This window comes from Pelmatolapia mariae, linkage group LG15 (genome assembly GCF_036321145.2).
Source record: "Pelmatolapia mariae isolate MD_Pm_ZW linkage group LG15, Pm_UMD_F_2, whole genome shotgun sequence".
In the NCBI taxonomy this organism is placed as follows: Eukaryota; Metazoa; Chordata; class Actinopteri; order Cichliformes; family Cichlidae; genus Pelmatolapia; species Pelmatolapia mariae.
The window spans coordinates 3,028,096-3,099,129 of record NC_086240.1 but is presented as its reverse complement, the minus strand read 5'-3'; the positions used below and the strand labels follow the sequence as shown (position 1 = coordinate 3,099,129).

Genomic DNA, 71,034 nt, shown 5'->3' with positions numbered 1-71,034 from the left:
GACATCAGGATTTCCTGAAACCAGAAACAAATTGACACAAAAGTCTGACAAACAAGAAGAGGGCTTTAAATGTGAACAAGTCCCAAAAAGGCCAGTAGCTGGCACTGTTTATTAGCAGGGACCTCTGCCAACAGGATTCATGGGTGCACTTTCACACAGAGAAATCAAATCAAATCAAAATTTATTTATATACATATTAAAACAACAGTGTTGACCATAGTGCTTCACAGTCAGTAAAAGCATGAGACAATTAAAACAAACAATAAAACAGGACAACAAACAATAGGTAACAACACAACAAGCTAGAACAGCCAACTAGTTAGAATCAAAAGCCAAAGTAAAAAGATAAGTTTTAAGAAGTGATTTAAAAGACTGGATAGACTCTAGTCTTAAACAGAAGCCCCAGGTACACCACCAACCTGTTCATGTGTCTAACCGTTTTTCCCCACTCGGCGACACACCCGCCGGGGGTCAAACTCTGGTAATTGGTGATTCTGTTCTCAGACATGTGAAGCTAGAGACACCGGCAACCATAGTCAATTGTCTTCCAGGGGCCAGAGCAGGCGACATTGAAGGAAATTTAAAACTGCTGGCTAAGGGTAAACGTAAATACAGTAAGATCATAATTCACGTCGGCAGTAATGACACCCAGTTATGCCAATCAGAGGTCACTAAAATCAATATTGAATCGGTGTGTAACTTTGCCAAAACAATGTCGGACTCTGTAGTTTTCTCTGGTCCCCTCCCCAATCAGACCAGGAGTGACATGTTTAGCCGCATGTTCTCCTTAAATTGCTGGCTGTCTGAGTGGTGTCCCAGAAACGATGTGGGCTTCATAGATAATTGGCAAACCTTCTGGAGGAAACCTGGTCTTGTTAGGAGAGACGGCATCCATCCCACTTTGGATGGAGCAGCTCTCATTTCTAGAACTATGGACCAATTTATTAAACCCCCCAAAATATGACTATCCAGAGTTGGGACCAGGAAGCAGAGTTGCAGTCTTACACGCCTCTCTGCAGCTTCTCTCCTCCTGCTACCCCCCCAAAAACCCATCTCCATTGAGACTGTGTCAGCTCCCAAAAAGACAAAAAACAAACTAAAAACCAGCAATAAAAAACTTAAACATAAAAAATCAAAAAGAAAGAACAATACAGTATCCACATCTGAACCAAAGAGTAAAACAGTGAAATGTGGATTATTAAATATTAGGTCTCTCTCCTCCAAGTCTCTGTTAGTACATGACTTAATAATTGACCAACAAATCGATTTACTCTGCCTTACAGAAACCTGGTTGCAGCAGGATGATTATGTTAGTTTAAATGAATCAACACCCCCGAGTCATTCTAACTACCAGAAACCTCGAAGCACAGGCCGAGGGGGCGGTGTGGCAGCAATTTTTCACACCAGCCTATTAATTAACGAAAGACCAAGACAGACTTTTAATTCATTTGAAAGCCTGATGCTTAGCCTCGTCCAACCCAGCTGTAAAACTCAGAAACCAGTCTTACTTGTTATCATCTATCGTCCACCTGGGCCTTACACAGAGTTTCTCTCTGATTTCTCAGACTTTTTATCTGATTTAGTGCTCAGCTCTGATAAAATAATTATTGTGGGTGATTTTAACATCCATGTAGATGCTAAAAATGACAGCCTCAACATTGCATTTAATCTGTTATTAGACTCAATTGGCTTCTCTCAAAATGTAAAAGAACCCACCCACCACTTTAATCACACTCTAGATCTTGTTTTAACATATGGCATAGAAACTGAACATTTAACAGTGTTTCCTGAAAACCCTCTGCTGTCTGATCATTTCCTGATAACATTTACATTTACAATGATTGATTACACAGCAATGGAGAGTAGACTTTATCAAAGTAGATGTCTTTCTGAAAGTGCTGTAACTAAGTTTAAGAATATAATCCACCCACTGTTATCATCTTCAATGCCCTGTACCAACATAGAGCAGGGCAGCTATCTGAACGCTACTCCAACAGAGGTCGATTATCTTGTTAATAATTTTACCTCCTCACTACGTACGACTCTGGATACTGTAGCTCCAGTGAAAACTAAGGCCTCAAATCCGAAGTCCCTGACTCCGTGGTATAATTCTCAAACATGTAGCCTAAAGCAGATAACTCGTAAGCTGGAAAGGAAATGGCGTGTCACAAATTTAGAGGATCATCATTTAGCCTGGAGAAATAGTTTGCTGCTTTATAAGAAAGCCCTCCGCAAAGCCAGAACATCTTACTATTCGTCACTGATTGAAGAAAATAAGAACAACCCCAGGTTTCTCTTCAGCACTGTAGCCAGGCTGACAAACAGTCAGAGCTCTACTGAGCCAACCATCCCTTTAACGTTAACTAGTAATGACTTCATGAACTGCTTCAGAAATAAAATTTTTATCATTAGAGAAAAAATTACCAATAATCATCCCACAGATGTAATATTATCTACAGCTACTTTCAGTACCATTGATATTCATTTAGAGTCTTTTTCTCCAATCGATCCTTCTGAGTTAACTTCAGTAATTACTTCCTCCAAACCATCAGCGTGTCTTTTAGACCCCATTCCTACAAGACTGCTCAAAGAAATCCTACCATTAATTAATGCTTCAATCTTAAATATAATCAACCTATCTCTAATAATTGGCTATGTACCACAGGCCTTCAAGCTGGCTGTAGTTAAACCTTTACTTAAAAAGCAATCTCTAGACCCAGCTGTCTTAGCTAATTATAGGCCAATCTCCAACCTTCCTTTCATATCAAAAATCCTTGAAAGAGTAGTTGTCAAACAGCTAGTTCATGCCTTCATTACTTCCAGGCTGGACTACTGTAATTCTTTAGTATCAGGATGTCCTAAAAACTCGCTGAAAAGTCTTCAGCTAATCCAAAATGCTGCAGCAAGAGTCCTGACAGGGACTAGAAAGAGAGAGCAGATTTCTCCTGTTTTGGCTTCCCTTCATTGGCTTCCTGTTAAATCCAGAATTGAATTCAAAATCCTGCTCCTCACTTACAAGGTCTTAAATAATCAGGCCCCATCTTATCTTAATGACCTTGTAGTACCATATCACCCTATTAGAGCACTTCGCTCTCGCACTGCAGGCCTACTTGTTGTCCCTAGGGTATTTAAAAGTAGAATGGGAGGCAGAGCCTTCAGTTTTCAGGCCCCTCTTCTGTGGAACCAGCTTCCAGTTTGGATTCGGGAGACAGACACTATCTCTACTTTCAAGATTAGGCTTCAAACTTTCCTTTTTGCTAAAGCATATAGTTAGGGCTGGACCAGGTGACCCTGAATCCTCCCTTAGTTATGCTGCAATAGACATAGGCTGCCGGGGATTCCCATGATGCATCGAGTTTTTCCTTTCCAGTCACCTTCTCACTCACTATGTGTTATTAGACCTCTCTGCATCGAATCATATCTGTTATTAATCTCTGTCTCTCTTCCACAGCATGTCTTTATCCTGTTTTCCTTCTTTCACCCCAACCGGTCGCAGCAGATGGCCCCGCCCCTCCCTGAGCCTGGTTCTGCCGGAGGTTTCTTCCTGTTAAAAGGGAGTTTTTCCTTCCCACTGTCACCAAAGTGCTTGCTCATAGGGGGTCATATGATATGATTGTTGGGTTTTTCTCTGTATTTAATATTGTGCTATCTACTGTACAATATAAAGCGCCTTGAGGCGACTTTTGTTGTGATTTGGCGCTATATAAATAAAATTGAATTGAATTGAATTGAACTCGGGAGTACAAAAATGCAACAGGGAGGTTATTCCAGAGTCTAGGTGCCATGGATGCAAAGGCCCGGTCACCTCTCGACTTCATTCGAGACCTAGGTTGTGCTAGGAGCCTGTGATTGGATGATCTAAGTGCTCTGTTGGGATTGTATGAGTGGAGTAGTTCAGAAAGATAGCTGGGCACTAAATTATTCAGAATTTTAAAAGTGAACAAAAGAATTTTAAAATCTATGCGATATTTAACAGGGAGCCAATGTAATTTGGCTAAAATTGGAGTTCATAGATTCTCGTACCTGTTAAAAGACGCGCAGCTGCATTTTGAATTAACTAAAGCCGGTAAAGAGAAGAGTGTTGGAGGCCCGAGTAGAGGGAGTTACAGTAGTCCAATCTGGATGTGATAAATGCGTGGATAAGCTTTTCAAGGTCCTTTAAAGGAAGGAATGGCTTTGCTTTAGATATCTGACGCAACTGGCAAAAGCTGTTTTTTACCACAGTGGAGACCTGTTTCTCAAGTTTAAAAGAGCCATCCAGGAACACTCCGAGGTTTCTTACAGTGAGTGAGAGATGGCTAGCGAGAGGGCCTAGGACATCAGCTAACTGGTCTAGCGGAGTCTGACTACCAAAGACTATGATTTCGGTCTTATTCTCGTTCAATGTAAGAAAATTATGTGATAACCAAATTTTAACTTCATGCAAACAGTTGAACAGAGGTTGCAAAGAAGCAGACACATTGGATTTCAAAGGTGAATAAATCTGGATATCATCAGCATAACAGTGAAAGGAGATGTTGTATTTTCTAAAAATTAATCCCAACGTCAACATGTACAAAGAGAAAAGAGCAGGACCGAGCACGGACCCTTGAGGCACACCACAATAAATAGGGGCAGAAGCCGAAGAGTGTTGCCCCATAGCAACAGAGAACGACCTCTCTGAGAGGTAGGATTTAAACCAAGTTAAAACTGTACCTTTGAGACCAACAACATGTTCCAATCTTGATAGAAGAATGTTGTGGTTAACCGTGTCAAAAGCAGCTGTCAAGTCAAGTAAAATTAAAACCACGGAATAGCCAGAGTCAACAGTTAAAAGAAGATCATTAAAAACTCTAAGTAAGGCTGTCTCTGTGCTGTGGCGAGGTTTAAAACCAGACTGAAACTTTTCATTAATACCATTTGCATCTAAAAATTCCTGAAGTTGTTTTAGAACTACCTTTTCCAATATTTTGGAAATAAAACAGGTTTGGAAACACAACAGGCTTTTTGCACTGTAGTCATTTTAAACTGAAACAGCAGAGATACACAGGTACTGTTAATCACAATAATTCACAGATTTACAGTAATAGACCCTTTATTAATGACACCAGTGTACTGATGTGAAAACAGTCAAGTAACAAGTGTTTACCTTGGTGGCCTCTGGACAGTACGTACACAGTGAAACGTAGTGAAGCACATTTATCCTGTAAACAGGTCCATACTTCTCGGCCCTGCAGGTGACATCTTAATTAAACCTTTTAAAGGGGTATGATATTAATAACGAGATTCTGTAAGCACTGTAATACAAAGAGTACAGTAAGAACTGTAATGTATTTGTTGTATAGGCAGAAATTAACCCCCTAACCCCTTTTTCTTCATAAAAACATTGTTTGCGCTAAACTCACCACTCCAGAAATTTGTCGTGTATAATTCCGTCACTTTTCATCGCCTTCAACATCGTTGGTGAGTGTCCAAAGAAAAAACTGAGGAGGAAACAGCGAGTTACTCTCAAGTAATGTCCGCATAACTGTTTCAGCCGACGACTTTTCCTACCTGTCCCTCGGCGGCCCGGGGATGTGGTCATACTTCATATGAATGTATTTAATGTACAAGCAGTAGCCAAGAAACGCAATGACGAGCAGAAAGAAGAGAAACGTAAGTGCCCGAGCAGCCAGGCTCAGAAGCAGGCTGGAAAGTGCCATCCTGGAAAATGTCCCGGAGACGTCCGTGTTAAAGGTGTGTAACAAGTGACAGTTTGCTGCCTTCTGCCGTGTGATTGGCCCAGGAGCTTTAAGAGGTAGTGGGTGTGTGGGGGGAGGTCAGTGTTCTTCTGTGGGAAGTTCCAGACTCTGGTGCGAGTGGGTATATAGTTCGGTGTGAGACTTTTGCCGTTGTGTTTGGATAATTTATTATGGTAGGTGCCCGTTTTTAATGCGTGCTGCTGGACTTTTTAGTGTGAACACGAGTTTTAATGGAGGAATCAATCAAGCTCTAGATCGACTGCGCGCGGGGAAATCAATCAATATTGTAGGTATATTGTTTGTTTTAGATCTGTGATTTTGAATCGTTTAATAAAACTGATGTTTTATTGGATAACATTTTAATCGATAGTCTTGATCGTGTTTTGTAGCTGTTGTTGTGCTGCCTCTGCTTTAAAAGTCAAATTTCTGTGCAGGAGCTCAGCGCCCCCATGTGTACACTGTTGGTAACTGCATTAAAAGAGCAAGTTGGGTACATAAGTAATCACTACACTGCAAACACAAATAAAATCACACTGACAAACATTAAAGTTTCAGTTTTATTTTCATTTACATAAAACCTGTGCTTAAATTAGTGTTACAGACACTAAAGCTTCTGTGGTTCAATGTGTAACAGCAGTCTGGCGAGGAAGGAGCGGCTGGCAGGTCCAGCGAGCGTGTGGTGTGGGGGTTAGCCGAATAACCCGAAGCCAGTCAGTTAAATCCAATAACAGACCTTTATTTGCTGTCAGCAACATTACACCTTGTAAGCCAGGTCTCCACGGCTGTACTCGTCCGTGCATACATGCGCGGAGATTGGTATCGCCGGCGCCAGCTTGTCACAGCAGTAAGGTTTCTTTTTGAGAGAAAAGAACATGAGCAGCATGGAATGGCTGCCGCTAACAACACACACCCACCAGGAGACTCCCACAGCTATTACAATATCAGGGCAACACCCCCCCCTGTGGTGCTATAACCCAAAAGGGTTGTTACATCACCCCCCCCCCCCGGCAATTAGAAGGCTGTCCTCAGCCGGACCCAGGTGACCCTCCTCCTGCTACCCCCTTTCACTATACATAGCTACTTTAGGTAGTAAGCAGGTTGTGGAGGAATTGTTAGACACCCTTACCTTACAGCATTGGTACAGTCAATAAACAAAATTAGTGCTTGAAGCAAACAATACAGAACATGCAGTATTACTGCCTATTCATCTTCCAGAGATGGTCATAGACAAGGGAAACAGTCAAACATACAACACAACTGGTCGCTCAAATCAGTACAACAGAAAACCAAACTAAAAGCCTCTCATGGGCTGCGATGACAAGAGTTCAGTGGAACAGAACAAGTAACCATCCCTTATGAACAGAACAATCACATTACATACATCTTGCATGAAACCAACCCTCAGTCAACCTCAAGTTTGTCCGTATGATAACGGCTAGTCCACCTGGTACCCGTCCAACCAGCGGTCATTAAGGGGCACCGGCGGGGTTTATTGGGGAGATGGCTGCTCTCCCGGGTCTCCTGTAGCTCCATGATCCAAACACTCCAGCAGGCTCTTTTGTAGCTCCAGCGAATCCTGTAAGCAATCTCGTGGCTTCTCGACCTCTCCTTCCAAGTTTTCCACTTCAAGGTTGAGGTCAAGAGGTGTAGAGTGAGGGATGATGTACTTTGTCAGGCCGGGCGCTTCAGCATCCGGGTCGCAGCCATCTTCCTCACTCCCCGTGTCTGCATGGGACGCCATTTTAAAAGTGTGGAAACTATTCTCTCCCACAAAAGTTATGGCGAAGTGAAAAGAGCGTTCACACACAGCACCTAAGCGTTAATATCAGTCAGAGAGCGTCCGTGCACACTCTGATGCTTCAGTGTTTCACACAAGACAACACGTCCCTCTGAATGAATACTGAGTCAAAGTCACTGTAGCTTTAGCATTAGCTTTAGCGCCGCCGATGTCGTAACGGTCCAATAGCACTGCGTTGGCGGTCCGACGGACCGTGCAGTTACTCACAGAGTACTCTCCTTCAGAAGGCGAGCGTGTCAAGCGATGGCTCGGTGCTCTTCCGTGCCTGCGAATATCGTTGAAATCGCGGGGAGTCAGCTCCTTCACGGCGTCCTATCGGCCTGGCCTGACGAAGAGGGAAAAAAAACACGCCACCTCAGCCGAAGTGTCAATCGTTGAAAAACACGGGAAAAATATCTGAGCCCACCGTCTGTCGGTCCGGATGACGATGAAGATCCAGAGAACAATGTTCGGGCGCCACTTTGTAACAGCAGTCTGGCGAGGAAGGACCGGCTAGCAGGTCCAGCGAGCGTGTGGTGTGTAGGTGTTAGCCGAATAACCCGAAGCCAGTCAGTTAAATCCAATAACAGACCTTTATTTGCTGTTAGCAACATTACACCTTGTAAGCCAGGTCTCCACAGCTGTACTCGTCCGTGCATACATGCGCGGAGATTGGTATCGCCGGCGCCAGCTTGTCACAACAGTAAGGTTTCTTTTTGAGAGAAAAGAACATGAGCAGCATGGAATTGCTGCCGCTAACAACACACACCCACTAGGAGACTCCCACAGCTATTACAATATTAGGGCAACCCCCCCCCTAGTGGTGCTATAACCCAAAAGGGTTAAAATGGCCTGCATTTGTATAGCGCTTTACTTAGTCCCTAAGGACCCCAAAGCGCTTCACACTACATTCAGTCATTCACACACTGGTGATGGGAAGCTACATTGCAGCCACAGCTGCCCTGGGGCGCACTGACAGAGGCGAGGCTGCCGGACACTGGCGCCACCGGGCCCTCTGACCACCACCAGTAGGCAAACATAGTTAGTATCTTGCCCAAGGACATTTGGCATGCAGCCTGGAGCAGCCTGGGATTGAACCACCAATCTTCTGGTTAGTGGCGGACCTGCTCTGCCACCTGAGCTACAGCCACCCCGTTGTTACAAACGGCTATGAAAAAGCAACTATATAATATAAACTAAAAATATGGCATCACCCTAGAGACCAGCGCCCCTCAAAAATGTTTCTATATATTCACTATTGTAATGGGTGGCTCTGAAGTGTAGTAGTTAACACATTTGCCTAATAAGCAAAAGATCTGGTCATTCGCACAGACACACGACTCCTTTTGATGTTGCATCAGAAAGGATTTCTTCCTCTTCTTTTTCCTGCTTCCTTTAGTAGTTTCCAGATCATCTGCCTCCACCTCATTCCATCCCTCGGATCCTCTTCTGTCACACCACCTCTACCAGTCATAGTCCCTACATTTTAAGTTCCTACTCTCACCTCCACACTCCTACCTTCTCTCTCTCTCTGCCTCCAAACATGCCTTCCCCTTTTCCTCTTCCTTTGTCTTCAGCCAACAGTAGCACAGTTTCTACAGACTCCCTGTTGGCCAACAAGTAGTTTTATATTCATTATTGTAATAAATAAAAAACATCACATTAACTTCATATGAATATGCTATTTAAATCATACCATTATTGTTTTCATTACAAGGTTTTCTTCTTCTTTTTTAAGTGACAGTTTTAGATATGAATAAAAGCCCAATTTTACTCTATAGACTACTATGACCTCTTCTAATGTATTGGTGCTTTATGGCCATTTATTCTTTTTATTCCCTGTGAGCGAAAGAGCAAATTACTCCACTCTTAGGTCTGAGCATTCCAGCATCCAGGATGTCAAAGGTCTGTCCCGAGACAAGAGTGAAGTCAAACCTCTGGAGCAGTTTGGCCATCACCACTTTAGCCTCCATCTAAAAATCACAACAGCGCCCACAGAGATGAGTCTGTGTGTGTAAAGGTGAGTGGGTCTTCATGTTGACTTATACTGTCATCCTCACCTGAGCAAAGTTCTTTCCCAGACACGAGCGAGGACCGAGGGCAAAGGGGTAGTAGCAGTAATAAGGCCTTGTTGAACAGACAAGAGACAGCCTCAGTTACTGTGAACCATTTAACTGATTTAGTCTGAGATAATAACTGGTGTACAAACATTAGACTAAAACATGTCAGCATGGTGACACAGTGTGTTCCTTACTTGGGAGCATCTGGGTGAAATCTGTCTGGATCAAATCTCAGTGGATCCTTGAAGAATCTCTCCAGTCTCCCACATGTATAGGAGCTGAACTAGACATCAGAACAGTTTATTTATTCATCTTGATTCCAGGTAACTGTCTTGTAAGTTTTGTTTTGTTTTGTTTAACTAATTGATGCCACTGATCTTTATGGTTATATAAAACAGAAGTTTATTTTCTGCTTTGAAGCTAGAAACACACACAAAAAAAATCTATGACTCACTACAGCAACAAACCCTCCAGGTATGTGGACACCATCAATGACCATGTCTTCAGCAATATCACGAGATGTGGCCGGAGTTACGGGATAAATTCACAGAGTCTCTTTTAGCACCTGGGGGAAGATCACAACGTTTATGGTGCATCTTGTTTTGTAAAAAAAAGAAAAGAAAAAAGACTGAGAGACTAAGTTCACTGTTGATGCCGTCTGTCATTGTTAGTTGACTAATTTTGAATCCATGGGTGAACATGAGATTACAAATCACACTAAAAACATTACCACTATTTTCAAATAGTCACATGTACCTGTGACAGGTAGACCAACTTGCCCAGGTCATCGTAGCTTATTTCACGTTTCATCCCAATAACATCGTCCACTTCTTTCTTCGCTCTGAGAAATGAGAAAACTCCATAAGAAACCAAAGTTCACTTGTTCTAATGGAAACTGATGTCTGCTATATTTTGACTTTTTACTTCTCCAGTATATCAGGATGTCTTCCAAGTTCCATGATGCAAAAAGCCAGCTGACTGGCTGTTGTTTCTTGGCCTGAAATAGCACAAATGTTTTAAAATTGAATCTCTATTACCACCTTAATATGAATGTACAATCACTTAAATAATTGTACTCTTAATCTTTTCTTCTTTCTACACCAAAAGAGTGGATCATAAAATAATCAGTTGACATGAAACTCAATAAAATGTTACAACATACACTATATAAAAACAACGCTGTTTTTCAAGTTTCAAGTTTAGCATTTCCTCCATTGCTTAGCAGTTTTGAAACCAGACGTCACAATCAAAAGACAGATCTGACGGTGAACCCAAGAACACTGCACACTCACATAAGAGCAGCAAGCCATTATTTAGATTCTTTGTGTATGCTAATCGGGACCATAATTTACAAAATGAAAAATTACAAAACAATATTGTCATTATGTTTATTTTGACCTTAGTAATAAGTTAAGGTCAAAGAGCAAAGAAGCAGAAGGAAATTTCACATACACGTTTAAACAAACAGACAATTTGAAAGAATGCAGGTTTAGGACACTTTTGTATGGGTTTCACTTTTATATACAGTGTATAATAATACACAGATCATCTGGTCTGTAGTTTATGTCTATGTGAGTTAAACAGGTGATTAACTATGTTATTACACTTGACAGTAAATATAACTGTATAAATGTTTAAATTGAAAATAGTGACTTTGCTGGGTTCCTGGCAAGGGGAACTTTTTTTGTTTCCTTTTTGAAATATTGACCTTTTAACACACTTTATGCTTGTGGTGTGGCAAAAAGAACCCACAACTTATTTTGGATTTTGTTTTCATCCATCTATTTTCTCAACAGCTCATCCAATTTCAGTGTCACATTGTGCTATCACTGCAGAGAGACCAGTCAGCTTAAAGTTAGGAGCTGGGACTCAAAAGAGGTAAAAACACCAGGACTTTGTATCTGTTTGGATTTAAAACAGTCTTTGATGAAGGGGGCTTCATATGTGGACGAATATGCTGTGGCAGTTAAGTCTTGCAGTGTGAGAGGAAGCACAACCTCCAACTTATTTTGTAACATTTCACAAATCCATCCAACTACCCATCTACTTTGTTAACCACTTATCCAATTCAGTATCACAGGCTGCTGGAGACATGAAATAACAGAGACTCACCGGCAATGAAGAATGTCACGAAATTGTCCAGCATAAACTCCTCATCTTCTTCAGTCATGATTTCCTCTGAAACAATAAGAAAATTGACACATAAATTAATATTTGGCTTCTTTCTCTTTTTTTCATTTGTTACACGTCAGATGTTACAATGTCTTCTGTGTTAACGTCTCTATCAGTCATCTATTTATATTCTGCAAAGCTTCCAAAGTGTCCATTTTCAAGCAAATCACAGAGCCAGCCTTCCTGATCAGTTTATTTAGTTTGCTGGTGTCATCGGCATGATGTCGCTTCTTCAGCATCAGCATGCAGACCACAACAAAGAACACTCCACTCGCCACAACTAAAAACTCAGTGTATTTGTTTACTCTTGTGTGTACTATTCACAGCAATTTAAAATCAATGCTCAAGGCTTACTGAGTCTATTCAAATGTGAAATTTAGGGACTTCAACCTTGGTTGGCAGTTTTGATGATTTGTGTCAGGATGTCCTTGGGGACCTCGTCACCGTTTTCAATGGCGGCCTTTCTCTCAGCGATCCACTGAGATCCAGTTTTGCGCAGCAGGCGGCACGTTTCCCTCACCTCATTAATGTATCCTCTGTTCTTTGGATTAAACTGGAATGGCAGATTGAAGAAGTTAACATTCCATGCAACAAGACTTGCAGTACATACTTTCTTCTTCTTTGGCTCTCGGAGGAGGCGGATGCCTCTTTCCCCCTCTCCCTCCCTTATCTTCCCTACTGATGCTTCTATGTGTTTGTCTAGTCTCGTCTAACTCTAACCCTCAAAGACTTTCTCGGTCTTGTTCTCTAAAACCTAAAGAATTATGGATCGAAGAACAAGAAGCGGCTACAGCTGTTCAAAATCCCATAAGGCTGGCCAACATGATAGACGATTGGCAGGCCTGTGAGTACTCAGACTGTGTTTTGAACGCAATATGGATAAGATCTTGGATAAGAACAACGGGAATTGAGATAATTGGTGACCAGTGATGGACATTAGACCAACTGTAAAAATTGGATGCAGTTGTTCGCACTAAACCCAAACATTCACCATCTTCACTCATGTGGCCCCCCTGGTGTCAGCTGAAGGCCTGCCAAGGTCGAAGCTGACTGGAACAACAAATTCTTCCTATGATAACAGTATTGTTGTCAGAACTCTTTGTACCTCATTCAAGGCCACCTGGGTCCACTGGAGACTGTTGACCTTTGCTTAACCGGGCGTGGCGACACTTTCTCTCAGCTGAACACGGGATACACACACACACATGCACACCCACGAAACATGTACACTGATACTGATACGCCCTCACTATCACCCTCCCTCCCCCGAATCCAACGCCTTCTCCCATGCTTACCTCCCATCCAATGTGGACACCGGAACAGCTGGAGGCGCAATCGAAGATTGCAGCGGACCCAGATCGGCTGTACACACTGGAATACTCTCCCATGTTGCTTGTCTGTGTTTTATTGTGTTATGGTGTGTTGATATCTGTGCATTCCTGGATTATCCTTTTGTGTTACACATTTCAATGTTTTTTTTTTCCCTTGCTACCTAGCCTGACCTGTCTCCCCAATGTGATGTTTGTGTATTGTATGTACGGTCGGCAAGGTCTGTCATCTTGGTTGTGGGCAACTGCAACTGACAAATAAAGGCTATCTCATCTCTCTCATCACAAAACACTGAAGTAATACCTCGAAAAAGTTGTCTCTAATGTAGTGAGCCATCCCTTTCAAACATGTCTCAATGGCTTTAGGGAACTGTGAAGTGTTCTTCAGCAGGTCCAAGTCCACCCCGAAAGCAACCTGAGATTTATCAAGGAAAAACACAAACATGAGGAAATATTATTTGGATAAAGACTGCTGTAAAAGCTGTAAAACTGACTGTAATATAGAACCTTAGTAATAACATCCAGGGTAACATAGTTGACAAGCTGGAGCATATTAGCTTCTGTTTTACTGTCGGCAACATCTGCAAGTTTATCCATCAGTTTCTCTGCCCTCTCACTGAAGGTTCCCATCAGACCTCTCAGATACCTGGAAGTAATGATAACTTTAGACGGAGGAGCCAGAACCTGCCAACAAACTACCACAGAAATTTGTGATAACTGTGAAACTCACAGGCTGCTGAACGCAGGGTCCATGATCCGGTTTGTACCACTGCTCATGATCCCGTGCTGTTACCAGGCCATTGCCTAAGAGCCTTCAAAGAAGACAGTTGAGAAAATACGTTATTTTATTCCTCGGAGTTTTAGTTACTGTTAGTTTTGCTTACTGTTGGCATTCAGGTTGCATCTAATCTAAATGTTCCTATCTGAGCCTTCTGTCCTCCTATAACAGGGGTCGGCAACCCTGGGCATGCAAAGGGTTAACTGATGGCACGACCATAGCTGGACTGGCCATCAGCCCACCGGGCAAGTGATTTTTCGTTTTTATGTGCCGATGTTTTTTTTTTGTTTGTTTGTTTTTTTGTAACTGTATAAACAATGAAAGGTGGTGGATTGGCCAGATGCTGGCGTAAAAACAACTCAGTTGTTTGGTGGTGGCTATGGCGGAGCTTCCACTTAGGCCAGCAAGTGGATGAAGGAAAGGTGAAGCAGGAGGAGGAGAGACCCGAGGCGGCCGCTGAGTGTCAGGTGAACTGAACTTCAGATAAGAAGTTGTGACCTGCAGTCTATCTGGGTCAGATATAAACCAAGTTTAGGTGGAGTTTATTTTCGTTGTGCTGACTTTTTACAGTCAGTCACAATAACTCGTACTGCGTACTGCCTAGCATAACGGAGTTTCTATACAGCTGGGTGGGTGCTATGATGTTACTGATAGTGAACTTTATTTTATTCATAAGGTTAGTTAGTAGAGTTGCCAACCGTCCTGTATTAAACGGAATTGTCCCGTATTTAGAGAAAATATTACGCATTTCGTTTTGAGCTGAAAAGGAACACAGTTTGTCCCGTATGTAGTGAAGTAGATTTTGGGGTAGGATTTTACGTGATGTCCACGAATGCAGCACTAACATCCACGCCTTTCCAGCTGATAATTTGAGGCCCTATAAGAAACAACTGCACTTCATTACCACACGGAGGCATTTGGCAGGCTTTTTCCATCCAAGGTGACCAAGAGCATTACATGGTTAAGCATTGCAGAGAGGTTTGCTTTCTTCAGGAAATCCGCTCATTTTAGTATAGCCCTTTAGAGAGTGGTAAGTGGGACTCTTGCGTTTGCTGTAATGTGGCATATGGTAGGGTGGACCTTGACGACTGTTTCCCTCTTTTGTTACAGGATTGTGCCATACTGCTGCTGTCTTGTTCTGTTTTGTTTTGTTTTGTTGTGTCTTGTTGTGGCCTGTTGTCATCTTACAAACATTTATGGACTGGCCTTGATGGGACTCCTGGTTTTATGGTCTTTTACTTGGAATTGCTTGATATATTTTAATCTTGCTTTTATAAAGAACTGTATCTTAGGGTGTATTTGTTTTATTTATATCTCTTTTACTAATTTGTTTTATGCTTTGTTTTGATGCTTTAGTGGAGGTGCGGCTGCTTGTTGAGGGGCTAGGCACATGAGGTGGAATCCCCTCCCCGACGCATGAGAGTGTACACACCGGGCATACGTAGACTGCACCCTTTAGGTTTCAGTGTGAGTGACAGTGAGGTTTGCAGTGGAACTACATGGGTGAGTAATTGGTGGCACCCTTGGGCACTCCTCTCTGTAGGTTGCCTCCTCAAGTGGCCGGTCTCTGTTTAGTTATTTTTATCAAGCTGTTATTGTTCTAGGGTAGCATCGTGGCAGCGAGCCTGGTCATTTTAATTATTGTTTGTTAATAAAGTGTTTTAATTAACCGTCTTGCAGTCTCAGCCCTGCTACCTTAGGAACTTTTCTGATTTTTCAGTTCTATGCTTTTAGTAGTTCTTAATAAATTTTGATTTGTAAAATTGATCTGCCTCACCTCTGCTGTTAATAACGAGCCTGTGATTCTTCATAGCTAGTGTAACATCTACATTGGCTATAGAAATCTTTCCTGGGGTGTAACTCTCTCCCCAGGTGGCGTTGTCAACATCCACGTACTTCAACTAGAATGGAAAAAGACACAAAGCTGGAGCTATTCTGTGTCTTTGCTGCACAGCTGCCGCCTCTTCTCTCATTCTCTCCCCCTCCCTCTCCTGTTGCTACTTCAATCATGAAACTGATCAATGATCTGCTGATCAGCATTTCTGACACAAGTCCAGTCTCTATTGTTTATCTCCCACTTTATGCCTGAAAGAGGAAACCAGCGGATGTTGTGCTAAACAACAGCAGCACGTTTAAGCTTGATCAGCTGTTGTTAGAATTTATTTAATATTAATTTCTAGTATCAGCTGATGTTTGCTGGAGCCACAGCTGTAAAAGCTGCTGGTCATGATGTCGGTTTGGATATGTGGTGAGAGGGAAACATGAAGATGAAACCAGGAGATGTTCTTACTGAATCATCAGAGCTGTGATGGAGAAACGGGATTACCTTTTAGGTGACATGAATGAGTTGAAGTTATGAACGGTTTCTGAGAGACAAATAACACCAGGATCCTTTGTAGCTGACAGCAAAGTTTTGCCAGGAGGGCCAGGTAGGGCGTTACCAGGGTAATAATAATAATAATAATAATAATATAAAAAAAACGTTATTCATCAAGGACACTTAAAAACCAAGGGTATGCCAAGGTGCTTAACAAGATAATAGAAATAGGACCAAAGCAAGTACTAGGTATGCAAGCAGATAGCTGTCACTGATACATAGGAAAGCAACAGATACAGAACAAACAAGGAATTAAATGAGCATAAAAGTGCATAATATAAAATCATAAAATAAATCTTAACTAGAGGGAAAGGCAAGATTGAATAAGTGGTTTTTTAGTCGTGATTTAAACAGTGCAGCAGAATCAGATGCTCGGACATCAAGAGGAAGGGTATTCCACAGTACCGGGGCAGCCAGAGCAAACGCACGGTCACCCCGGGACTTCAGCTGAGATCTAGGTTGCGTCAGAAGTAGTTGAGTGGCAGATCTCAAGCCACATACTCCTGCTAGAACACTTAGAAGTTCACTAAGATAACTCGGCGCTAATTTATTAATAGTTTTGAATGTAAGGAGTAATATTTTAAATTGAATACGGTACTTTATGGGCAGCCAGTGCAAGCTAGCTAGAACAGGAGTAATAGGGCAAAATTTCCTGGTACCAGTCAAGAGGCGGGCTGAAGAAGAAGAGGTAAGACCGTAGTACAAGGAGTTACAATAATCCAACCTGGAGGTCACAAAAGCGTGAATAAGCTTCTCCAGGTCCTCATGTGGAACATAATGCCTAGCCTTAGAGATAAGGTGCAGTTGGTGGAAGCTAGATCTCACGACAGCAGACACTTGCTTATTGAGATTGAGCGAGCTATCCAGCAGTACACCCAAGTTACTGACATAGTCACAGGAAGAGCTAGCAAAGGAACCCAGGGCAGCACAAAGTTGGGCACGAGGGATTTTACTGTTGAACACCACAATCTCAGTCTTCTTATCGTTTAAAACGAGAGAATTACTCAGGAACCATTCTTTGACCTCCCGCATGCATTCTTGAAAGTAGTGCAGGGACACAGCAAGGTCGTCAGTAAGCTCAAAATAGATCTGTATGTCATCGGCGTAACAGTGGAAGGGGATATTGTATTTTTCAAAGATTGTGCCTAGAGGGAGCAAATACAATGAGAAAAGAATAGGGCCTAAAACTGATCCTTGAGGTACACCGCAACAGACCGGTGCAGAGGAAGAGGAGAAGGTGCCCAAGTTAACTGAAAAGGATCTATCAGCGAGGTATGATTTAAACCAGTCGAGGGCAGTGCCTCTAATACCCACAGTGTGCTCAAGTCTTAATAATAAGATGTTATGGTCCACCATATCAAAAGCCGAAGAGAGGTCCAGTAAAACTAGGACCATAGAGCGTCCAGTATCAGTAATTACAAGAATATCATTAAGAACTCTAACCAACGCCGTTTCAGTACTATGCAATGGCTTAAAAGCAGATTGAAATTTCTCAGCAATATTGTTCGTCTCCATTTTAGCAGCACTTTGGAAATACTTTTCTTTCTTATTCTCATTTAAAATGTAAGATTCAGATAATTATTTATTAAAAACTAGACAACCAAAGTTTGTATCTGATGTAAAATCTATAGAAATCATACATATACCAACAAGACAGTGTACATCACTGTCACAACAGCATTTGTTTTCATTCAAAGGCTTTATGGCTTTTCCTATAATACCTGGTGGGCCGGTCTCTAGTCAAAATGCCCGGGGACAATTTTTTATATTTTTTTATTTTTTTGTAGCAGTCCAGCCCTGGCCACGACACGCAGTGATTTAATCTGAGAAGGTGCATTAAAAAAAAAAAGGTCGGCCAGCGGTGCACATCGCAAATTAGCTCGCATAGATACAGTTGTGTCCCTTCTTAATGACGGTATCTTAACAACCCCAGTTTTTACAAGCGACGTTGAAATTTTCACATTCCGAAACTTCAAATGCCTCAGGGAGCTGTCCGCTCAGCACAGCATCAGCACCACAGAAATACACAGATACATCCGTAGACTCGAGACAGAATTCAAAATGGGTTTTCGGGACTTTCAGGTGTATGGACCAATGTTTTCTTTTCTGATCAAACCAGAAAGCTTTAATGAACAGCTGGGTGTGTCTCGCATTAACTGGCTGGACACAAAGGACATCGAAATTTAATTTAATTTATTTAGGACAGTGCATGTTAATGAACATAAATGTAAAAAAATTACATAAATGTAAACATACCAGATTATAGCCAAGGGCTAATTTCCATCTGTTGTCCATAAAACATAAAAAAAGAGACATAATTCATAAAAAATTCATAATTCATTCATAATAAAAACTCCATCACCAAACTCACACATACACACCATTCTATTCCCAAATAAAACATTAAAACTATACAACTTATACATGATCACACACTTGATTTGTCCATAACCAGTTTTTAACCTGTGCCTTAAACAAGTTGAATGTCGAGCATTCTCTGATGGATTGAGGAAGACTGTTCCACAGATGGCCACCCTGGACAGAAAGGACGTTCTGCCCAAATGCTGTCCGTCTGTGTGGTATAAACAAGTCTCCTCGGGTTGTAGCTCGAGTGGTCCTGTCTGAGCTTTCTTTACCCCTAATGAACTCCTTTAGTGGTGGTGAAGCAAGGGAGTGTAAGACTTTATATATTAAAAACACTCTTTTAAGTTTCACTAAGTTATTGAAGTTCAGTAATTAATGTTTTTTTTAACACATGACAGTGGTGGTGGGAAGTCAGTTTTTTGTCAAGTAGTTTTAAACTTCTTTTATAAATGTTTTCAATAGTTTTAAGTGTTGTTGGACAAGCAAGTGACCAGGACGTCAAACAATAGTCTATATGAGAGATGATCATTGAGTAAAAATACATTTTTGCAACATTCATGTTTAAATTACTACATATATAATTAAAATTTCGATTATTAAATTTAAGTACCTGGGACACTTTATTTATGTGACTCTTGAAGGATAATGTTGGGTCTAGAATGACCCCAAGATATTTAAATTCTGGAGCTAATTCAAGCTCTTGTTACGGTTTGGAGGAGGACTCAAGCGCAGGACTCCAGTTCTGATGCTCACAAGAAAGGTTTATTTACAATGCACCAGGTGTATATACAAGAATGTGCAGGGGGTGCTATATACAGCTGAGTGAGGGGAGAAGGGGTCTCCAGGGAAGTCCAGGGGAAAGCACGCGTTCTTCAGAATATCCACTCACACGATCACAAGCTCTCACTCCGACACTGCCACACGGGAAACACACGGGGGGGAAATCCAGGGAGCTCTGTAGACAAGGAGACAGGGTTAAGTACGACGCACACAGGAAAACACTCTTAACTGACTTGCTGTAGCTTGGCTTCACTAACGCGTGGTAGACAACGATCCAGCGGCGAACAGCAGTCGCCTCCTGGCTTAAGTACCGATCACCTTAATGAGACCCAGGTGTCTCATCTCCCGAGGGCGTGGGCCGAGGGCGTGAACCCACAGTGAGTTCCGCCCCGGCGAGAGAGAAGAGGAGAGAGAAAGGAAGAGAGAGAAACAGAGAGAGTGCTGATCAGCGTGCAGCTGATCCGCCTGGCCGTGACAGCTCTACTCCATCCAGGAATATGTTTGATTGCTTCAAGTTTAAGGGGCGTTTTGAAAAATACATGCAGACAGTTTTTGAGGTGTTCAACATTAGGCATGAGTCCTCCAGCCAGCTATGCATTAATGCTAAAGCAGCTGTAAGATCTTTTGCCACCTGCTGGACACTTTTGGCTTGCGTATATATAACTGCATCATCCGCATACATTTGAGCAAATATATTTGGACAGACTTCAGGTAAGTTATCGATAAAAAGAGAGAACAATAAGGGCCCAAGAACAGATCCTTGAGGAACCCCTGTATCACAGTCTAAATATGGAGATTTAACCCCGTCCAACACCACACACTGTTTCCTGTGTGAGAGATATCAGGCAAACCACTGAAGAGCCTGACTGGAGATATTAAACTGAGTCAATCTGGACAACAATATCTGATGGTTTACAGAGTTGAAAGCCTTCTTCAGATCTAAAAATACCACTCCAACACAGGGACTCTTGTCCAGCAAGCTCTTCAAGTTCTCCACTAACATACACAGGGCAGTGTCTGTGGAGTGATGTGCCCGAAAGCCAAACTGCAATGGATGTAATGAGGGTTGGGTGTTTTCTAGGTGAGCAGTGAGGAGTTTAACCACCCACTTCTCAGCTATTTTAGATATGACCGGGAGTATGCTTATGGGGCGATAATTAGACATGTCAGTCTTCACACCTGCTTTGAAAATTGGTGTAACTGCAGCAATTTTCCAATCTGTTGGAACAATGGAATGTTCGAAAGACATATTCAAAACATGAGTGGTTGGACGTTCAAGCAAATCCATATGTTCCTTTAGGAAATTTGTGTTAATACCATATACATCAAGTGCTTTTGATTGTTTTAAACCTGTAATTAGTTTAGCAACTTCAGTGTCTGAAATATGAGTGATGGTGAACAAATTTTGACCAACATCATTCACATTATCAGAGCATACGACTGAGTCAAAGCTCTGACTGATCTCCTTAACAGATGAGATAAAGAAAGTGTTTAAGTTACTGGCAATAGATAGAGGCTCTCTAACAATAGAGTTATTTACATAAAGTTCAATTGTATTTTTGTTTTTGTGTGAATGACGGCCAAGTAATTTATTTAGGTGTTGCCAGATAATTTTTACCATTACCTTTGGCTCTTTCAATTATATTTATAAAGAAATTTGCTTTGGCCTGTCTCAAACTTCTTGTTACTTTGTTCCGCATTGAAGTAAATCTCTGTCTATCCAGAGTTAGACCTGTTTTCAGGAACTGTTTTAGTAATTGATCTCTTGTTTTCATTAGATTCTTGCATTCTTTGTTTAACCAGGGCAGATTAGATGTTGTCTTTATTTTTTGTCGACCTCTAATGGAGTATGTTGATATAACATAACATTGACAATGTCAGTGAAGTGACTGCTACAGAATTGTGGATCATCACTACACAATAAAGGCTCCCAGTTAACTGATGCTAATGCTTCTGCTACATTTTGTCGCTGACTTCTTGGTATAAATTCATAAAAGGATCTCCTATTAGATGAACTATGAAAGTGATTCTTAACCCGTGATTTTATAAGTTTTCTAGAGAATAATATAAAATTGTGGTCTGAAATACCAGTGATAAAATTATAAAACTTAATAATTCGCTCGGGCTTATTACTGAAAACCAGATCTATTTTAGTTTTAGAGTGTCTCGTTATTCTTGTGGGTTGTTCAATGTGTTGAGTAAAGTTTAAAGTCTCCATTATGTCCTTGAGTGTTTTTCAGTCCTTTTCACAGTCCCAGTTGACATTAAAATCTCCCATTACAATTATTTCATTAGACTTATTATTTATAGTATGACATTTAAAAAATATAAACAGGGCAATATAAACAGATCAACGTAAATGACATTTCTGGGGAAAGAGTGATTTTTAATAGAAATATGTTCTATTTCAACATCTATTGGTGAACTAAGTAAAGAGCAATCCAGGTGTTTTTTTACATACACAAGTATTCCTCCTCCTCTTGTTCCAATTCTATCCTTTCTGAATACTGTGTACTCTGGAAAGACAACCGCAGGCTCAGGAGAAGAACTTGTGAGCCAAGATTCAGACATACCCAAAATAGAAATATTGGAATTGCTTAGAATATGTTCCAGTTGTTCATGCTTTGGTAACATACTACGAATGTTAATGTGTCCACATAGAAGCCCCTTCGGTTTATTTTTAGTGTCCCAGATTACTTTAGCCTGATTAAATGTCTTGCAGATCTTTGTTCCTCTGTAACTTTTAATAGCAGGATTTCTTGTCCTTTTGTTGACAATGCTATGAGCATTTAATGATGAGAAACACTTTACCAGAGACTGTAGTTGAGGTACAGCAGGTGGGGGGCCCAGGCAGCCCAGATTGGAGGCCCAGGCAGCCCAGATTGGAGGCCTGGACAACAGGGGCGTAAACACTATTAGTTGCAGATGTAGCCTTATTAACTGGGAGGGTGGTTGGAGCACAGTTAGTTGAGGTGGAAAGCAACGCAGAGATAGCTGTGCCCATAGGCTAACTTGGCTAATTAGTTGTAGCCAGTCCAAATCACTGATGTTTGAAATATGTCCAGGATTTAGTTCTATATCACCAGCCAAAAGTAACATCAGAACAAGTTTCAGAATCTCCAGGGACAATTGTGGTGTATTTAATTGTTCATGTTTAACTGGGGGTGGTCTAGCATGACCAAAATCCAAGAATCTTGTGAACAAAACATGTTGACTCCATTTGGCTGGGAAAGTGGTATAGTTATCCAGCTTTCTTGGACATGTCAAACTCCACAGAAGATAAAAATGCATAAAAACAAAAAGACAAGTTGATGTCAAGATCCAGGGGTTTTTAGATGTTTTTTTTTTTTTTTTTGGCAAAAGCACAGGACCTGCCAAGCTATGTGTCTGCACCCTAGCAGCCATCTTGAAAAACACCAAGGTTCAATCCCAGTTTAGAAATACTGTTTCTAAACTGAAAAGCTCGACTCTGTGGGGGTCTGTGCAGTATTCCCCTGGTATTCCACTGGTATGCCCTGGTATCTCTTAGCTTGGTTCCCCCTAGCTGGCCCTTAGCTCTCCCCTTGGTTGGTCTCCCTTCCCCAGCTTATCGCCTCGAAAAATAGGCTTCTGCGCCGGTCGGACCACGCTGTGCGGCTGCCGGCTAGCTAGTAGCTCGGCTACAGTGAGCAAACACAGCAGGAACACGGCTTCAGCGTTCAAGCATACGCTGTCGCCTGGGCACTGTGCAGCTCGGCTGCGAAGTATGTAAACACAGAGGGGATACGGCTTCAGCATTCCAAGCGTTCGCTGTTGGCCTGCTTAACACTGTGGGGAATGAACAGTGGAGAATTAGGCTACGGTTCATGCCGGCTAATCGTTAGTCGGCCTACGAGTAGCATTCCAGCCGGTTAGCCTGTCTGGCGTGTCGCCCGCAGCTCGCGGGTTAACGCGGCCAGCAGGGCTCCGCTCATTCTTGGCTACATTGGGGAAATGTGTCAGAGTTCCAAGCATATGCCTTTACCTGTCAGCACTGTGACACAGGAGCTAATAAACAGTGAAAGGGGAATTCAGGTTGCGGCTAGTGCCGGTGTTCTGACAAAACGTCCTACCCATCAAGCTGCCCTACTTGTTGTTACTGCGTATGCGCACAATTCAAAACGGCCATGTTTCCGGTGTAAATAGTACACGCCAATTATTTCATCCTACCCCGATCTTGTGCCGATCTCGTTGCTTTCGAAAAAAGGTTTGTATTATAAGTTTTACTTCTTTATTACAGATGATAATTTTTTACCTTAAGCTGCTCACTCGAAGTCATATTTCAAGTGTTTATTTTGTGCTTTTAAACTTCTGCAAACCTTCTCAATTTATTTTAGTCCTCCTGCAGTTACTGGACACCACGCTCCGTTATGTTGAATAAACGCTCGGTTGTTATGTCGAAGAAAGTACTATTGCACCACATACTTGTTAATTGCGCGGTAACGTTGTGTAGTCGTTTTATTTACTGTATGGATTCCGAAGCCATGTTGAAATTGTCCGATTTTCTCCTTAGTTATGGAGAACAAATACGAGGAACTGCTCATGTTTCTGTCCATTGGGTCCTACCCATCTGAATACAATAAGTCCCAGAGGCAAACCCTTAGGAGATATGCCGCAAAATTCAGGCTGAAGGGTCAGTATTGTAATGTAAATAAATAACTAAATGTAATTATTGGTTAAATACATGTTATAATTAATTTACATTTTTTAAATATAGGCGGAGTGCTCTTGTTTGGAGACCTGAGAGTGATAAAAACAAAAGAAGAAGCCATGGGACTATTCCAAGAGTTTCATTCAAGTCCCATCGGTGGACACACTGGCGTACTCAAGACTCGAACTGCAATTTGTTCCAGATTTTACTGGTATGGCATGTCGGTTGACATTGGGAATTGGGTAAGTATTTTTAAAGTTGTTATTTCTATATAGTATGTTAACAGTGCTCCAATAGAATGCATAGTTATCCTGAAGACCCGTACCAGATTTTAGGATGATGTACAGTAATTAACACTGTTTCGCCACTTGATCGAGTATTTTTTATAGAACATTTGCAATTTTGTTGTTTAATTAATTGCGATTGTTGGATAATATAAAGATCGTTCAATATGTTTAAGGTCCTGGCTTGTGACCAGTGTCAAAAAATGGGAAAACCATTGGCTGCTGTGCAACCACTGCAGTGTATAAAGCTAAATATCAGTAGCATTTTAGTAGAAAATAGTAATGTTATCATGTACATTATGTATTAATGTGATTCTTTTATCACTGACAGGTGTCACATGTCTGGGAGCTAATCGGAATAGATCTAACTGGACCTCTTCCAAAAACGTCTAGTGGCTTTCAGTACATTATGACTGCAACGGACTATTTTTCAAAATGGGTTGAGGCTTTTCCATTAAAAAGCAAAAGTGCTGCTGAGGTAGCTCATCAGTTGTGCTCACTCATATATAGACATGGCTGCCCAAAATGAATTTTATCCGACCAAGGAAGAGAATTTGTTAACGAGTAAGTTTACTTTTCCATACCTCTCTTTAGGTAAATACTTGGCCACAGTGTGCCAAGTAGCTGCCAGGCCAAAGGTTGTGTGTGATTGTTTTTAAAAAACAATTTTCTTTTTTCTTTGAAGCTCAACTCAAGACTTAATGAAAATAAAAAGAAGTGTCACAGCAGCGTATCACCCTCAGACAAACGGCCTAGACGAAAAGACAAATGACAACATAAAAAGGTATGTTTTATTTGTATGTAACATTTCATTTGCTTTTAAGACACTGTCACTATTGTGGTTTTTTTATGTCCACATGTAGAGCCCTGAGAAAATTAGTCAACAGTCAACAGAATGACTGGGATGTGTATCTGGATGCTACACTGTTTTCTTTGAGGTCCAAGGTCCACACCACAACCAAATACACACCATTCCGTTTAATGTATGGGAGAGAAGCTACATATCCTTCTGAAGTTCCTGTTGAAGTTCCAGTAAGTGTTATTAAGGAATTCTATTTATGCAACAACTATGATAATGCATAAATTAAATGTAATCTTAATTGGAAATTGTGCATATTGATATTGGCTGCAGCTTTAATCTTCTCTGCTTAACTTCTATATGCAAGATACATTTCAAAGATAAAGTAAGTGACTAGTTACTTCTTTATGTTTGTATCTTTATGTAAAATAATAAATGTTGAGGAGACCTTTAAGTATAATGTGTTCACCTATGGAAGTGTATCAAGGGGAAAAATGACTATACAAAAAATTATATGAGTCTATCTTTGTGGCTTTCTCTGCTCAAAGCTTTATAATAGTATATTTACTTTTAAACATAGAGAGAACAGGCTACTATGGGGAACATGGCTGCCACTGCTGTGACACCAGATAGGCAGGCCATGGGCTGGGTCCCCTCCCACACCTGTTGCTGATTCACTGCTGACCCCTCCCACAGCATCCCTCCCATGGCCCCGCCTCTGTGAGGCCTGGACCGGTGGAGGTTGATTATCGTGAGGTGGATGTTGAAGAAGTTCCATCCCCTCTGGCTGCCACTGGAGTGGGGTCCGAACGGGTGAATCCATGTCTGGGTTGCCTGGTTCCGGGGCCCTCCCACAGCATTTCCCTCCCATGGCCCCGCCTCTGTGAGGCCTGGGCTGGTGGAGGTTGATTGTCAGGAGTTTGATGTTTTTGACGCTTGGCTCCGGTCAGACGACCAGGGTTGCCTGATGGACTGCCTGATGGACTGCCTGTCTACCCTGCGGCCACCTCACTGTGCTGAGGGGCCTATGCAGGCGTGTGGAGACGGCCGTGTTCAGTTGAAGCGGGGAGGACTCGGAGTCTAGGCTCAGCTGTCCTCCAGCTGCCCTCCTCCCTCCTGACATCCTTTGAGTTGGGCCTAATGGCCAGCACTGCTGCAGGCTGTGTTCCCCTGGCATATTGCCCGTGCTTCCCCAGTTTTAGACGCCAGTCGGACCTCGCTGTGTCTGATACATCAGCTAGCGAATGTGTGTTCTCCAGCCTCTTTAGCTAGTCTCTGTCTGGCATATAGGCTGCTGCGGCTGCAGGCTGTGTTTCTCCGGCGTATTGCCACAGGTCAAGCTAGGGACCTGTTCTAGGGACCATTCGCCGGCTTGCCTGCCAGTCGGTCCTCGCTGTGTCTGATGCCTCAGCCAGCGAGTAATTGTTCCCCAGCCTGCGGCGCTGTCTCCCTGTCTGGCGTTGCTCGCTTCTTGTAGGGTTGCGCATCCAGTAGGGTCCCCACTCAGTGGCTCAGTGAGCTACGCTTCCTCTCCTCACTCTGCTCCTGGGATTCCAGGTTCGGGCCCTGGGCACCGAAGGCTCCAGCTGGAGATCCTTGGGGAGCTTACACACGGGCTCGTCCTAGCCAACCGCCCATGCTTCTGGCATTCCATCGCTCCAACCGCATGCCACGGGTTTGCGCGCTTCTCAGGCCTCGCTATGTCTGACATTTCAGCCAGTGAGTGAGAGGTGAGAGGTCCCCAGCCTGCAATGCTGGCTCCCTGTTGGTGCTTTGTCTGTGTGTCACGGACTTACACAGCCAGCACGGGGGCGCCCAGTAGCTGGGACTTTGTGTCTGACCTCGAGTGTCTCGTTGCGAGTTCACTCTTGAGGCTCCTCTGTCTGCGGACAAGCACGTGGTGACGGTGCTGGAGGTGGACCTTCAGGTCATCGCCTTGCTCAGCCCTCCACTTACGCAGGCTAGGCTGCCAGCCCCCCCCCCTGTCTGTCAACAGCTCAGGGCGGCTTCGGCTTTGAGGATGGACGGGTCACATCCCTAGCTTGACCTGTGGTTGCTGGCTGTGTTCCCCTGGCGTGTTGCCCGCTTCACCGGCTTACATGCCAGTCAGACCTCACTGTGGCGAGTGAGAGTTCTCCAGCCTGTAGCGCTGACTCTCTGTTTGGCATTGCCCGCATGTCGTAGGCCTATGCCTAATTCATTAACTTTTTTGTGGACAAGATTGTTAGCCTGAGGCCTCCGATCCCATCTATTGTTGATCCAGCCATGCATGCTCCTTGATCAAGCCTGTTCTCTGCCTTTGCACCAATTTCTCTGCTTGATTTAGAGGACTTGGTGCTACATGCTAAGCCCTGTGGTTCCCTGAACAATGTTGTTACTCCCCGTTTTCTCCAAAAGGTATTTCCTACCATTGGACCTTATATCCTGAAAATTATCAATCACTAGTCTGTTAACCGGTCAAGTTCCTAGTGGGTTTAAACATGCAGTCATACACCCCTTACTTAAGAAACCTGGCCTTGATAGTGTGGTGGATTTTTGTGTGATATGTATAACTATGTAACTATATACACTATATATCTATGTGCACTGAACATATATATTTTAACTTTCATGTGGAGTCTTAAGCACAAGACATTTTTGCTTCACCGAGGTTTATTAAGTTGGTACAGTAACAGGGCGGTTAATGTAGGGGGAGAGTTCTCTTGAATAATTTACTTAATAATTAATTAATTTAACGTCTTTAATGCAGCACAACCAAAACAGTAACATTGTAACAGAGATCCTGAACACATCACGATAAAATATCATACAAAATAAACACACACACACACACACACACACACACACACACACACACACACACACACACACACACTTTGAACCCAAACTGAAGTGTTTTTATATATGAGAAAGCATGTAACCTATGTATTATATGTTATAAGATTGTGCCACTTGCTGTATAAGATTTAATAATTAGGATTAATGTGTGACCTTTGACCGTGTCATGACCTATTGTGATAAGCCAGAGCAAGGGGTACTCAGAGTCCTGACTGGCCTTTGGCCAAGACCTTGGCCGCTACCTGACCCCAGCAGCTGTGCTGGGCGTGTGGTAAAGTTACTCAGCAGCAGGGGGCGGCGATACTGGTCCCTATATTAGGGGACCAGAGGACGCCCCCAGAGCGCTTTTTTCCTCCTGCTGCTGCTACCTGTCAGTCTCTGTGTTGCTCTGCTGTCTGTGCTTAAGGCTGTACACCCCGGGGTTTTGCTTTGCTTGTTTTCTGCTCTGTAATTTTCTTGCTAAATGTCTGTATGTATTTTTCCTGCTGTTCATATGATTCAGTGTATTAAACTCTGTTCCAAGAATTCTACTCTTTTACAGAGCATCTTTTTGAGTGTCTTGATTTTAATTGGATTTGGATCTCCACATCATTGGTGGGAGAAGGTTATCAGGATGGCTTCAAAATTTGCGACCACAATAGTTCTGTTATGTCAAATTTTAGACCGAGCTCCAAGCTTCCCTTTTCAAGCAAGATCTTGGAGAGGATTGTACATACCCAGCTGTTGGATTACTTGAATGACTCGCAACTGTCTGAAATCTTCCAATCTGGTTTTAAGCCCTTTCACAGTACGGAGACAGCTCTTGTTAAAGTTATGGATGACATTCTTGTTGCTACTGATCGTGGTAAATATGCTGTGCTTGTGTTATTGGACATGACAGCTGCATTTGACACAGTGGACCAAGACCTGCTGATCTCCCGCTTACACCACTGTGTCAGAATTTCTGATTTGGCATTGTCATGGATAAAATCATATCTTTTTGAAAGAAGTTTTTGTGTTAAGCTGGGGCTGGCCGCTTCCTCTGTGGCCCCTCTGCTTTGGGGTGTGCCCCAGGGATCTATGTGTCATTTCATTTGTATGCCGATGACTGTCAGCCTTTTAGTCATTTGGATACCTCCCCATGTCAATCACTGCTTGACTGTCTTAGCGATATTAAATCATAGATGGCAAATAATTTTCTGAATTTTAAAGATCGCAAAATGGAAGCAATGTTATGGCCCGCATCGTTCTACTGATTCTCCAGATGTTGATTTTGGTGATTTGACCTCCCACTTGAAAAGTTCGATCACTAATCTTGGTGTTAAACTTGATTCCGCGCTTACTTTTGATGGTCATGTAAATGGGGTGGTAAAATCAGCTTTTTATCACCTCAGACGCCTATCGAAGGTTAAGCCTTTCCTTTCCAAACCCAATTTAGAAAATCTTATTCATGCTTTTATCACCTCACGTCTGGACTATTGTAATTCCCTTTTAATAGGGGTTGGGTCAGGCACTCTGTCACGTCTGCAGTTAGTGCAAAATGCAGACAATTTTTAACCGGTAGTAGGAAATTCGATCACATCACTCCGGTTCTGGCTTCCTTGCATTGGCTTCCCATTGAATTTAGGGTTCGTTTTAAAGTCCTTTTATTGGTTTTTAAATCTTTAAATGATCTGGCTCCTGTCTACTTATCTGATTTGCTGAAGCCACATGTTCCTCCTCGCTTGCTCCGTTTAGCTGAGCAGCTGTTGCTGTCAGTTCCTAAGTCGCGGCTGAAATGCAGAGGAGACCGAGCGTTTTCAATTGCGGCTCCGATGCTCTGGAATAACCTTCCCCTCCATATTAGACAAGCGTCATCAGTGCAGGTCTTTAAGATTGAAAACCTATTTTTATTCCCTGGCTTTTAACTCTGTAGGAAACTGACACCTTTCTTGTTAATTTTATTGTATTTTCAATGATTTTATTGTATTTTTAATTTGGTAGTTGTTTTGATCTGTGTTGTTCAGCACTTTGGTCTGCCTGGTGTGTTCTTAAAGTGCTATACAAATAAACGATGATTAAGATGATGATGATGATGATGATGATGATGATATGCGACCAGCGGGATGCTACGTGGCAGCTCGGTGTGCTGCGTTCCCTGGCGGTCTGCTTCGCGGTTCCCGGGCTGACCTTGAGTGGCCGATCACTTGTGGTGCTGCATCCTGCATGACCGGTTCAGGCCAGTCTGGCGTCTGCAGACTGCTGCCTCCGCCCCCTGGCTCGGCCTTTGCGTCTGCGAAGCCCTGACCAGGGTGGTGTCTCTATTGGTGCGTTGTCACTGACTCCCGGCACCTTCACTCTCGGCGGTTCGGTTGCACTGTCTCCTTGTGGGGTGTCTTACAGAGTTACCCCGTACATATGGAATATGTAACGGTGTGGAGAGACAGTCTCGATATGCTAGAGAACGTATGGTTAGGGTGTAACCTTGGTTCTCTTAGTGAGAGACTATCTCTCCACCGTCAGGCCGCTCGGAGACGCGTTCCGATCAAACTATCACCGCTGTCACGTCTGCACAGCTGTTTTATACGTGAGCTGTGGGGCGTAGCCGGGCGTGCTGGAGTGTCTTAAAGAAATATCCACAAGGGGGGTCGTACCCCGTACATATGGCATATGTAACGGTGTGGAGAGATGCTAGAGAACACATGAAGTCCCTCAATGACTTGACTCAATAAAGTATATAACAAAAGAAAGTGGGGTGAAACTACATGCACAATAATTGCAATTTGTTCTCACTAAGAGAACCAAGGTTACACCGTAACCGTACGTACAGCTCTTCAGCTGCCAGCCGCAAATACATCACACCACAACCACCCACCAACCCTTAAGTCCCCATGTTTTAACAGGCGGGCGTGATTGCGGATGCCGTGCAGGTGCGTCCGCATGGCACCGCAGACCACGCCCGCCACAACTATATAAAAGAACATATTAACAAATCTTGTGAACTGTTTGCAACTAATTTACAGAATAGATATTGAAAAGTGATCATTAAATTCACTTTTAGCAAATTTTTATTATTACTGCAAAAAACACTTTTTAATGAAATGCTGTGTTTTCACTCTATACTGTTTCACTTGAAATTCCCAAGTGATTTATTGTTCAAAAATCTGAACACAAATACAATTCTATCTTTAATAAAATTGTGTGTGATGTATTTTTAACCATGAAGTTTTGTTTTTTGTTGTTGTCAGTAATGCTATTAACACAAATAAAAGCTGATTTAGGGACATTTTCAATTTATTTTAACTTTACTTAAAATTTTGACATCCAGAATTATTAAGTTAATGATATAGGCATTAAAAGTCCTGTGGTAGTGATGAAAAAGTAATGACAGAGCTACATTAAAGTAAAGAGAATATTAAAGTCAGTGCTCATCCAAAAAAAAGGAACAAAAGAAACAAAAAACCCACCTATATTTTCAGTATTATAATACATTTATAATACATTTATTGTATCAAATTCACGCTAATGCTTTTAGTATGTTTTTCGTTTGCATTAGTAAAGAGTAACCTATTTTTCTTCTATGGTCTACTATGACCATAAGTTGTCTTATTTTTGTAATCCCTGTGACTCAAAGTGCACAACACTCCACTCTTTGGTCTGAGTGTGCCAGCATCCAGGATGTCAAAGGTCTGTCCCGGGACAAGAGTGAAGTCAAACCTCTGGAGCAGTTTGGCCATCACCACTTTAGCCTCCATCTAAAAACACAACAGCACCCACAGAGATGAGTCAGTGTGTTTATAGGTGAGTGGGTCAATGTTGACTTACACTGTCATCCTCACCTGAGCAAAGTTCTGTCCCAGACACGAGCGAGGACCGAGGGCAAAGGGGTAGTAGCAGTAATAAGGCCTTGTTGAACAGATAAGAGACAGCCTCAGTTACTGTGAACCATTTCACTCATCTTTTCTGAGATAAAGTGTGTGCAAACATTAAACGTAATAAAGTCAGCATAGTGAAACAGTGTGTTCTTTACTTGGGAGCATCTGGGTGAAATCTGTCTGGATCAAATCTCAGTGGATCCTTGAAGAATTTCTCCAGTCTCCCACTCACATAGAAGCTGAACTAAACATTAGAACAGTTTATTATTTATCTCAATTCCACGTAACTTGTTTTTTAAAGGACTTTTAAGCTGGTAGGGGGGCTGTTTGGGTTCTGTTTGAGTAAATGATTAGAAGCATAAGCCTCTATTTTAATATATATATAGAGAGAGAGATCCATCTTCAAAGCAGAAGGTATTAAAACATATTTAAAATCTACACAACTCACAAGAGCAATAAATCCTCCAGGTATGTGGATACCATCAATGACCATGTCTTCAGCAATATGACGAGATGTGCCCGGAGCTGTGGGGTACATTCTCAGAGTTTCTTAACGCCTGGGGGAAGATTACAAGGAATACGTGTAATGTGTATGTGTTAGTCCCCATAGGGAAATTTCTCCTCAGCATTTAACCCATTCACCCAGTGAAGCAGTGGGCAGCCACTGACTAATGAGCTATCCCTGCCTGTAAACAGGTCTTGTGTCATAACACACAAGATGCAGCCTTTCATTGTTAGTTGACGAACTTTGATTTTTAATCTTATGGATTCACACTAAAAACATTACCACAATTTTCAAATTGCCATATGTGCCTGTGGCAGGTAGACCAACTTGCCCAGGTCATCGTAGCTTATTTCACGTTTCATCCCAATAACATCGTCCACTTCTTTCTTCGCTCTGAGAAATGAGAAAACTCCATAAGAAACCAAAGTTCACTTGTTCTAATGGAAACTGTTGCGTGCTATATCTTGAGTTCTTACCTTTCCAGTATATCAGGATGTCTTCCAAGTTCCATGATGCAAAAAGCCAGCTGATTGGCTGTTGTTTCTTGGCCTGAAATAGCACAAATGTTTTAAAATTGAATCAGAATACCACCTTAAATTGAACCAACTCACTTAAGCAGTTGTATTCTTAATATCAACACAAATCTTTTGATTGAAAAATTAAGTGAAAGCAGTTCCAACATAAACTATATATAAAAGACGCTGCTGTTTTTCCATTGCTTAGCTGCTTTGAAACTAGAGGTTACTACGTTACTGTCTGCCTGAAAGCAGGAGCGAGAACAGACCGTGGTCGGGGTGTGAGGTGTCCCTGATAAGGGTTTTTTGCAGCGTTGTTTGTTCAGGCCCTAAATAGATGGCAGGGTGACTCCACTTGTCCTCGTTCTCATGCTAGAGATATGTCAGCACACTCTCAGCGGTGCCTCTTTAGGAGGTGGTGAGAACATCTGGACTCAGATGTGACCTTTTCAGCCTTTCTTGATCAGTGAGGTAGTGTGCAGGGACAGACCGTACATCACATCAACTCCCAGGAAGTTCATGTGCTCCATGCTCTCTGCTGCGGTGTTGTTGATGTAGAGCAGTCTGAACGAGGGCCGTTTCTTGCTGTAGTCAGTCACCAGTTCCTTGGTTTTATCCACATTCAGGAGAAAGTTGTTGTTGCTGATCCACACTGTGAAAAGCTCCACCATCTGCCTGCACTAGCTGTCATCGCTGTCCTGGATCAGACCCACGGCTGTTGTATTCTCCACGTACTTAATGTGATTTATACCAAACTTTGTGCAACAATCGTGTCATCATGTCAAGGATATAGTCACTTAACCCTGGAGAACCCATGGGGTCAAATTTGACCCCATGGGTTCTCCAGGGTTAAGCAGGTGACGGAGGGTTTCTTTGGCACTGGGATGATGTGATTTGTAGCAGGATGGCACAGCATCTTGGAAGTACACAGACTTAAACTCACAAATTCTGTGGGATCTCAAAATTTATTTTCATTTTCATAACATGCAGCACTTTTAAGAAAATCTTAAATGCTATGCAGGCACAAAAGGTTCCTTGGCTCACTGCTTATTTAAAAAAAGTCACTACATCAAACTATGTGATGATTTTGTGCAAGATTAAATGCTAAGTGCAAATGTTATTATACCCAGCACTCCCCACAATGTTACCATATATATTATTGTAATGAAGACATAAGAATAATTACATTCATTTCATATGAATTTACACTATAGTTCATACATGATACAATTTTTTCTTTAAATTCAATTTTTTTAAATCACAAGTTTTAGACAGGAATAGAAATCAAATCAATCAGTTTTACCCTTTAAAACCAGAGGTGTCAAACATGAGGCCCGGGGGCCAAATTGGCCCATGGCCATTAATATTACGGCAATGAAATTCAGTAGTAAGTAAACAATTTAATGACAGAAAAGTTCCTATTTTTCAACATCTACTATAGAAATTTCAGGGGTTTTGTTATTGTAAAAACAAAAACAGCAACAAAAATAACAACAAACAAGTCCTCAGTAAAACAAAATTTAAAAAAAGAAGAGAAAATCCATTCTGTTCTTGACAATGATCTTTTTACACATTTATTTCTACAATTTAGACTCAAAGAGTTGTGCTGATTTCAGTTACTAAAGAAGAATTTCTTAATCATGTAGAAAAACTGAGACATACTGTTGAAGCTGTACTTTCTTTTTCCCTATATTAATATATCTCAGGGACCAAAAATAGACCACTTTTTATGTAAAGTACTTTAAGATCATTTATTTTTGTAGTCCCTGTGTCTCAAAGTGCACAACACTCCACTCTTTGGTCTGAGTGTGCCAGCATCCCCGATGTCAAAGGTCTGTCCCGGGACAAGAGTGAAGTCAAACCTCTGGAGCAGTTTGGCCATCACCACTTTAGCCTCCATCTAAAAAACACAACAGCGCCCACAGAGATGAGTCAGTGTGTTTATAGGTGAGTGGGTCAATGTTGACTCACACTGTCATCATCACCTGAGCAAAGTTCTGTCCCAGACACGAGCGAGGACCGAGGGCAAAGGGGTAGTAGCAGTAATAAGGCCTTGTTGAACAGACAAGAGACAGCCTCAGTTACTGTGAACCATTTCACTCATCTTCTCTGAGATAATAAAGTGTGTGCAAACATTAAACATAATAAAGTCAGCATGGTGACACAGTGTGTTCCTTACTTGGGAGCATCTGGGTGAAATCTGTCTGGATCAAATCTCAGTGGATCCTTGAAGAATCTCTCCATTCTCCCACTCACATAGGAGCTGAACTAAATATGAAAAGATTTAATTTCACATTTTATTCATAAGTGTTTTTGTTAGCAATTGTTTGAAATAGTTGAATAACAGTTGACCTGTTTTGATAATATATTTGGTGCCAATTTCTTTTAAACATATAAACCTGAAACTCAGTTTCTCTTTTAGAGTTTGAAACATGCTAAAAAGAAAAGTAACTCACAAAAACACTGAATCCTCCAGGTATGTGGATACCATCAATCACCATGTCTTCAGCAACATCACGAGATGTGCCCGGAGCTGTGGGGTAAATTCTCAGAGTCTCTTTCAGCACCTGAAGGAAGGTTACAATGAGAGGGTAACCCCGCCCCCGACACACACACATTAAGGATTGTACATTAATATACGTTATTGTGAAAACTGTTGTCGGAACCATACTGAAATTAACCAGATAAATATTTTATATTGAGAGAGTGAGCGTGTGCAAATGGCTAACAAACAGCCATTATAATTCATCATACATTGAGAATAGCAGACAAATCAACAATGCACCTGTTCCAATTAATGGATAATTAATATTATACTGAACACAGTCCAAAAGATTCAATAAGCCACATCAGTGTCTACTGTTTACTATCATAGCCAAGTGGCTAACAAAGGTAAACAGAAGTTTTCCCAATCCCTGCTAATGAATGTTATCTTGTTTCAGGATACAGCCCTAGTTTGTTGGTTTGTTTTTATTTTGTTTTATTTTGCGAGCTGGTTATTAGCTCTAGCCAGCCAGAGAATCCCCCGTGACGCCACCCCTCTCCTCCCTGTGTGGCAAGCAGCAAATGGGCAATAGAAAACTGATCGGTGCCCATGCAATCCCCAAAATGTGCTGGCATGATGTCGGCTCAGCGTGGGTCCGAGCAACTTTTTTGCCGATGCCATGATGCCACCACCACCACGATGCTGCCCTGGGCAACTGCCCATGTCGCCCATATCAAAAACCACCACCGCATGCAGGAACATAAAAATGTGTCCTTTCACCCCCATAAGGAAAAGATTTTGACATGACACTGATGCATGAGTTTCAGCGCACCGGTAACAATTTTTTATTGACACAACTAAGCAACCTTAATAATCACTTAGACTCTGGCAGACACAAATGCACAAAAAAGTTATTAGAATAAATAAAGAAATAAATGTACCGCATGTACCTGTGACAGGTAGACCAGCTCTCCTAAGTTGTCATAGCTTATGTCACATTTCATCCCAATGACATCATCGACCTCTTTCTTCGCTCTAAGAAATAAAAATACAATTTAGAAAACCAAAAAATTTTTATGTTTAATATTTGGATGGCTCAAATTAGAAGGAGTTGTTTTCACACAACGGGTTGACAATCAGATCTGAGGGACACACTGAACTAGAACTAGGATCTATCAGACTGACTGTACAACAAGTGTGTCACGGCAAGAAGATTTCTGAAGATCTCACAGACTTTTGTTTAAGTCCTCTTTACTGGTTGAACCTACAAGGTCCTATCAGCTGATGTTTCAGGTTATATTCATGCAAAAATATAGAAAATTTTCTGTTTGACTTCTTACTTCTCCAGTATTTCAGGATGTCTTCCAAGCTCCATGATGCAAAAAGCCAGTTGATTGGCTGTTGTTTCTTGGCCTAAAATGTTACCAGTTTGTCAATAATGCGTCAGAATATTACCTCAAAAGGAAACAGCCATGCAACTCTCACTCAAGAGGTTGTAATCCTAATTTCTACATCACAACTCTTTGAGTCTTAAAAGCCTAGTTAACTTAAAACCAATAATATCATTATGTAACAAAAACAGATCATATGTTTCTTTTTCTTGGTTGCTATTTTACTCATTTGCAAATGTTATCGTCCCGGTCACACAAAGTTTGAAAAGAGTAATAAATATGTATTTTTTGCATTTGAGACAAACAGTCAGTAACACAGGAACTAGAGATGGGTGACAGTGTGTGTGGAGATATTATGCAGCCCCTCTGGATAAGCATATATCAGGATGCTCTACCATTAACATTAAACTGCAGCACACAGCAGCAGGATACAAATTCACACAGACACCAGTGGCCATACTGTGTAAAACTCTTCAGTGCAGTGAGCTTCGTCTGACGCTACAAAGAAGCTTCCAGCTGCATTTCACACATCAAAGCTGAAACAACAGAGACTCACCTGCAATGAAGAATGTCATAAAATTGTCCAGCATAAATTCTTCATCTTCTTCAGTCATGTTTTCCTCTGAAATGAGAAGAGAATGGACAGATACACTGATATTTAACTTCTCCTGGTTTCCACCATTACTTACAAACCACATGCACCATACTTAGACTTAGAGCTTTTTTTTGTCATTGTGTTGTTTCTTGCACAGCAAAATTGGGTAGCTGGACCACAAAGGTGCAAAAGTAAAGAAAACAATATACAATGAGGAAAAAATAAAAAGGCAATATATATGTATACATATATGTGAGTAAACTATACACATGGTGTATGTGTAGAAACATTGAAACAGAAACACTGTGGGGCTGTATTCAAGGGCAGTTATATAATAAATAAATAAATAAATAAAATGGTGGAAGGGCTATGGTCATGGTAATTCCACTGAGACCAAAATATTGCACATGGGCCAAAAATGTTACACGGAACAAGGAAAAACTGAGAAAGACAAGGAAAGACTATTGCACATGGGATGGCAGCAACATGGTTGATCAATAGCAGCGTCAGAGTGGTTGTATGGGAGACGTCTGTTCACACTCTTAGTTTCCATTAAGAGATCTGACAGCCCACAGAAAGAAGCTGTTTTTTAGTCCATTGGTTTTGCACGTGATGGATCTGAACCTTTTTCCAGAGGGCAGGTTGTTGAAGAGGTTAGGATGGAGGTGGTCTTTTATAATTGCTCTGGCTCTGGAGAGACATCTTGAGCTGGCAATTAAGTCCAGGGAGGAGAGTGGACAGCCGATCACCTTCTGATGACCCTCTGTAGTCTCTTCTTGTCAGCTCTTGTGCAACCAGCGTACCACACAGGGATGGTGTGCACCAGCACACTCTGAATTGTGACTCGGCAGAAAGACAGGTAAACAGTCTGCAGCCTGTTTACCTGTGCAAGTTTACCAGCTTGGCTATAAGATTGTCTGGGATGATGGTATTGAAGGCCGAGCTGAAGTCAATGAAGAGCATCCTTACTGATGTCCCAGGACTCTCCAGGTGATGCAGAGCGGAGTGGAGGGTGGTGGAAATTGCATCATTGGTGGACTTGTTTGCTTTATAGGCAAACTGATGGGGGTCGAAGCTGGGTGGGAGGCAGTCCTTTATGTGCTTTAGGACCAGCTTCTCGAAGCACTTTGCAACCACTGGAGTCAGTGCGATGGGTCTGTAGTCGCTGAGGCTACTGATGGCGGTGGAACTGGGGACTGGGACTATTGTTGCTGATTTCAGGCAGTGAGGGACAGTGGCATGTGACAGGGAGAGGTTGAATAGTCTGGTGAACACAGGAGCCAACTAGACAGCGCAGGCTTTGAGGACTCTACCAGTTATTCCGTCAGGGCCAGCAGCTTTCCTCTGATTTACTCTTCTAAACAAACTGCGAACCTGGTGTTCTTGGAGGCTAAATGTGTGAGGGCTGTGCTGAGAAGGCATCAAAAACTGTGGGTCACATTTTTGTTTTATTCACTTTGTCTCATCACAAAGAGAATAAAATATTGCTCTAGTCTAGTCTAATGTGAAATTTGGGGACTCCAACCTTGGCTTGCAGTTTTGATGATTTGTGTCAGGATGTCTTTGGGGACCTCGTCACCGTTTTGCATGGCGGTCTTTCTCTCACTGATCCACTTGGCTCCAGTTGTACGGAGCAGGCGGCACGCTTCCCTCACCTCATTGACGTATCGTCTGTTCTTTGGATTGTACTGGAATGGCAGACTGAAGGGTTTAGCATGTCATTCTGACAACAATGTTCCTGGCAGACATACTGCATAACAACAAACGCTGAAGTAATACCTGAAAAAATCTGTCTCTAAGGTAGGTAATCATTCCTTTCAGACATGTCTCAATGGCTTTAGGGAAAGGTGAACTATTCTTCATGAGGTCCATGTCCACCCCAAAGGCAACCTGAAATATCAAGACATGGATGGACCTGCACTCACACTTACAACATGCTCAGAAACTGGATAAAAATAAATTAAAAAATAAAAGCTTGTGCCTTCATCAGAATTAAGAAAAAACAAACAAACATGTTGCATGCTTAGAAACTTTTTAACAGTAAATTAAAACAAACATAAAAGCTTGTGCCTTCATCAGAATTATGAAAGAAAGAAAAAACAAAAACAAAAAAACAAACAAACAAAAAATACGTTGCATCTGTAAAACTGATTATGATACCTTACTAATAACATCCAGGGTGACACAGTTGACAAGATGGAGCATATTAGCTTCTGTTTTACTGTCAGCAAGCTCTGCAAGTTTATCCATCAGTTTCTCTGCCCTCTCATTAAAGGTTCCCATTAGACCTCTCAGATACCTGGAAGTAATGATAGCTTTAGACAGAAAAGCAGCACATTCAGGACATCCCAACAAACTATCACAGAAATTCATTAAAGGATAATATTGCACAGAAGAAAAAGTGAAATGTTTCCAACCCTGGATGAGTGGTTAATCACACAGACTGTTGTGTCTTTTTGTGATAACTGTGAAACTCACAGGCTGCTGAACGCAGGGTTCATGATACGTCGCTGTTTGTACCACTGCTCATGATCCCGTGCTGTTACCAGCCCATTTCCAAAGAACCTGAAAATATATTGAGAAAATTAATTAAAAATAGCAAAATATGATTGCAACACAAATAATTTTCACTCTGTAAAAGTCAGGAGTTCAACACATTACACTGTCACAAAGCAGGTTTTATTATTATCATAGTTAAATTTTTGCTAGCATAGCTACACAGCATGTTAAGTTACTGCTTAGTTGCATTTAGTTTGAACAATAATGTTTGGATACATAAATACAAACTACTTGTGGTCAGATGTTTACATATATTTATCAGGGGCATGAATGTTAAGATCATGTTTTAATGATTTCTTTGAACGTTTTTTTCTCTGGGGTGGAAGATTGTACAGGATATAACTGACTTCACAAGTGTAAATTTATTTCACAGAGGGTCAAAATTATACAAACATCTTCAAATATCTACATACACTCCCACTCCAGCTGAAAACACTACGTCCAGATGAACAGAATTAACTTTCTTGTACACCGTAGAAACTTCACCACCAACTATTAAAGCATTTATGAGTGGATGTATATATCCTATATATCCTAACCCTAAATAAATACTAACTTGTGCACTCAATTCTTATTTTTTTTTTTAAGTCGGCAGAGAGGTATGCTGTACAATCATTCCACCCTGGAAAAAGAAAAGCTCAAAGAAATAATTAAAGCCCAAAATTACCATGACATTCATGCCCATGATGACTGAATGTAAGTCTGAGCACAGTTATACAACTCAACGAATCAGATAATGTGATACATCACCTTTGACCAAACAGGTAGAAGAGTCTTTTATAGGTAGACTTCTTTTTGGGGTACTTTGGGGACATCAGGATTTCCTGAAACCAGAAACAAAATGACACTAAAGTTTGACAAAGAACAAGAAGAGGGCTTTAAATGTGAACAAGTCCCAAAAAGGCCAGTAGCTGGCACTGTTTATTAGCAGGGACCTCTGCCAACAGGATTCATGGGTGCACTTTCACACACAAATCAAATCAAATCAAAATTTATTTATATAGCACATATTAAAACAACAGTGTTGACCATAGTGCTTCACAGTCAGTAAAAGCATGAGACAATTAAAACAAACAATAAAACAGGACAACAAACAATAGGTAACAACACAACAAGCTAGAACAGCCAACTAGTTAGAATCAAAAGCCAAAGTAAAAAGATAAGTTTTAAGACGTGATTTAAAAGACTGGATAGACTCGGCAGTACAAATATGAACAGGGAGGTTATTCCAGAGTCTAGGTGCCACGGTTGCAAAGGCCCGGTCACCTCTCGACTTCATTCGAGACCTAGGTTGTGCTAGGAGCCTGTGATTGGACGATCTAAGTGCTCTGTTGGGATTGTATAAGTGGAGTAGTTCAGAAAGATAGCTGGGCGCTTAATTATTTAGAATTTTAAAAGTGAACAAAAGAATTTTAAAATCTATGCGATATTTAACAGGGAGCCAATGTAATTTGGCTAAAATTGGAGTTCATAGATTCTCGTACCTGTTAAAAGACGCGCAGCTGCATTTTGAATTAACTAAAGCCGGTAAAGAGAAGAGTGTTGGAGGCCCGAATAGAGGGAGTTACAGTAGTCCAATCTGGATGTGATAAATGCGTGGATAAGCTTTTCAAGGTCCTTTAAAGGAAGGAATGGCTTTGCTTTAGATATCTGACGCAACTGGCACAAGCTGTTTTTTACCACAGTGGAGACCTGTTTCTCAAGTTTAAAAGAGCCATCCAGGAACACTCCAAGGTTTCTTACAGTGAGTGAGAGATGGCTAGCGAGAGGGCCTAGGACATCAGCTAACTGGTCTAGCGGAGTCTGACTACCAAAGACTATGATTTCGGTCTTATTCTCGTTCAATGTAAGAAAATTATGTGATAACCAAATTTTAACTTCATGCAAACAGTTGAACAGAGGTTGCAAAGAAGCAGACACATCGGATTTCAAAGGTGAATAAATCTGGATATCATCAGCATAACAGTGAAAGGAGATGTTGTATTTTCTAAAAATTAATCCCAACGTCAACATGTACAAAGAGAAAAGAGCAGGACCGAGCACGGACCCTTGAGGCACACCACAATAAATAGGGGCAGAAGCCGAGGAGTGTTGCCCCATAGCAACAGAGAACGACCTCTCTGAGAGGTAGGATTTAAACCAAGTTAAAACTGTACCTTTGAGACCAACAACATGTTCCAATCTTGATAGAAGAATGTTGTGGTTAACCGTGTCAAAAGCAGCTGTCAAGTCAAGTAAAATTAAAACCACGGAATAGCCAGAGTCAACAGTTAAAAGAAGATCATTAAAAACTCTAAGTAAGGCTGTCTCTGTGCTGTGGCGAGGTTTAAAACCAGACTGAAACTTTTCATTAATACCATTTGCATCTAAAAAGGCCTGAAGTTGTTTTAGAACTACCTTTTCCAATATTTTGGAAATAAAACAGGTTTGGAAACACAACAGGCTTTTTGCACTGTAGTCATTTTAAACTGAAACAGCAGAGATACACAGGTACTGTTAATCACAATAATTCACAGATTTACAGAAATAGACCCTTTATTAATGACACCAGTGTACTGATGTGAAAAGAGTCAAGTAACAAGTGTTTACCTTGGTGGCCTCTGGACAGTACGTACACAGTGAAACGTAGTGAAGCACATTTATCCTGTAAACAGGTCCATACTTCTCGGCCCTGCAGGTGACATCTTAATTAAACCTTTTAAAGGCGCATGATATTAATAACGAGATTCTGTAAGCACTGTAATACAAAGAGTACAGTAAGAACTGTAATGTATTTGTTGTATAGGCAGAAATTAACCCCCTAACCCCTTTTTCTTCATAAAAATATTGTTTGCGCTAAACTTACCACTCCAGAAATTTGTCGTGTATAATTCCGTCACTTTTCATCGCCTTCAACATCGTTGGTAAGTGTCCAAAGAAAAAACTGAGGAGGAAACAGCGAGTTACTCTCAAGTAATGTCCGCATAACTGCTTCAGCCGACGACTTTTCCTACCTGTCCCTCGGCGGCCCGGGGATGTGGTCATACTTCATATGAATGTATTTAATGTACAAGCAGTAGCCAAGAAACGCAATGACGAGCAGAAAGAAGAGAAACGTAAGCGCCCGAGCAGCCAGGCTCAGAAGCAGGCTGGAAAGTGCCATCCTGGAAAATGTCCCGGAGACGTCCGTGTTAAAGGTGTGTAACAAGTGACAGTTTGCTGCCTTCTGCCGTGTGATTGGCCCAGGAGCTTTAAGAGGTAGTGGGTGTGTGGGGGGAGGTCAGTGTTCTTCTGTGGGAAGTTCCAGACTCTGGTGCGAGTGGGTATATAGTTCGGTGTGAGACTTTTGCCGTTGTGTTTGGATAATTTATTATGGTAGGTGCCCGTTTTTAATGCGTGCTGCTGGACTTTTTAGTGAGAACACGAGTTTTAATGGAGGAATCAATCAAGCTCTAGATCGACTGCGCGCGGGGAAATCGATCAATATTGTAGGTATATTGTTTGTTTTAGATCTGTGATTTTGAATCATTTAATAAAACTGATGTTTTATTGGATAACATTTTAATCGATAGTCTTGATCATGTTTTGCAGCTGTTGTTGTGCTGCCTCTGCTTTAAAAGTCAAATTTCTGTGCAGGAGCTCAGCGCCCCCATGTGTACACTGTTGGTAACTGCATTAAAAGAGCAAGTTGGGTACATAAGTAATCACTACTCCGCAAACACAAATAAAATCACACTGACAAACATTAAAGTTTCAGTTTTATTTTCATTTACATAAAACCTGTGCTTAAATTAGTGTTACAGACACTAAAGCTTCTGTGGTTCAATGTGTAACAGCAGTCTGGCGAGGAAGGAGCGGCTAGCAGGTCCAGCGAGCGTGTGGTGTGGGGGTTAGCCGAATAACCCGAAGCCAGTCAGTTAAATCCAATAACAGACCTTTATTTGCTGTCAGCAACATTACACCTTGTAAGCCAGGTCTCCACGGCTGTACTCGTCCATGCATACATGCGCGGAGATTGGTATCGCCGGCGCCAGCTTGTCACAACAGTAAGGTTTCTTTTTGAGAGAAAAGAACATGAGCAGCATGGAATGGCTGCCGCTAACAACACACACCCACTTCGGGTTATTCGGCTAACACCTACACACCACACGCTCGCTGGACCTGCTAGCCTCTCCTTCCTCGCCAGACTGCTGTTACAAAGTGGCGCCCGAACATTGTTCTCTGGATCTTCATCGTCATCCGGACCGACAGACGGTGGGCTCAGATATTTACTGAGTCAGGAGACTCCCACAGCTATTACAATATTAGGGCAACCCCCCCTAGTGGTGCTATAACCCAAAAGGGTTGTTACATCACCCCCCCCCCCGGCAATTAGAAGGCTGTCCTCAGCCGGACCCAGGTGACCCTCCTCCTGCTACCCCCTTTCACTATACATAGCTACTTTAGGTAGTAAGCAGGTTGTGGAGGAATTGTTAGACACCCTTACCTTACAGCATTGGTACAGTCAATAAACAAAATTAGTGCTTGAAGCAAACAATACAGAACATGCAGTATTACTGCCTATTCATCTTCCAGAGATGGTCATAGACAAGGGAAACAGTCAAACATACAACACAACTGGTCGCTCAAATCAGTACAACAGAAAACCAAACTAAAAGCCTCTCACGGGCCGCGATGACAAGAGTTCAGTGGAACAGAACAAGTAACCATCCCTTATGAACAGAACAATCACATTACATACATCTTGCATGAAACCAACCCTCAGTCAACCTCAAGTTTGTCCGTATGATAACGGCTAGTCCACCTGGTACCCGTCCAACCAGCGGTCATTAAGGGGCACCGGCGGGGTTTATTGGGGAGATGGCTGCTCTCCCGGGTCTCCTGTAGCTCCATGATCCAAACACTCCAGCAGGCTCTTTTGTAGCTCCAGCGAATCCTGTAAGCAATCTCGTGGCTTCTCGACCTCTCCTTCCAAGTTTTCCACTTCAAGGTTGAGGTCAAGAGGTGTAGAGTGAGGGATGATGTACTTTGTCAGGCCGGGCGCTTCAGCATCCGGGTCGCAGCCATCTTCCTCACTCCCCGTGTCTGCATGGGACGCCATTTTAAAAGTGTGGAAACTACTCTCTCCCACAAAAGTTATGGCGAAGTGAAAAGAGCGTTCACACACAGCACCGAAGCGTTAATATCAGTCAGAGAGCGTCCGTGCACACTCTGATGCTTCAGTGTTTCACACAAGACAACACGTCCCTCTGAATCCCGCTGTCTGTGGGTGGCGCTGTCACTTGGTGTTTCGCTCGCTTTGTGGTAGAGTATCACTTCCTGTTCCTGCTCAAACACAGTGGTGTTTCTGAGTAGCTTTTCTGCTTAGCAATTTAATTGAAATCTTTTGATACATCCCTTTTTCATAGTATAATCTTAACGTGCTTCATCTGAATCACCCTTTCTGTGTGCTCACTACCTAATTTATAGCCAAAGTATTCACTCACTGTCTCTGTACTGTTTCGCTAGCTTAGCTTAGCTCGTAGCCGACTCGTTAGCACCATGGCTACTTCACCTGTCCCTGTTGCACTTTCCTGCTCATTGTGTCAGATGTTTAGTTACTCCTCGGCCTCCTTTAGCAGTAATGATACCTGTAACAAATGTAGCATATTTGCAGCTCTGGAGGCCAGGATTACTGAATTGGAGACTCGGCTTCGCACCCTTCATTCACCCGTAGCTAGCCAGGCCCCTGTAGCTGGTGCAGCCGACGATAGCGTAGGCCCCGCTAGCTCTCCCCCGGCAGACCCCAAGCAGCTGGGGAACGAGGGCGGTTGGGTGACGGTGAGGAGGAAGCATAGTCTTAAACAGAAGCCCCAGGTACACCACCAACCTGTTCATGTGTCTAACCGTTTTTTTGCCCACTCAGCGACACACCCGCCGGGGGTCAAACTCTGGTAATTGGTGATTCTGTTCTCAGACATGTGAAGCTAGAGACACCGGCAACCATAGTCAATTGTCTTCCAGGGGCCAGAGCAGGCGACATTGAAGGACATTTAAAACTGCTGGCTAAGGGTAAACGTAAATACAGTAAAATCATAATTCACGTCGGCAGTAATGACACCCGGTTACGCCAATCGGAGGTCACTAAAATCAATATTGAATCGGTGTGTAACTTTGCCAAAACAATGTCGGACTCTGTAGTTTTCTCTGGTCCCCTCCCCAATCAGACCAGGAGTGACATGTTTAGCCGCATCCATCCCACTTTGGATGGAGCAGCTCTCATTTCTAGAAATATGGACCAATTTATTAAACCCCCCAAAATATGACTATCCAGAGTTGGGACCAGGAAGCAGAGTTGCAGTCTTACACGCCTCTCTGCAGCTTCTCTCCTCCTGCTACCCCCCCAAAAACCCATCTCCATTGAGACTGTGTCAGCTCCCAAAAAGACAAAAAACAAACCAAAAACCAGCAATAAAAAACTTAAACATAAAAAATCAAAAAGAAAGAACAATACAGTATCCACATCTGAACCAAAGAGTAAAACAGTGAAATGTGGATTATTAAATATTAGGTCTCTCTCCTCCAAGTCTCTGTTAGTACATGACTTAACAATTGATCAACAAATCGATTTACTCTGCCTTACAGAAACCTGGTTGCAGCAGGATGATTATGTTAGTTTGAATGAATCAACACCCCCGAGTCATTCTAACTACCAGAAACCTCGAAGCACAGGCCGAGGGGGCGGTGTGGCAGCAATTTTTCACACCAGTCTATTAATTAACGAAAGACCAAGACAGACTTTTAATTCATTTGAAAGCCTGATGCTTAGCCTTGTCCAACCCAGCTGTAAAACTCAGAAACCAGTCTTACTTGTTATCATCTATCGTCCACCTGGGCCTTACACAGAGTTTCTCTCTGATTTCTCAGACTTTTTATCTGATTTAGTGCTCAGCTCTGATAAAATAATTATTGTGGGTGATTTTAACATCCATGTAGATGCTAAAAATGACAGCCTCAACATTGCATTTAATCTGTTATTAGACTCAATTGGCTTCTCTCAAAATGTAAAAGAACCCACCCACCACTTTAATCACACTCTAGATCTTGTTTTAACATATGGCATAGAAACTGAACATTTAACAGTGTTTCCTGAAAACCCTCTGCTGTCTGATCATTTCCTGATAACATTTACATTTACAATGACTGATTACACAGCAATGGAGAGTAGACTTTATCAAAGTAGATGTCTTTCTGAAAGTGCTGTAACTAAGTTTAAGAATATAATCCACCCACTGTTATCATCTTCAATGCCCTGTACCAACATAGAGCAGGGCAGCTATCTGAACGCTACTCCAACAGAGGTCGATTATCTTGTTAATAATTTTACCTCCTCACTACGTACGACTCTGGATACTGTAGCTCCAGTGAAAACTAAGGCCTCAAATCCGAAGTCCCTGACTCCGTGGTATAATTCTCAAACACGTAGCCTAAAGCAGATAACTCGTAAGCTGGAAAGGAAATGGCGTGTCACAAATTTAGAGGATCATCATTTAGCCTGGAGAAATAGTTTGCTGCTTTATAAGAAAGCCCTCCGCAAAGCCAGAACATCTTACTATTCGTCACTGATTGAAGAAAATAAGAACAACCCCAGGTTTCTCTTCAGCACTGTAGCCAGGCTGACAAACAGTCAGAGCTCTACTGAGCCAACCATCCCTTTAACGTTAACTAGTAATGACTTCATGAACTTCTTCAGAAATAAAATTTTTATCATTAGAGAAAAAATTACCAATAATCATCCCACAGATGTAATATTATCTACAGCTACTTTTAGTACCATTGATGTTAAGTTAGACTCTTTTTCTCCAATCGATCTTTCTGAGTTAACTTCAGTAATTACTTCCTCCAAACCATCAACGTGTCTTTTAGACCACATTCCTACAACACTGCTTAAAGAAGTCCTGCCATTAATTAATTCTTCAATCTTAAATATAATCAACCTATCTCTAATAATTGGCTATGTACCACAGGCCTTCAAGGTGGCTGTAGTTAAACCCTTACTTAAAAAGCAATCTCTAGACCCAGCTGTCTTAGCTAATTATAGGCCAATCTCCAACCTTCCTTTCATATCAAAAATCCTTGAAAGAGTAGTTGTCAAACAGCTAACAGATCATCTGCAGAGGAATGGCTTATTTGAAGAGTTTCAGTCAGGTTTCAGAGCTCATCACAGCACAGAAACAGCTTTAGTGAAGGTTACAAATGATCTTCTTATGGCCTCTGACAGTGGACTCATCTCTGTGCTTGTCCTGCTAGACCTCAGTGCAGCGTTCGATACTGTCGACCATAATATCCTATTCGAGCGATTGGAACATGCTGTAGGTATTACAGGTACTGTGCTGCAGTGGTTTGTATCATATCTATCTAATAGACTCCAATCTGTTCAAGTAAATGAAGAGTCCTCTTCACACACTAAGGTCTATTATGGTGTTCCACAGGGTTCAGTGCTAGGACCAATTCTATTTACATTATACATGCTTCCCCTAGGCAGCATCATTAGAAGACATAGCATAAATTTTCACTGCTATGCAGATGATACGCAGCTCTATCTATCCATGAAGCCAGGTAACACACACCAATTAGTTAAACTGCAGGAATGTCTTAAAGACATAAAGACCTGGATGGCCGCTAACTTTCTGCTTCTTAATTCAGATCAAACTGAGGTTATTGTACTCGGCCCTGAAAATCTTAGAAATATGGTATCTAACCAGATTCTTACTCTGGATGGCATTACCTTGGCCTCCAGTAATGCTGTGAGGAACCTTGGAGTCATTTTTGACCAGGACATGTCCTTCAAGGCACATATTAAACAAATATGTAAGACTGCTTTCTTCCATTTGCGCAACATCTCTAAAATTAGAAATATCCTGTCTCAGAGTGATGCTGAAAAACTAGTTCATGCCTTCATTACTTCCAGGCTGGACTACTGTAATTCTTTATTATCAGGATGTCCTAAAAACTCGCTGAAAAGTCTTCAGCTAATCCAAAATGCTGCAGCAAGAGTACTGACAGGGACTAGGAAGAGAGAGCATATTTCTCCTGTTTTGGCTTCCCTTCATTGGCTTCCTGTTAAATCCAGAATTGAATTCAAAATCCTGCTCCTCACTTGCAAGGTCTTAAATAATCAGGCCCCATCTTATCTTAATGACCTTGTAGTACCATATCACCCTATTAGAGCACTTCGCTCTCGCTCTGCAGGCCTACTTGTTGTCCCTAGGGTATTTAAAAGTAGAATGGGAGGCAGAGCCTTCAGTTTTCAGGCCCCTCTTCTGTGGAACCAGCTTCCAGTTTGGATTCGGGAGACAGACACTATCTCTACTTTCAAGATTAGGCTTAAAACTTTCCTTTTTGCTAAAGCATATAGTTAGGGCTGGACCAGGTGACCCTGAATCCTCCCTTAGTTATGCTGCAATAGACGTAGGCTGCCGGGGATTCCCATGATGCATCGAGTTTTTCCTTTCCAGTCACCTTCTCACTCACTATGTGTTAATAGACCTCTCTGCATCGAATCATATCTGTTATTAATCTCTGTCTCTCTTCCACAGCATGTCTTTATCCTGTTTTCCTTCTTTCACCCCAACCGGTCGCAGCAGATGGCCGCCCCTCCCTGAGCCTGGTTCTGCCGGAGGTTTCTTCCTGTTAAAAGGGAGTTTTTCCTTCCCACTGTCGCCAAAGTGCTTGCTTATAGGGGGTCATATGATATGATTGTTGGGTTTTTCTCTGTATTTAATATTGTGCTATCTACTGTACAATATAAAGCGCCTTGAGGCGACTTTTGTTGTGATTTGGCGCTATATAAATAAAATTGAATTGAATTGAATTGAACTGAATGAATACTGAGTCAAAGTCACTGTAGCTTTAGCATTAGCTTTAGCGCCGCCGATGTCGTAACGGTCCAATAGCACTGCGTTGGTGGTCCGACGGACCGTACAGTTACTCACAGAGTACTCTCCTTCAGAAGGCGAGCGTGTCAAGCGATGGCTTGGTGCTCTTCCGAGCCATCGATCGTTGAAATCGCGGGGAGTCAGCTCCTTCACGGCGTCCTATCGGCCTGGCCTGACGAAGAGGGAAAAAAAACACGCCACCTCAGCCGAAGTGTCAATCGTTGAAAAACACGGGAAAAATATCTGAGCCCACCGTCTGTCGGTCCGGATGACGATGAAGATCCAGAGAACAATGTTCGGGCGCCACTTTGTAACAGCAGTCTGGCGAGGAAGGACCGGCTAGCAGGTCCAGCGAGCGTGTGGTGTGTAGGTGTTAGCCGAATAACCCGAAGCCAGTCAGTTAAATCCAATAACAGACCTTTATTTGCTGTCAGCAACATTACACCTTGTAAGCCAGGTCTCCACGGCTGTACTCGTCCGTGCATACATGCGCGGAGATTGGTATCGCCGGCGCCAGCTTGTCACAACAGTAAGGTTTCTTTTTGAGAGAAAAGAACATGAGCAGCATGGAATTGCTGCCGCTAACAACACACACCCACTAGGAGACTCCCACAGCTATTACAATATTAGGGCAACCCCCCCTAGTGGTGCTATAACCCAAAAGGGTTAAAATGGCCTGCATTTGTATAGCGCTTTACTTAGTCCCTAAGGACCCCAAAGCGCTTCACACTACATTCAGTCATTCACACACTGGTGATGGGAAGCTACATTGCAGCCACAGCTGCCCTGGGGCGCACTGACAGAGGCGAGGCTGCCGGACACTGGCGCCACCGGGCCCTCTGACCACCACCAGTAGGCAAACATAGTTAGTATCTTGCCCAAGGACATTTGGCATGCAGCCTGGAGCAGCCTGGGATTGAACCACCAATCTTCTGGTTAGTGGCGGACCTGCTCTGCCACCTGAGCTACAGCCACCCCGTTGTTACAAATGGCTATGAAAAAGCAACTATATAATATAAACTAAAAATATGGCATCACCCTAGAGACCAGCGCCCCTCAAAAATGTTTCTATATATTCACTATTGTAATGGGTGGCTCTGAAGTGTAGTAGTTAACACATTTGCCTAATAAGCAAAAGATCTGGTCATTCGCACAGACACATGACTCCTTTTGATGTTGCATCAGAAAGGATTTCTTCCTCTTCTTTTTCCTGCTTCCTTTAGTAGTTTCCAGATCATCTGCCTCCACCTCATTCCATCCCTCGGATCCTCTTCTGTCACACCACCTCTACCAGTCATAGTCCCTACATTTTAAGTTCCTACTCTCACCTCCACACTCCTACCTTCTCTCTCTCTCTGCCTCCAAACATGCCTTCCCCTTTTCCTCTTCCTTTGTCTTCAGCCAACAGTAGCACAGTTTCTACAGACTCCCTGTTGGCCAACAAGTAGTTTTATATTCATTATTGTAATAAATAAAAAACATGACATAACTTCATATGAATATGCTATTTAAATCATACCATTATTGTTTTCATTACAAGGTTTTCTTCTTCTTTTTTAAGTGACAGTTTTAGATATGAATAAAAGCCCAATTTTACTCTATAGACTACTATGACTTCTTCTAATGTATTGGTGCTTTATGGCCATTTATTCTTTTTATTCCCTGTGAGCGAAAGAGCAAATTACTCCACTCTTAGGTCTGAGCATTCCAGCATCCAGGATGTCAAAGGTCTGTCCCGAGACAAGAGTGAAGTCAAACCTCTGGAGCAGTTTGGCCATCACCACTTTAGCCTCCATCTAAAAATCACAACAGCGCCCACAGAGATGAGTCTGTGTGTGTAAAGGTGAGTGGGTCTTCATGTTGACTTATACTGTCATCCTCACCTGAGCAAAGTTCTTTCCCAGACACGAGCGAGGACCGAGGGCAAAGGGGTAGTAGCAGTAATAAGGCCTTGTTGAACAGACAAGAGACAGCCTCAGTTACTGTGAACCATTTAACTGATTTAGTCTGAGATAATAACTGGTGTACAAACATTAGACTAAAACATGTCAGCATGGTGACACAGTGTGTTCCTTACTTGGGAGCATCTGGGTGAAATCTGTCTGGATCAAATCTCAGTGGATCCTTGAAGAATCTCTCCAGTCTCCCGCATGTATAGGAGCTGAACTAGACATCAGAACAGTTTATTTATTCATCTTGATTCCAGGTAACTGTCTTGTAAGTTTTGTTTTGTTTTGTTTAACTAATTGATGCCACTGATCTTTATGATTATATAAAACAGAAGTTTATTTTCTGCTTTGAAGCTAGAAACACACACAAAAAAAATCTATGACTCACTACAGCAACAAACCCTCCAGGTATGTGGACACCATCAATGACCATGTCTTCAGCAATATCACGAGATGTGGCCGGAGTTACGGGATAAATTCTCAAAGTCTCTTTTAGCACCTGGGGGAAGATCACAACGTTTATGGTGCATCTTGTTTTGTAAAAAAAAAAAAAAAAAAAGACTGAGAGACTAAGTTCACTGTTGATGCCGTTTTTCGTTCTTAGTTGACTAATTTTGAATCCATGGGTGAACATGAGATTACAAATCACACTAAAAACATTACCACCATTTTCAAATAGTCACATGTACCTGTGACAGGTAGACCAACTTGCCCAGGTCATCGTAGCTTATTTCACGTTTCATCCCAATAACATCGTCCACTTCTTTCTTCACTCTGAGAAATGAGAAAACTCCATAAGAAACCAAAGTTCACTTGTTCTAATGGAAACTGATGTCTGCTATATTTTGACTTTTTACTTCTCCAGTATATCAGGATGTCTTCCAAGTTCCATGATGCAAAAAGCCAGCTGATTGGCTGTTGTTTCTTGGCCTGAAATAGCACAAATGTTTTAAAATTGAATCTCTATTACCACCTTAATATGAACGTACAATCACTTAAATAATTGTACTCTTAATCTTTTCTTCTTTCTACACCAAAAGAGTGGATCATAAAATAATCAGTTGACATGAAACTCAATAAAATGTTACAACATACACTATATAAAAACAACGCTGTTTTTCAAGTTTCAAGTTTAGCATTTCCTCCATTGCTTAGCAGTTTTGAAACCAGACGTCACAATCAAAAGACAGATCTGACGGTGAACCCAAGAACACTGCACACTCACATAAGAGCAGCAAGCCATTATTTAGATTCTTTGTGTATGCTAATCGGGACCATAATTTACAAAATGAAAAATTACAAAACAATATTGTCATTATGTTTATTTTGACCTTAGTAATAAGTTAAGGTCAAAGAGCAAAGAAGCAGCAGGAAATTTCACATACACGTTTAAACAAACAGACAATTTGAAAGAATGCAGGTTTAGGACACTTTTGTATGGGTTTCACTTTTATATACAGTGTATAATAATACACAGATCATCTGGTCTGTAGTTTATGTCTATGTGAGTTAAACAGGTGATTAACTATGTTATTACACTTGACAGTAAATATAACTGTATAAATGTTTAAATTGAAAATAGTGACTTTGCTGGGTTCCTGGCAAGGGGAACTTTTTTTGTTTCCTTTTTGAAATATTGACCTTTTAACACACTTTATGCTTGTGGTGTGGCAAAAAGAACCCACAACTTATTTTGGATTTTGTTTTCATCTATCTATTTTCTCAACAGCTCATCCAATTTCAGTGTCACATTGTGCTATCACTGCAGAGAGACCAGTCAGCTTAAAGTTAGGAGCTGGGACTCAAAAGAGGTAAAAACACCAGGACTTTGTATCTGTTTGGATTTAAAACAGTCTTTGATGAAGGGGGCTTCATATGTGGACGAATATGCTGTGGCAGTTAAGCCTTGCAGTGTGAGAGGAAGCACAACCTCCAACTTATTTTGTAACATTTCACAAATCCATCCAACTACCCATCTACTTTGTTAACCACTTATCCAATTCAGTATCACAGGCTGCTGGAGACATGAAATAACAGAGACTCACCGGCAATGAAGAATGTCACGAAATTGTCCAGCATAAACTCCTCATCTTCTTCAGTCATGATTTCCTCTGAAACAATAAGAAAATTGACACATAAATTAATACTTGGCTTCTTTCTCTTTTTTTCATTTGTTACATGTCAGATGTTACAATGTCTTCTGTGTTAACGTCTCTATCAGTCATCTATTTATATTCTGCAAAGCTTCCAAAGTGTCCATTTTCAAGCGAATCACAGAGCCAGCCTTCCTGATCAGTTTATTTAGTTTGCTGGTGTCATCGGCATGATGTTGCTTCTTCAGCATCAGCATGCAGACCACAACAAAGAACACTCCACTCGCCACAACTAAAAACTCAGTGTATTTGTTTACTCTTGTGTGTACTATTCACAGCAATTTAAAATCAATGCTCACGGCTTACTGAGTCTATTCAAATGTGAAATGTAGGGACTTCAACCTTGGTTGGCAGTTTTGATGATTTGTGTCAGGATGTCCTTGGGGACCTCGTCACCGTTTTCAATGGCGGCCTTTCTCTCAGCGATCCACTGAGATCCAGTTTTGCGCAGCAGGCGGCACGCTTCCCTCACCTCATTAATGTATCCTCTGTTCTTTGGATTAAACTGGAATGGCAGATTGAAGAAGTTAACATTCCATGCAACAAGACTTGCAGTACATACTTTCTTCTTCTTTGGCTCTCGGAGGAGGCGGATGCCTCTTTCCCCCTCTCCCTCCCTTATCTTCCCTACTGATGCTTCTATGTGTTTGTCTAGTCTCGTCTAACTCTAACCCTCAAAGACTTTCTCGGTCTTGTTCTCTAAAACCTAAAGAATTATGGATTTGATCAACTGGTCCCGTAATGGAATTGACAACCTGCTAGGCTTGGGAGAGCCCGATTGTCCTGCGGAGACGTTTGCTGTCGGATACTCGATGGTCGGTTGCGTCGTGTGTCTGGCGACACTCTCGACGGAGGACATTGAACAACATTTACCAATTTGGAACCACGATAACAGAGGTCGGGCTGATTGGAGCTGAAGAACAAGAAGCGGCTACAGCTGTTCAAAATCCCATAAGGCTGGCCAACATGATAGACGATTGGCAGGCCTGTGAGTACTCAGACTGTGTTTTGAACGCAATATGGATAAGATCTTGGAGAAGCTCATGGCTCTGCAATATGGATAAGATCTTGGATAAGAACAACGGGAATTGAGATAATTGGTGACCAGTAATGGACATTAGACCAACTGTAAAAATTGGATGCAGTTGTTCGCACTAAACCCAAACATTCACCATCTTCACTCATGTGGCCCCCCTGGTGCCAGCTGAAGGCCTGCCAAGGTCGAAGCTGACTGGAACAACAAATTCTTCCTATGATAACAGGATTGTTGTCAGAACTCTTTGTACCTCATTCAAGGCCACCTGGGTCCACTGGAGACTGTTGACCTTTGCTTAACCGGGCGTGGCGACACTTTCTCTCAGCTGAACACGGGATACACACACACACATGCACACCCACGAAACATGTACACTGATACTGATACGCCCTCACTATCACCCTCCCTCCCCCGAATCCAACGCCTCCTCCCATGCTTACCTCCCATCCAATGTGGACACCGGAACAGCTGGAGGCGCAATCGAAGATTGCAACGGACCCAGATCGGCTGTACACACTGGAATACTCTCCCATGTTGCTTGTCTGTGTTTTATTGTGTTATGGTGTGTTGATATCTGTGCATTCCTGGATTATCCTTTTGTGTTACACATTTCGATGTTTTTTTTTTTCCCTTGCTACCTAGCCTGACCTGTCTCCCCAATGTGATGTTTGTGTATTGTATGTACGGTCGGCAAGGTCTGTCATCTTGGTTGTGGGCAACTGCAACTGACAAATAAAGGCTATCTCATCTCTCTCATCACAAAACACTGAAGTAATACCTCGAAAAAGTTGTCTCTAATGTAGTGAGCCATCCCTTTCAAACATGTCTCAATGGCTTTAGGGAACTGTGAAGTGTTCTTCAGCAGGTCCAAGTCCACCCCGAAAGCAACCTGAGGTTTATCAAGGAAAAACACAAACATGAGGAAATATTATTTGGATAAAGACTGCTGTAAAAGCTGTAAAACTGACTGTAATATAGAACCTTAGTAATAACATCCAGGGTAACATAGTTGACAAGCTGGAGCATATTAGCTTCTGTTTTACTGTCGGCAACATCTGCAAGTTTATCCATCAGTTTCTCTGCCCTCTCATTGAAGGTTCCCATCAGACCTCTCAGATACCTGGAAGTAATGATAGCTTTAGACGGAGGAGCCAGAACCTGCCAACAAACTACCACAGAAATACATTTGGAAAAAAATCAGTGGTTGAACAAACTCTTTTGTCTTTTTGTGATAACTGTGAAACTCACAGGCTGCTGAACGCAGGGTCCATTATCCGGCGCTGTTTGTACCACTGCTCATGATCCCGTGCTGTTACCAGGCCATTGCCTAAGAGCCTTCAAAGAAGACAATTGAGAAAATACTTTATTTTATTCCTCTGAGTTTTAGTTACTGTTAGTTTTGCTTACTGTTGGCATTCAGGTTGCATCTAATCTAAATGTTCCTATCTGGTCCTCCTATAGTTTTTAGCTGTCCATGCCATCTGTTGTGTCTTCTCTTATTATCCTGTGAGTATATATTATCTCTGTCTCCCTCTGTTCATTGCCCCATTGCCCCTCTTCCCTCATGGTTGTGTGTTACCTTATTCTGTGTTTCCCAGAAAATTCCTGGTGTTTGGATTCCTCGTTCCTGCCCAGTTATTGTTTGAGATTTTATGATTTTTTTTTTTGCTAGATTGGAGTTTATGTTCTGTCTCCTGAATCCACATCCTGCCTGCCATACAGCGAATACATGACAGAACGACGCGATCCTGATGGACTCAGCGAGCTTTCTCAGACTGCCTCCACAGTGAGGGACCCTTAAGTTCTTCTGCCCAAACTGTTTTTTCCTGAGATTATTTAAGCTCAGGCTGAGCCTACTAAACCATCAAACATCAAGATTCTACTTTCAGTTCTGCACGAACAAAAATATTTCTAAGTATCAGCACAGACTTTCAGAATTGGTGCATCCCCACAAAAACATGAAATAATAACTCCTCTTAAATGTTTTAAAGCCAAAGTAACGAGCCTGATTTGAAAATGTAATGAGTGAAAAGTTGAGATATTTGTGTTAAAATGTTGGCATAAAAGTAAAACCTTAAGTAAATACCAAAAAGGCTACTTAAGTATGTGATAAAGTATTAGTACGTCATTGTTTCCCATCTCTGCAGTACAGTCAGTGTTGGGGAATAACGGAATACATGTACCACCGTTACATATTTAAAACACAAAATATGAGTAACTGTATTCCGTTACAGTTACCGTTTATAAGGGTGGTATTTAGAATACAGTTACTTTGTTGACATAAAGGGATTTCACGGCGGTCTTTTCCTGTTTCATATGTTAGGCTATGCCCTCTCTATTGTTAGTAATTCCACGCCGGTGGAAACCCAAACAAACACGCATTAAGAGGCTCAAATGCCCGTGTCTCAATTTCGCGTCTCATAATGACGTGAAGAAATATTTTTTAAATGATTTAATATGAAGGTAATAGGCAGAGTGTTACAGGCATCGCTCTAAAGAATGTAGCCTCATGGGCAGTGTAGTCCGTGCTGCAGGGAGAATGGACTGCCATACCCGTTATGTGTCTGTGAGCACGAGGGAGGGAGAAAAAGGAGAGTGGAAAAGTACGAGCTGTCACCGAGCAGAAACGGGAGCTGGAAGCATGTAATAATAACCACTGCAGCCAAGAAGAGTGCCTGACGAGCCCAGTTGTAAGTAAGCTATTAAGACTCGACTGTACACTGTGTTCCTGTTTTCCTCCGAAACAATTCCTCCAAGTTCCATTGGAGCAGCCTTTCAACGCCTCTCTCTGTCTCTCGCTAGCAAAGTTGACTCAGACAACAAAGTAAAGCTATTTTTCGGCTACGAGCCGACATGGAACCCGACGTATTAGCCAGAGGTCCCTTTACTACGGTTCGGAGCCGCGGACCTGTTTTATATAGGCGCGGAATAGTTTTCTATACGAGATCGCTGCAAAAAGTGCAGCCTTACCTAATGTCCACCTACTGTTACTCATTTATATTAAGATTTAAAAATCTAGTCGGTATTGGTATGGAGAGTAGCCTTCAGTAATAGTAATAAATCACACAGCAATAGGACATTCATTAGTTGTAAAAAAGCATGATAATATATTAAGTAATCCAAAGTATATTACTTATATATTAAGTAATTACAAAATACATTTTGGGGTATGTATTGTGTAATCTGTAGTGGAATACATTTCAAAAGTAACCTTCCCAACACTGAGTACAGTGGTGGTCTGCATTATACCTGCGAGTCTTAATCTTAGTCCAGGTGTTGAACAAATAACAGTATTGCAAAGCTCACTTCCACCTCTAAATACTGGTAAATGAATGCAAAGTATCACACTGGTATCTGCTGATATCTGCCTTTGTTGATCGACTCCAGCCAGTAACCGAAGTTAAAGCGATACCAGTAACAGCACAGCCTTTTAGAACTGGTGCATCGCTACAAAAAAGCGACTGATGAGGCAGTCTTACCTTTGACCAAACAGGTTGGCGAGTCTCTTATAAACAAGTTTATCTTTGGGGTATTTTGGGGACATCAATATTTGCTGAAGCCAGGAGCAGAAAGACAGAAAAAAAAATTTAGAGAAAGAAGATTTGATACGAATATTATCAGGAGTTATGCTTAGTGAAACCAAAATGTCAGTAGTTCACACTTTGAAGTTGAGGGCAGGATTTGTGCCAAGCCCTTTCACACACTCTCATGCTGTTGCCACAGTTTACCTTTGTTGCCTCAGGACAGGACACACACACTACAGCGTAATGCAGAGCATATATCTTGTAGACAGGCCCATACTCATTCGCCCTGTAAAAGACATACTATCGTATAAATGATACGTTTTATCATTATTTATTAATCACTCCTACACTCAACCATCGTTTGCGTTCAAATTACCACTCCAGAAGTTTCTGGTGCATATTTCCGCCATTTTTCATTATCCTCAAAAGCGATGCTGAGTGTCCGAGGAGAAAACTGGGGAAGAAATCAAATGGTCAGCGTCGAGCTGCGTCAGCGAAAGTGGCGAGAACTTTACCTACCTGTCCCTCGGTGGGCCGGGTATGTGGTCATATTTCATATGAATGTGTTTAACATACAAGCAGTATCCGAGAAACACAACGACGAGCAGAAAGAAGAGAAATGTAAGCGTCTGAGCAGCCAAAGACAGAAGTAGGCTGAAAACTGCCATCCTGAGAAATATCCCGTAGACGTCTGCGTCAAAGATGGTTGTCCTTTCTATAACACCGCGAAGGATCTCTGGTTCAAGATCGAGGGGAGACACAAACAAGCCTCAGTGAGGTCACAAGCTGGTTTACCCCAGTGTCGTCGTTCTAAACTCGCATTAACGGGAGATCCATCCGCCGTGGCTGTGGCGACCCTTTGGGAGGAAAAACAAGGGAACAGCTCCAAATACCGACCGCACACAGCCAGATCTAATCAGGCGGAAGTTCGACATAGCGTACTTCAAAGAAGAGAGCCCACGGAGACGCACTGAATGTCACAGCTTTCGCGCTGTTATTTTGTTAACAAATGCAAAACCCTCTTTCAGTTTCAAAAAGTCTACTGCTGGGATTTACTAAACAGGCGCAGTTTCGATTTTGCAACTTAAAGGAGTGGACCCGGGTATTTTTTCGGCTCGCATTATTTCATATGTGTTTGCAGAAGTTGCCCTTTCAGAGCGCAATATTTTGGGAAGAGAAAGGCATCTTATTGAAGCTGAATTTCAGGCTAATAGAGGGCTTTGCGCTGGCGCACACATTTGGTAAATCTGCCTCTAAGCATCATCTTTTGGAAATAAAATGCATTCCACCTTGCCGCCTCTACAGAAACGTCCGTAAAGAAGCTTGAGTCCTGGAGAGAGGACTTACATCTCCATTGAAGAGTGGGAGAGGGCTTGCGCCAGGGCACAAGAAGTAAATGGATTTAACATCTACTCTGCCCTTAGAAAAGATCACCTACGCATTCAGGGGTAAGCAACGATGCTTTGATAGCATCTGGGGCCCCTTCAAAAACTTCCTTGCTAATAAAGACTTGCCCCATTTGGTGGAAATTCTTGAGGAGGATTCATATGTGGCCCTCTGCAGTCCATTTGGGAATATGTTTATTGCTTGACATTGAACAACTACTTTCTAATTTACATACAACGTATACCTGTGAGTGTGCATAATTTATGGTGGGAGATGCACACAGTTATTCCGCCCCCCCCCCCTTTTTTTTTTTCTTGTTTGTTTGTTTTGCTTTTGTGTGTTGTTTTTGTTGTTTTGTTGTTGCTGTTTTTTTCTCGTCCTTTCCTATATGGTGTTATGTGTATAAAGGCAGGACGTAGCTTGTAGTTTATGTAAGTTTAGCTACTTGTTTTGTTACGCTTCGTAGATGTGTACAGTGCTATGTTCAAAATAAATAAAGACACTGTTGGAAAAAAATGCATTCCACCTTAAAAGTTGTCGACACCTGCAGGTTTATTAATAACTTAAGGTTAAGAGTTCAGAGTCCTGGAACACTCTGCTTTGTTCATATTAACATTATATTCAGTATTCTTCATCAACAACACAAGAAACAAGATAAAAGCAAATAAAATGCATTCATTTCATCTTATAGTGCGCGGCGTTTATTTATCTCAGCAGATGAAGATGTCTGACCGCTTCACTTTTCGTTTGACAGCCAATAAACTCATCATCCACCAGTCTTTCATCACGACTTCTGAGCCTCTCCCGCTGTGAAATTTCGTACATTACGCTGTTTATGCAAACTTTCTGGATTTGTTTCAAATTAAAAGCGTTCACTAGACAATAATAGAGCGTTTCTTAACCGGACTCTTATTCTGAAACATTAGTAGGAACTTCTTGTGGAAAACTAAACCGTTAAGAAAAATGGCACATAGGATGTGTGCCTCTGAGATTTCACTCTCTAATAACAGTTTGTTATTACTGTGTACAGTTTGTCTGAGGGAGAGAAAGGGGGCAACTCCTCAAAACAGACATTGTATTTCAGTTTTATTTCATTTACACAAAAGTTATGCTTAAATGAGTGCTACAGGCAGTTCTGTGACTCACTGGCTATAAAAAAAGTAACTGCAATACATTTTGCAGTTTTCTCTACATTTTGCTTACAAGGAGCCAGATTTTCCTTTAATTATTTAAAGTGGTATTAATCATTCAAGCATACAATAGGCACCTAACTCAAGTGATGAATCAGTGATGTGTCTACACATAACAGACAACTTTGAAAGTGTCTTTTATATTTAGGAAAATTGTTACTAACAGAAAAGAAATGACAAGAAAGGTGCCTAAGATTCAGTGTACTTGGTTCCTATGTTCTAAGCAAAATAAAAGAAATTAGCTTTGCACAGTATGTGTCTGTGTATATTTATATGTGTGTGTATATGTGTGTACATACATACAGTAGCAAATGGTATTGATCCCAGCTTCCTCAAAAATGTTTCCATAATAATAATAGATTATTCCAGTGAAGACATAAAAATAGTTATAAGCATTTCACATGAATATATTGCGTGTATTACGATCATACATGAGACTATTTTCATTACAAGGTTTTCTTTAAAAAATCAGTTTTCAGACAAGAGTAAAAACTCTGCCCCACCATATAGATACCTATGACCTGTTCCAATGTGATGTACTTTGAGATCATTTATTTTTGTAGTCCCTGTGACTCAAAGTGCACAACACTCCACTCTTTGGTCTGAGTGTGCCAGCATCCAGGATGTCAAAGGTCTGTCCCGGGACAAGAGTGAAGTCAAACCTCTGGAGCAGTTTGGCCATCACCACTTTAGCCTCCATCTAAAAAACACAACAGCGCCCACAGAGATGAGTCAGTGTGTTTATAGGTTAGCGGGTCTTTACGTTATTTAATCATCCTCACCTGAGCAAAGTTCTTTCCCAGGCACGAACGAGGACCGAGGGAAAAAGGGTAGTAGCAGTAATAAGGCCTTGTTGAATAGATAAGAGACAGCTTTAGTTACTTTGAACAATTTAACTCATTTTATCTGAGATAATAATGGGTGTACAAACATTATTCTAAGTGTAAAACATGTCAGCATGGTGAAACAGTGTGTTTCTTACTTGGAAGCATCTGGGTGAAATCTGTCTGGATCAAATCTCAGTGGATCCTCGAAGAATTTGTCCAGTCTCCCACTCACATAGGAGTTGAACTAAACATTAGAAAATACTGTATTTACTTATCTTGATGTTTATATAGAAGTGTACTTCCTGCTTTGCTAGAAACATATCAAAAAATACATGTCTCACTAGAGCATTGATTCCTCCAGGTATGTGGATACCATCAATGACCATGTCTTCAGCAATATGACGAGATGTGCCCGGAGCTGTGGGGTACATTCTCAGAGTCTCTTTTAACACCTGGGGGAAGATGTATACAATGCATACGGCACATCTTGTGTTAAAAAAACAAATAATGCTAATGGACTGGTACATATATAACACCGTTCTACTCAACAGAGCAGTGAAAATGCTTACTACCACAAATCTCATTAATGCAGAAGACCAAGGATACTTTAAGATATGGACTGGAGGAGCGGGGGATCCAGGGAGTTAAAAAAAAATCATATTAAAAACATTACCACAATTTTCAAATTGCCATATGTACCTGTGACAGGTAGACCAACTTGCCCAGGTCATCGTAGCTTATTTCATGTTTCATCCCAATAACATCGTCCACTTCTTTCTTCACTCTGAGAAATGAGAAAACTCCATAAGAAACCAAAGTCTATTTGCTATAGTGGAAACTGTCGTGCAATATATTTTGACTTTTTACTTCTCCAGTATATCAGGATGTCTTCCAAGTTCCATAATGCAAAAAGCCAGCTGATTGGCTGTTGTTTCTTGGCCTGAAATAGCATAAATTTGGCAATCCTGAATAAGAATACCACCTTACAATGGACCAATAACACACGACATTAGGCAGTACAAAAGATGTATGTAGCTATTGTAACATCATCCACTGGTCTGATTGTAAAGCTGCAAGATGAGAGTTTCCACCATCTTGATTCCAAAAAGAAAAGGATGTGATGATGAGGGGGTGAGCCCACACACCTGACATTTGACTGAAAAACCAATGAATGTGTTGTTTAATACTACAGACAGGGTTCGTACGCTTTTTTCAGGGTCAAATTCAAGCACTTTTTAAGCACTTTCAAGGTCCCTTTTTAAGCTTTTCCAGCACCACCACGCCCCCCCCCCCCCCCCCCCCGCCCAAAAAAAGAATGCATGTTTCAATTTGCATCACCTCAGTACAATTTATCTAAATTCAGACAAAATTTAAAATACGAGTAGAAAGTGATATTTTTGACTGTAAAAACCACAAGCATGTTTAACGAATCATTTTCATAACTTGAAATGCAAATAGAAATTGGACATTTTTAAAAAATATGAACAAGTTTTGCAAACAACAAAGTTACATGGTACTATTTACCTAAAAATGCAGCCAAGGCTCAGACGTTTTTTATATAACCATTCAAACTATTTACAGAACAATCAGGTGTGCTGCATCAAATAAGAAGGCACACAAATTATTTATGCAACTCCAAAAAATAGTTTGTGTCCACTATAACACAGAGGAGAACAGCACAGGGATAAACGTGCAGGTCTGACAGCAGATGTGTCACTCAGCGTTTACACTGCAGCCTGCCTTTGGTGGCTTTTTTGCAGCAACTATGACGTTCACTAGTAGAACTGACACACAAAACAAAACAAAACGACAACACTGCACACTAACTACACTAGAGAACACACTAACTTGAGACTCCTAACATGATAAACATCACAAATCTCTCATATATCAAAACTCTCTCTCTCCTTTTCGCTCACTCGCTCTCTCTCTCTTCCCTCTCTTCCCAACAACCAAATACCACATGTTGCCGTATCATTTTTTGATTGGTCGACATGGTACATTTTTCCACCAATAGGGAAGGAGTGTTTTTTCTTTTTTCACTCACAAGCAAAGCATGTTTGCTAGCGCTCTCCATAAAAAACGCAGTTTTTACCGTTTCTTCCCGGAGTACACGCCACTGTTTTATTCAGAACCCCCCCCAAAAAACATCGGTTTTACGTGGATGTAACACCTATCAACACAATTTAAAAACTGGTATATAGCTTGAAGTCCGCACGTTCGACCCAAGTTGAAATGGAGACTCTGGGTCCGTCGACCCCAGAGGGTTAATCAGAAAGCCTTAAGTTAGCTAGTTATGTATCGGCTAACGTTTAAAGCTTTCACTTGAGTAAATTAACTCATATTACTGCTAAGTAATGTTAGCTAAATTCACAGCATATTCCGTAATAGCGCTGCCATACTGCATCACACTCAGTGCATTTCAATCATTTCTCCAGCGAGTTTGATAGCTAGCAAAATAATAATCATAATTTATTAAAAAATAGCATGTGTAACATACGTGACATTAGAATTCAAGCATTTTCAAGGATTTCAAGCACCCGTACGAACCCTGTACAGATAGCCCTCAGCCACCTTCTCCTCAAAGACAGTACGGCTAACATACTGATTTTTGATTCAGTGTTGACCCAGGATGAGTGCCTGAGCCTATAAACTCTGCAGGTTTTACCTAATCACATTAAAAACAGCACCACTGAAAGCCATTTATGGAAAAAGTCACTGGTCCTATAGAAGTCTATGGAAAAATGACTTTTTCCATAGACTTCTACAGGACCAGGAGCAACCACAGATATCGCCATTTCGTGGCCTTCAGAAAGAATGCAGGTTTAATTCACTTCCACTTCCATTTTAAGGTTCACTTTTAAGACACAAAAGCTATTTCCATCTTTGATATACAGTCTATAACAATACATCCATCATCTGGTCAGTAGTCCATGAAAATGAATGTATGTTGTGAATACCTGCATCGTTACACCTGACAATAGATAACAGTTTATAAAGATGAAACCATATGGCATTAAGTTAAAAATTGATGCTTAAAGTGGTGACTGCATTGTGCGCCTTTTAACACAGCAAACCTTTTGGTGTTCCACAAAGATAATGCAGTCCCAAATTATTGTGTAATATTTCATACATCAGTCCATTTTCTTAATTGTTTTCTTATCCCAGCTGTCACTGAGAAAAAGGCACTATCCTCCCTGAACAGATCGCCAGTTCATCACAGGGCACTACTTCTAACATCAAAGATGAAATAACAGAGACTCACCGGCAATGAAGAATGTCACAAAATTATCCAGCATAAACTCCTCATCTTCTTCAGTCATGCTGTCCTCTGAAATGATAAAAAAAAAACTACCTATAAATGATTTGACATCTACCAGGTTAAGATGTGCTCTCATCATGAACAGGTACTAACACAAACCTCCAAGGAGAGTTCATATGGGAGACACTGAACTTATGCTGCCCTATCATTTTTTTTCAGTGTATTTATTTACTCGTTTTTATGCTCGTCACACACAGATTCAACAAGATTCTATATTATTGCTCTTATCTAGTCTAATCAAATGTGAAATTTAGGGGCTACAACCTTGGCTTGCAGTTTTGATGATTTGTGTCAGGATGTCTTTGGGGACCTCGTCACCGTTTTGAATGGCGGTCTTCCTCTCATCGATCCACTGAGCTCCAGTTGTACGGAGCAGGCGGCACGCTTCCCTCACCTCATTAATGTATCGTCTGTTCTTTGGGTTGTACTGGAATGGCAGACTGACAGGTTTAGCATGTCATTCTGATAACAATGTTCTTGGCACACATACTGCATAATAACAAACACTGAAGTAATACCTGAAAAAATCTGTCTCTAAGGTAGTAAACCATTCCTTTCAGACATGTCTCAATGGCTTTAGGGAAAGGTGAACTATTCTTCAAGAGGTCCAAGTCCACCCCAAAGGCAACCTGAAATTTATCAGGAAAACATTATACACAAATATGCACACACACACACACACACACACACACACCCCCCCCCACACACACACACACCCTTTGGAAGGGTAAAAATGACTGTAATATAATACCTTAGTAATAACATCCAGGGTGACACAGTTGACAAGATGGAGCATATTAGCTTCTGTTTTACTGTCAGCAAACTCTGCAAGTTTATCCATCAGTTTCTCTGCCCTCTCATTGAAGGTTCCCATTAGACCTCTCAGATACCTGGAAGTAATGATAGCTTTAGACGGAGAAGCAGCACATCCAGGACATCCCAACAAACTATCACAGAAATTCATTAAAGGATAATATTGCACAGAAAAAATGAAAACTTTCCTACTATCTGCTACTATCTCCCTACTGTTTCTACTAGTTCTCTGGGTGAAAATGCCTTGTTGATGCCAGAGACGGGAGAAGAACGTCCAGACTGCTGCAAACTCAGTAACTACTCATTACAAATCCTCTTAAACTGGTTTCTTCCACCTCTTTCCATCTCTGTAATATTCTTTGTCAATATTTTTGATATTTATAATTGAGCGATTTTTGATAAATTAGTGCTATTTGTCAAATTTGTAAATTCTGCAACATGTTGTATTATTTAATTAGTGTAGTCTGTTACTGTAACTGTTTTGGATGTAATCCACATAGTTTCCTTAAGGATTAATAAAGTATTCAGATTCTGATTCTTGACCGTGCTAATGAGTTCACTGTGTTCAAATGGGCTCCACAGACAACTCTCTAATCCCAGCTGAGGTCCTTTAGGATGTGGCAAATTTGAATGATGGATGCGCAGCCAGCAAATGTGCAGCAACTGCATGATGCCATATGGACCAAAATACCAAAAATCAACCAAAACGTATTTCCAGCACTGGTTGAATGTATGCCATGAAGAAATGAGGCAGTTCTGAAGGCAAAAGTGGGTTCGACCTGGTAAAGGCAAGGTATACCTTATACGGCAACAACTGCATAACTCACACGCTGCTGAACGCAGGGTCCATGATCCGGCGCTGTTTGTACCACTTCTCATGATCCCGTGCTGTTACCAGGCCATTGCCTAAGAACCTTCAAAGAAGGAAGTTGCGAAAACATTCTCACAATACCCAATTCCTAATTGCTGTTAAAATAAAAGCATTTTTTCAAAATTTCCTCAAATGGAATAATCATAAAAATATATAACATTTCTCATTTTTTAAAGTATATTATAGTGCACACCAGATCTGCGCTGGCTAAATCAGCAGAGGTAGTGTATTGAAGAGCTGGATGACTTTAAAACAGTTTGGTTATTTATTAATGAAAATACATCATTTTATCGTAAGAATTTAATTTTGTTCCACTGATAAAGGGGAGATAAATAACAGCAAAATCTAAATAAACAAGTCTGATGCTAATGTAGAGAAATAACCCAAGTAGCCTGATAAGGCAGTCTTACCTTTGACCAAATAGGCTGAAGAGTTTTTTGTAAACAAATTTATCTTTGGGGTACTTTGGGGACATCAGGACTTCCTGAATCCACAAACATAAATTAGAATCAGAATCAGAATCAGAAGACTTCATTTATCCCCAAGGGGCAATTAACAAACAACCAAGCAGCACATGTTGAAGATAAGAACAATAAGAACAGGCAAAAGGAGTGAAATAATAAATACACAGAATATACAGTATATACAGCTTTAAAATTAAAGTGACTGAGGTGAATAAATAACTGCAAGTGACTAAAAGTGAATAAAATGTCAGTAGTGTAGGAAGAGTGTAGTTTATGTTTATGGGTGTTTGAAATGAAAGAGAAAACATTGCAAGAAACTGGATTTATGCGAATATTATCGAGAGTTAGGCTTAATGTAGTTATTTTTTTATTATTTGGTAAGTTAAGAATTGCAGGATTTCTGCCCAGCACTTTCGCACTGTTTTACCTTTGTTGCCTCTGGACTGGACACGCACACTACAACGTAATGAAGACCATTTATCCTGTAGACAGGCCCATACTTCTCGGCCCTGTAAAGGACATGCTGACGTTTAAATATTATTAATCACAACATTTTCTAAACCGCACAAAAACATCGTTTACGCTTAACTTACCACTCCAGAAATTTGTCGTGTACAACTCCGCCATTTTTCATTATCCTCAAAAACGACGGTGAGTGTCCCAGAAGAAAACTGAGGATAAAAACAGCTGGTCATTCTCTGGTAAAACCAGTAAAGGTGTTTCGACGACGGCTTCACCTACCTGTCCCTCGGTGGGCCGGGTATGTGGTCATATTTCATATGAATGTGTCTAACATACAAGCAGTATGCAAGAAATGCAACGATAAGCAGAAAGAAGAAAAATGTAAGTGCTGGAGTTGCTAAAGTCATAAATACGCTGAAAACTGCCATCCTGAAAAATGTCTGATAGATGTCTGGGTTAAAAATTGCTGTTCTTTCAGTTAGGCAGCCCCAGCCTGAAAGAAAACGCACTTGTTTCTTCTTCGTTCTTCTCACAAACACAGAAGGACACCGCTTCCGTGTTCGTCAGGAGTAGTAATAAATAGTTGTTTTAAGAACAGCGGTACTAGCACAGGCTCCATAGCTCAGTGGTTAGAGCACTGGTCTTGTAAACCAGGGGTCGCGAGTTCGATCCTCGCTGGGGCCTGGCGCGGGATAATCTTTAAATCCCTTCAATGTCAATTTTTTTAATTCAGATATGTTACATTGTTGCTGGTTTTTCTTTTCGCTTTCTAATAACCATGTTGATCGACAGAGACGGATTTACGGCCGTGTCAGTGGTGGCAAATAACATTTATATCTAGCATGTTTCAGTCATTCAACTCAACTCAAATTCTACAACTTCAATTATTAGCTGGCTTTTCTGTTGTTCGTCAACTACGTAGTGTTACCACGACGCAAAACAAATTTCTCATGCTACATCAATATTAAATGAGTAGTCACACTAGTCATCACTAGGTAAATGCTATAATCGTCTTATAAACAGTTTAAGACATTTAACTTCCCAGTCATCATAATTAAAATGGCATATTAATATTCACAGATCAAAACCTACATGCTTGACTGAAAAAGACTGAGGTATTTTGAGTAGTAATAATCATAAATAATCCCTCGGTTACATAAAGCGCTAATAAAAACTGAAAAGGCTTGGGCTTGATATAATTTCGTGTTATAGCATTAGAAATACGATCAAACAGCGACCGCTATCTCCGATTCTCGAAAATTGGTTCAACTTTTAAACTGGCGAGCCTAAATTTCTGAGTAACATAAGCAAGAGTCGTCGCCTGCATGAAGCTTTACAGTACATAAGCATTATTATTACTGCTATGAAACATACCAAACAATAGTAGATGGATCGATGGACTCAGTCATGCTCAGAAGGCAATGTGATATTTAGGCAATTGAATGTCAGGATGGCCGAGCGGTCTAAGGCGCTGCGTTCAGGTCGCAGTCTCCCCTGGAGGCGTGGGTTCGAATCCCACTTCTGACATCAGCTGTTTTCTTGAACAATTTTTTTTTTTCACCTGTCCCGTTTGGTTATTTTGCCATCAGAATTATTGTCTAAAGGCGAAGAAAGATGCCCAACGGATTTACTTTACCAAATGGACCATCCCAGCCTTGCCGTAATGGTCCATTTGATTCACCTTTTATTGTTTATTTTATTTTCACTTGCTGAATACGGGACAGACTTGACTGGGGGAAAGAAAGGGGAGAAAGAAAGAGGGAAAGAAAAAAACTGAGAAGAGGGACGGGGAAAAAGGGCAAAAAACAAAAACCAACAGAATAAGCAGACAAAAAATACATATATTGATCACCTGGATCACCTGTTGAGAAAGAAAAAAGAAAGCAAGCAGAAGAAAACGAGTAATAAACAACATCACAATGATATATGAGAATATGACAGTAAATACTAAATATTAAACATTATTGTGCAGCACGTGAGATTGACAGCGCACAGTGTGCTTTGAGGTAGGAGCCAAAAAGGGTGTAGTTTGTGTGTGTGATCACCTGTGTGTACACCTGTGAGCATGGACGCGCTTGTTTTTTTTTTTTTTAAAAGGTTCCTTCATGTAATGATCTGCTAGAGGGTGTGGGGGGCCACTGCCCCGTCCTCCAGGGCATGAAGCAGGTATGGAGGAGATCAAAACTCCAGACATCCAGAGGCCCTCAGAGCACAAGAGACCAAGGAAGACCAACAGAGGGGCAGCCGCGCCACTATCCCAGAAAGAGCTGAGGAGAGTCCCAGATGAGGGGTCACTCAGCAGCCGCGGAGCAGAAGCCAGGGGGGGTTGCAGTGACGTGCCCATGAGCTCCGCCGGCAGCCAGCTGCGCCTGAGTGACCGAGCCCCGGGCCGAGAGGCCGAGGGCACCCCATACCCGAAGGAGCCCAAGCGAGCCCCAGGCTCCAGGCCCCGACAAGCAGCCACCAAGGAGTGAGCCGGTGGGTACCTGGGCGCCCACCCCCGGACACAAAGAACCACCAACGCACCGATGTCTGAGGGCGTCCGCCACCGGCAGGGGAAGTGGTGGGGGGAGATAGGCCTCCAAACCTTGGAGGGCCTGAGATGTCCCCAGAGAGGTGGCGTCTGATACCCAACCTGACATATAGACACAGACATACAGGCACACTCAAATACAAACATCCATTCCCACCCTCATGCTCTCATAGGCAATTACTCCACACTCAACCAACGTGGAGACAGACATAAAGAGACGCTGTACACACAATCACACTCCCCAAGCGTACTCTAAGAACCGGGTCTAGGTACCCTTGCCCCTGGAGGGGGAAACTGCACCCAGACCCAGGTGGTGTTACCCTTTTCCCTGCGGTGGGGAGAAGCAGACCGCCCCGACTCCGCAGCAGCAGGGAGGCCCCACATTCCAGACCCCAGTCGGACGGCCAACTCCTCCTCCTAGCCCCCCCGCTCCAGCAGGCCGCAGAGAACGGGGGTGTAGGAAGACTCCAAACCTCCCTCCACCCGCTCATATGTAGTGTTGATGTATATGTGTTCTAAGGTGCATTTAAAACCCAGGAGGGCATGGAGCTACCTGCCAGAGCAGCAGGTAAGCGTATAGCCCCTCCTGCTAGCCCTCAATGTCTACGTGTATTTAAAATTGAGAGGTGGGCAACGACGCCAGGGGTGAGGTGTACACCCTGATGGTAATTTGGATCCGTGTAGCATGCCCACCCCCAAGATCCTATATGTATGTGTAATGAGAGTGTGAGTAATGTGAATGTCTAAGTTGTGAGATAAAATTGAGGCAGAGGCAGCCA

General features: G+C 41.8%; 4 protein-coding genes, 2 non-coding genes and 1 pseudogene across 6 annotated transcripts in view; 2 read left to right on the top strand and 5 right to left on the bottom strand.

Moving 5' to 3' along the window:
- LOC134643529 (cholesterol 24-hydroxylase-like) overlaps positions 1-5,903 on the bottom strand; it is a 17,687-nt gene extending 11,784 nt beyond the window's left edge. The window contains exons 1-4 of the mRNA XM_063495943.1: positions 5,533-5,903; positions 5,385-5,462; positions 5,129-5,210; positions 1-14 (exon numbers count right to left, since the gene is read on the bottom strand). The exon at positions 1-14 is cut by the window's left edge and continues 60 nt beyond it. Coding sequence (XP_063352013.1) covers positions 1-14; positions 5,129-5,210; positions 5,385-5,462; positions 5,533-5,681 — 323 coding nt within the window. The 5' untranslated portion in view covers positions 5,682-5,903. The remainder of the gene's footprint in view (positions 15-5,128; positions 5,211-5,384; positions 5,463-5,532) is intronic.
- A 3,393-nt stretch (positions 5,904-9,296) lies between these two features.
- Positions 9,297-23,349, bottom strand: LOC134643526 (cholesterol 24-hydroxylase-like; annotated as a pseudogene).
- Positions 23,350-33,752: 10,403 nt separating this feature from the next.
- Positions 33,753-43,972, bottom strand: LOC134643754 (cholesterol 24-hydroxylase-like). Its single transcript, XM_063496295.1, has 15 exons — positions 42,823-43,972; positions 42,675-42,752; positions 42,419-42,500; positions 40,580-40,653; positions 39,749-39,835; positions 39,431-39,569; positions 39,050-39,160; positions 38,796-38,958; positions 37,232-37,297; positions 36,625-36,697; positions 36,235-36,319; positions 35,256-35,366; positions 34,979-35,067; positions 34,785-34,851; positions 33,753-34,699 (listed from the first exon to the last, which is right to left on the bottom strand). The coding sequence occupies exons 1-15, from the start codon at positions 42,969-42,971 to the stop codon at positions 34,547-34,549; spliced, it is 1,527 nt and encodes a 508-aa protein (XP_063352365.1). The 5' UTR covers positions 42,972-43,972; the 3' UTR covers positions 33,753-34,546.
- A 6,158-nt stretch (positions 43,973-50,130) lies between these two features.
- Positions 50,131-59,301, bottom strand: LOC134643756 (cholesterol 24-hydroxylase-like). Its single transcript, XM_063496298.1, has 15 exons — positions 58,907-59,301; positions 58,764-58,841; positions 58,592-58,673; positions 58,343-58,416; positions 56,112-56,198; positions 55,845-55,983; positions 55,642-55,752; positions 54,170-54,332; positions 53,720-53,785; positions 52,532-52,604; positions 52,364-52,448; positions 52,063-52,173; positions 51,803-51,891; positions 51,609-51,675; positions 50,131-51,521 (listed from the first exon to the last, which is right to left on the bottom strand). The coding sequence occupies exons 1-15, from the start codon at positions 59,053-59,055 to the stop codon at positions 51,381-51,383; spliced, it is 1,515 nt and encodes a 504-aa protein (XP_063352368.1). The 5' UTR covers positions 59,056-59,301; the 3' UTR covers positions 50,131-51,380.
- A 175-nt stretch (positions 59,302-59,476) lies between these two features.
- Positions 59,477-68,260, bottom strand: LOC134643755 (cholesterol 24-hydroxylase-like). Its single transcript, XM_063496296.1, has 15 exons — positions 68,002-68,260; positions 67,854-67,931; positions 67,688-67,769; positions 67,207-67,280; positions 66,753-66,839; positions 65,864-66,002; positions 65,631-65,741; positions 65,377-65,539; positions 65,056-65,121; positions 62,658-62,730; positions 62,490-62,574; positions 62,132-62,242; positions 61,946-62,034; positions 61,746-61,812; positions 59,477-61,663 (listed from the first exon to the last, which is right to left on the bottom strand). The coding sequence occupies exons 1-15, from the start codon at positions 68,148-68,150 to the stop codon at positions 61,511-61,513; spliced, it is 1,527 nt and encodes a 508-aa protein (XP_063352366.1). The 5' UTR covers positions 68,151-68,260; the 3' UTR covers positions 59,477-61,510.
- A 73-nt stretch (positions 68,261-68,333) lies between these two features.
- trnat-ugu (transfer RNA threonine (anticodon UGU)) lies at positions 68,334-68,406 on the top strand. Its single transcript has one exon. It is a non-coding gene; the product is annotated as a tRNA-Thr (tRNA).
- Positions 68,407-69,166: 760 nt separating this feature from the next.
- Positions 69,167-69,249, top strand: trnal-cag (transfer RNA leucine (anticodon CAG)). The gene has a single exon. It is a non-coding gene; the product is annotated as a tRNA-Leu (tRNA).
- Positions 69,250-71,034: the final 1,785 nt, after the last annotated feature.

Bases quoted from the DNA above. Each gene is read 5' to 3' on its own strand.
- LOC134643754 (XM_063496295.1), bottom strand. From the start codon at position 42,971: ATGGCACTTTCCAGCCTGCTTCTGAGCCTGGCTGCTCGGGCGCTTACG. The intron at 39,161-39,430 runs GTATCATAATCA...TTGATATTTCAG, and splicing joins CCCTGGATGTTATTAGTAAG to GTTGCCTTTGGGGTGGACAT. The intron at 36,698-37,231 runs GTGAGTCTCTGT...GTAACATTTTAG, and splicing joins TATGACATTCTTCATTGCAG to GCCAAGAAACAACAGCCAAT.
- LOC134643756 (XM_063496298.1), bottom strand. From the start codon at position 59,055: ATGGCAGTTTTCAGCCTACTTCTGTCTTTGGCTGCTCAGACGCTTACA. The intron at 52,174-52,363 runs GTACATGTGACT...ATCTTCCCCCAG, and splicing joins AGTTGGTCTACCTGTCACAG to GTGCTAAAAGAGACTTTGAG. The intron at 51,522-51,608 runs GTGAGGATGACA...TGTGATTTTTAG, and splicing joins TGGGAAAGAACTTTGCTCAG to ATGGAGGCTAAAGTGGTGAT.
- LOC134643755 (XM_063496296.1), bottom strand. From the start codon at position 68,150: ATGGCAGTTTTCAGCGTATTTATGACTTTAGCAACTCCAGCACTTACA. The intron at 67,281-67,687 runs GTAAAACAGTGC...TTGTGGATTCAG, and splicing joins CCAGTCCAGAGGCAACAAAG to GAAGTCCTGATGTCCCCAAA. The intron at 62,243-62,489 runs GTACATATGGCA...ATCTTCCCCCAG, and splicing joins AGTTGGTCTACCTGTCACAG to GTGTTAAAAGAGACTCTGAG.